Below are 72,089 nucleotides of genomic sequence, written 5' to 3'. Positions count from 1 at the left end.
GCTTGCTTTTGATTTTATAAGCTCATAGGTAGAAGACACTTGTCTTGTCTCAGATGCGACTTTGGACTGTAGACTTTTGAGTTAATGCTGAAATGAGTTAAGATTTTGGGGGACTGTTGGAAAGGCATAATTGACTTTGAAATGTGAGAACATGAGGTTTAGGAGGGGCTAGGGGCAGAATGATATGATTTGGCTGTGTTCCAACCCAAATATCTTTAATTATAGCTCCCATAGTTCCCACATGCTGTGGTAGAGAACCAATAGGAGATAACTGAATCATGGAGGTGATTATCTCCATACTGTTCACCTGGTAGTGAATAAGTCTTATGAGATTTGATGGTTTTAAAAAGGATTTCCCTTTTCACCAGGCTCTCATTTTATCTTTGCCTGCTCCCATGTGAGACATGTCTTTGCTCCTTCTTGTTTCCTTCCATGATTGTGAGGCCTCACTAGCCATGTGAAACTCTGAGTCAATTAAATCTCTTTCTTTTATAAATTACCCAGTCTTTAAACCTCTTTCCTTTATAAATTACCCAGTCTCAAGTATGTCTTTTTTGGAAGCATGAAAATGAACTAATACCTCTCTATACAAAATATTCTGCCTTGTTCCATTTTTATTGAGGACAGGGAGATGCTACCCTGTGTACCTAGCTATAGCTACTGACTCAACTCCAGCCTCACTCAACTGTGATGCCAGAGTCAGGCCCATCAGCCCAGCGACCCAATAGGTAAAGGTCTTCACCTGCCAAAATCAGTCTTTAAAGTCTAAAGGGGTGTTTTTTCCTTCGAATGCACTGAAACTCATTCAAGACTACACAGATAAAGAATCAGACAAACAACACCAATAAAGGTAACTAGTAAAGGTCTAGTTACCAATTCAAAGAAATAGAGATCTAGAAATTGCTTGACAAAGAATTCAAAATAATAATCTTGAAGGAGCTCAATGAGAGGCAAGAGAACACAGACAACTAAATGAAATAAAAAACATTGCAAAAACAAAACAAGAAGTTTAATGAAAAAATAGAAACCATGAAAAATAACCAAACAGAAATCTGGAACTGAAGAAAAACTGAAAATTACAATAGACAGCTTCAACAGCAGACTTGATCATACGGAAGAACAAATAAATGAATTGAAGCCAGTTAATTTGAAATTATCCAGTCAGAGAAATAAAAATAAAGAGGAATGAAAAAGACTGAAAAAAGAAATATCTGTTCAATAAATGCTGTTGTAAAAATGGATATCCACATGCAAAAGAATAAAATTGAATTCTTACACCATAGACCAAATTCAATGTAAAAAGGATAAAGATCTACATATAAGACCTGAAACTATGAAAACCTAAGAAAAAAACCTAAGAGAAAACATAGAGAAAAAACTTCTTGTTATTAATCTGGACAAGAATTATTTTTATAAGACATCAAAAGAACAGACAACAAAAGCAAAATAAACAAATGGGACTACATCAAATTAAAAGGTTTCAGCCCAGTGAAGAAAACCTTCAACAAAGTGAAAATTCAACCTACAGAATGGGAGAACATGTTTTCAAACCACATATCTGATAAGAAGTTAATATTGAAGATATATAAGGAACTTATACAACTCCATAGCAAAAAACCTAAGTAGTATAATTTAAAAATGAAGAAAAGACCTGAATAAACATTTACCATACAAATTGCCAACAAATATGTGAAAAAATATTCAATGCCACTAATCTTCAGAAAGATATGAATCAAAACCACAAAGATATATTGTCTTGCACTTGTTAGAATGGCTATGACCAAAAAGGTAAAAGGTAATAAGTATTGATGAGGATGTGAAACAAAGAGAAACCTTGTATACTGTTGTTGGGAATGTAAATTGGTATAGCTATTATGAAAATCAGCATGGAGTGTTCTTAAAAAATTAATAATAGAGCTGGTATATGACCTAACAATTCTACCTCAGGGCACATATCCAAAGGAAATAAAATCAGTATCTTAAAGAGATATCTGCATTCCCATGTTTATTGTAGCATTAGTCATAATAGCCAAGATGTAGAAACAACTTAAATGCCTGTTGATAGATGAGTGACTTTAAAAAGTGTTACATATGTAACATATGTTTATATCTCATGCATGTGTGTGTGTGCACTCACACTCACACACATATGCACACTGGGATTTTATTCAGCCATATAAAAAGGAAATCCTGCTATTGTGACAATATAAATGAACTGGAGGATATTATGCTAAGTGAAATGTTAGACATAGAAAGACAAATATGATGTAATCTCACTTTTATGTGGAATCTAAAAGTCAAACTTGTTGAAGGAAAGAGTGGCTCAATGGCTGCCAGGAGAAAAGGGTGAAGGAGGGGGAATGGGGAGATGTTGGTCAAAGGGCACAAAATTTCAGTTATAAGGTGAATAAGCTCTGGGACTAAAATATATAGAATGGTGACTATAGTTAATAGTACTGTATTGCTTACTTGAAATCACACACACACACACACACACACACGCACACCAGACACACACAGGGTAACTGGGTGGTGATGAATGTGTTGATTCACTTAATTATGATAGTGTATATGAAATCATCATGTTTTATTCCTCAAATATATACAAATTTTGTTAATTATTTCTCAATAAAGCTAGGGGGGCAAACGAACTACTTTAAAACATTTCTAGATTGAAAACATATTTTAAATATAGGTTCATTATTTTTAGATATGACATATATGATCCACTCATATATGGTCATATATTAAGAAGCCTGTTTTTAGCAGTCCTATTTAGAGTACATACTTTGGAGAAGGACAAATGGTGAGAGTCAACATCCTTTTGTTTTATTTCAATAAATTCCTACTGAGCAACATTTTAAGGAAAGAGAATCTAACAGAAATTTTAAAATGCTGGAAAGATGACTATGATAAAATCTTTTGAAAAGCTGAGTTGTAATTGAGTTATCAGGTTTAATGCAGATCTCCTGGAAAAAGAAAACTCTATTTTTCAAACCAAGCTTTCCAACAATTATAAGGTGTTAATATTTAGGTAATGAGGGCAATAAGCATTATAGAAAATACAAGTTTTGAAACTTGTTAGGAAGTATTTTACCTTAGATGTGTAGAAAAAATAAGTGATATGTAGATCTTAACTAAAAAAAGTAAAAAATAATAATTAACAATAACCTTGTAAATAATAATTATATTAATTACTATCATTTATTGAAAAAACAATTACTGTTATTTACTGAAAATCTGTTATATTCCAGGTATCTGTGTTAACACTTTACATGCATCTCTTACAGCAAACTTGACAGTAGTAGGGTACTTTCTATTTTTCTTTCAGAGAAGGAGACTGAGGCTCACAGAGGTTAAGTAGTATTTCCAAAGTCACACAGCTAATATGTTCTAAAGCTGATATTCGTATATAGATCTATCCATCTCTAGCATCTATACTTTTAAACACCTCAACTTATTTTCTTTGTAATTAGGCAAGTTGATTCTAAGGTTCATATGACAAAACAAATATTTGGGAAGAGATATAAAATCTTTGAAAATGAAAATGAAGAGCTATAAGAGAAGGATTAGCAACACAGATTCTAATGCATATAAAGGCACAGTAATTTTTTTATTTTTATTTTTCTATTTCAATAGGATTTTGTGGAAAAGATGGTGTTTGATTACATGGATAAGTTTCTTTAGTGATGATTTCTGGGATTTTGGTGCATCCATCACCCAAGCAGTGTACATGGTACCCAATATGTAGTCTATTATCTGTTACCTGCCTCCCACCCTTTTCCCCTGAGTCTCCAGAGTCCATTGTATCATTCTTAAGGGCATAACAATCTTTAAATTCTGATGATGGCTGACAAAGAAACAGAGATATTAGTAGAATGGAGAGTTCAGTATCAAATTCACATGAAATTAAACACATACTAGAGGAGGTATTTAAAATCATTGGGGGAAAGGGATGAGCAAATAAATGAAGTTGAAACAAACGGTTAGCCATCTGAGGAGAGACGAAAGCTAAATCTTGTATCTCTCCTTATACCAAAATAAATTGATGGATCAAATACCTAAATTTGAAAAGAAAAAAAAATAAGTTTTGAAAGAGAGAAGTACTATGGAAGCAAAACACAAACTCCAGATGCCATAAAGAAAAAAATTAATAAACTAACTACACTAATAATATTTTTTTCGCAAGGAAAACTGAAATGAAAAAAAAACACAAGTGGAAAGAGCACAATGAATATTTACAATCTATTAAGCAGAAAATGCTTATTTTCTTGATATATAAATATATCAAGAAATACGTGACAAGAAAGATCTGACTAATAGTCTTTCTTACTATTAGTAACCTTTGTTACTAATAACAAAGGTTGCTAATAACGGTTGTTGACCTATGTCTTAATTCATTCAGGCTGCTATAACCAAAATACCATAAACTGGGTGACTTATCAACAACAGAAACTTATTTCTGACAGCTCTGGAGGCTGGGTAGTCCAAGATCAAGGGACCTGAAGATTCAGTGTCTGGTGAGGGCCTGATTTCTGGTTCATAGATTTGTCTTCTCAGTGTCCCCACAGTAGAAGAGGCAAGGCAAGTCTCTGGGGCCTCTTTAATCAGGGAACTAATCTCATTCATGAGAGCTCTGCTCTTGTGACCTAATCTCTTCCCAAAGACCTCACCTCCTAATGACATCAAATTGGTAATTAGGTTTCAACATATTGGTTTTGGAAGATTCAAATATTCAGATCATAGCAACCTATCACATAGGTGAGGCATCCTTTGAAATGTCTCAAGCAAGAGAGTGACCTGGTGAGATTTGTATTGTAGAACAATCACTTTACAGTGAATAAGATTTACTGGAATAGAGACAGTGTAGTCAGGGAAAGTAGTTAGGAGGTTATTTGCGGGCTACAGATGAAAGTTTGAGAAGGTCATAACTAAGACTGTGGCAGAGGAGGGCTACAGAGAATTGATCAGGTGGTGTAAATGGCAGAATCTAGAGTCTAGCTGGATGTGGGGCAGAGGGAAAGGATCAGTTTGTGATGACCTCTAGTTCCTGGCTTAGGAGGGTGGCTGAATTGCATTATAATAAAATGGAAAAGCAGAGGAACACCAGGTTTTGGAATGATAATGACTGTTGCCTTCCCTTCCTTGGACTCCCTGGTCAATAGATTTGGGCATAGTTGTAAGTAAATGTGTGTTTCAGTAGGAGTTGGTGATGGTGTTTCTGATGTGAGGTGGGAGGACTATTCTTTTCAGCAGTGACAGACAATAAATGAGGCTCAAGGAAAGAGAAAAATTTTCACAGAAAATGGTCAGTTCTAGAAAGAGATTTAGCTATATTAAAATAATATATTTCTGTTGACACTAAAAAGAAAATTCAGAGGACAGGCATTTGTCTAGATCAAGATTGTAACACTTGATAATCCAGTGAAAGGAGATTAGCAGAGCTGGCTGGCAAGGAACAGCATTCAGGATGTCTTAGAAGGCCTGATCAATTAATTACTGTCATGGGCAAGAAATGCACCTCACCCAGAAATACAGAGTGGGTATCTTTCTGAAGATTTTATCTTTCAGCATCCCACAGAGCTTGGGTGTAACCAGGATGGGGCTAGTCCTAACTGAAGCACAAGCAGTAGAGGTAATTTAAGATAAAAATGGGGATTCCTGGCTTCATGCCTTGTCTCTGCCACTAACTGTTTTTATAATCTTTGGAGTCATTTATATATGAGTTGATTCAAAAGCTTTCTCAATGAAATGAAGTTAAATGTGAAACAATTGAAATTTTGGCAGTGTATGCAGATGAAGAGGAGCAGATACCTGGAACTTGAGGGGTGTGGGAAGCTGGAGTTGATGATATGCAAATTAGTCATTCTTCGGACCTTAGATCCTTTAAATGTTAGGTTAGGTGAAGGGTAAAGAGGCAGGCAAAGGGAATTGATCTGTGTAGAGGGAACAGTATGAACAAAAGCTTTACGCCAAAAAATGGAACAGTATTTTCAGAAACACGGTAAGTAATTTGCTATAATTTGTAGGGCATAAATCAACAGAAGACATTTGCTTTTTAATATTCTCAACAAACTTCAAATAAAGCAGATATTAATATAAATATTTTATAGGAGAAGACTGATTCAGAAATATTATTTGCCTGAAAACACATAACTTGTAGATCTAGGGTCTGTCTGCTCCAAACTCTGTTTTAACTTTTAATTTTTACCACTTCTCCACATTATCACATTAAGATGGTTGGGCGGAGAGCAATAGAATGATAGACTTTTCTCAATGTGTCCAGCAGGTTACATTTTGGAAAAAAAAAAACACTTTGAAACTGGAGAAAAGAAAAATATAGAAAAATGTAAAATGTATGAATCATTAGGTGTATAGGATTCAAACCACAAACATATGGTAGTAAAAAATTACTAGGAAAATTAATTGATAAATAAATACATCACTAATCTTGATGTTTTTATGAGTAGTTCATTGTGTCTCTTAGAAACCTTATGACATTTAGTCGTAACCAACATAAGTCAAACTTCGTGACCATGATTCTTCATTATAGATTTGCACTAAAAACCACAGCAGGCCGGGCGCGGTGGCTCATTCCTGTAATCCCAGCACTTTGGGATGCCGAGGTGGGTGGATCTCAAGGTCAGGAATTTGAGACCAGCCTGACCAACACGGTGAAATCTCATCTCTACTAACAATACAAAAATTAGCTGGGCATGGTGGCAGACGCCTGTGATCCCAGCTACTCAGGAGGCTGAGGCAGGAGAATTACCTGAACCTGGGAGGCAGAAGTTGCAGTGAGCCAAGATTGTGCCACTGCACTCCAGCCTGGGCAACAGAGTGAGACTTCTTCTCAAAAACAACAACAACAACAAAAACAAAACAAAACAAAACAAAACAAAACAAAACCCACAGCAATTCAATATTCTACAACTACTTCATCCAAAGCAGTTCCACTTTAGAGAAAGTACATTATTTCCAGAGTCCCAGCTCAGGTTTGATCTTGTCTTTAATTTCCATTCTAGAACATGCTTATTCATTCTCAGGTCTTTATCTTTTGGATCTTGTAGTTTCAGTACATTGCAGCTGACTATGAATGTTTTATTTTTCTATTCTGCTTAAAATCTATTTGGCTTCTTAAATATGGGCATTTCATCTCTCCTACAAAATTCTCAATCACTATCCTTTCAAATATTACTTTTTACCTATTCTCCCTCTCCTTGAGGTATGGAATTTCTTTCAGAAATAAGTTAGATGTTCTCATACTATTTTTAAAGTTTCTCAATCTCCTATTGTATAATATAATCTATATTTTTATCTCTGCTTCATTGTAATTTCCTCAGATCTTCCAAAATAATTTTCTCTTTAGATGAATCAAATCTACTGCTTAAGCCACCCTATGAAATTTCATTGTATTATTGTGTTTCTTTTCTAGAAACTCCTTTTTTTTTTTTTTTCGGATTTGCTATTCTCTTTTTCTATTATCTGTTTGGGATTTCCGCCATCCCACTACCAAATCTATTTGATTTTCTAGTATCTTATTTTATTCTTGTATTTCAATTCCTCTTTGATGTCTACAGATTTGAAACATATTTATAATCATTCTTTGTTGATTTTAACACTTTCAGTTTAGGGGTACTGTTTATTCCAGGTTTTAACTGCTGTTTAGGGTGGATGGTTTCTCCATAGTTTTATGAATTTAGACTGTTAACCCATCTTCAGTGTGGCTTTATCTTTCAGACTTCTGTGTGGTCCCTTTTGAAGATGTTGTCCTATCAGCACAGTTTCAGTTTCGTTTCTGCCAGGTGTTGATCTGGGCCTCCTTCTATGGTACCAAGCCCAAACTGGTGTTATAACAGAATCCCAAACAATTTCTAGGGAAATTATTTTTTATTCAACCTGTTGTTCATGTTGAGGCAGATATGCTTCCTTATTATAAACTAGTTATTTTCAGTAGGTTTATTTCTATTGAGGGTTCTGATTTTGTAAAAGAACCTTTTGTTGCAACTCTGTCTTACAAGGATCCACAGCCTTGTCTTCTGTCCCAATGTGAGATTAAAATGTCAACATCTAGTTACTGATGGAACAACCACCTTCAAGCCTTACTCTAAACAATTCATAGCACTAACCTATGAAATTTCTTGTCCTATTTTCTGGTTCCTCTTTTTTGAGGTCCTGAGGGTTTTTAATACTTTCTGCAGAGCAAAGCTACTCATTTAAATGAATTGTTTCCATATCCAGTATTTTAGGTGGCTTGTAGCTTAAAGGTTTTTCAGTACCCCTGTGCCCCTGAAAAAAGTCCTTCTGAAACCAAAACTACCTGCAGTTATTTACTCTTCCCTCAAATTTAAGAAGAATGCTCTCTGAGTGGTACGGAGGCCCCACTGAGGTATTTGCCTGTTAGTCTGGGAATCTCCTGCCTCACTCTGGGGTGATTTCCGGCAGCCACGTCTCTATGGTGTATTTCTAATTTCCTGCCCACAGAGGGGTGGACCATGAGTGGATGCATGACTCAAACTGTGCTAATTAGATCCCTTTCCCTGGAAATTTGGACTTGTATATGCTAAAGTTCTTAGTTTTGGACTTGTTGTCCTGAGATTTTTCTCTTTTTATCACAGAGCTCAATCTCAGAGTTACTTGTTAGTATATAACAGCTTAAGAACTATTATCATTTTTGCTATGATCTGTAGCAGTAAAACTTGCCACCTGCTTCAGATAATTTAGTGGCTTGGTCCATATATAGTTATGGAAAGGGCAATGTGAGCAGGCACCATAAAACTTGCTTTTCTAATTACTAATTAGGAACTGATCTCATACTTTTAATAAGAACAACACTGATTTTTCATGCTTATATCCAAAACTCTACTTTCAATTTTATTATCTCCTCTTGAAGTGTTGTCAAGAAGATGTTTTGTTTCATTTTGTCATGTTTTCACATTTACAACTGAGTATAAAGGAGTTCAGATGCTTGCTCAGAATCATAGATCCCAAACATCATCTGGACTTTTTGTCTAGTTCTCTCTCTCTCTCTCTCTCTCTCTCTCTCTATATATATATATATATATATATATATAACTACTCTAAAGACCGACAGTTTGTTTCTTCTGAGGAAATGCGCTTTCTTTTTCTGTCTGCCCCTCTTTATTTTTCTGTCTCCCATGTTCAGATACACATATGCAGGGATAGCATGTTTTGGAGGTACCTGTCCAATTAATAAAAACTTTCACTTCTCTGGAAGCTACTTCTTCATTCTATAGTGATGAACCTCAAATGGCTTTGTTTGCACCATGTAACCGTGGTCTCTTGGCCACAGCTGATTGGACCTGTGTGCATATCTGAACTAATATGGCTACTATTATTAGATCTTCTCTCCCAGGAATTGGAAAGTGAAGCTTAAGGAAAGCAATTTGTAGATGATTTTTCATGGAGACCAGAGAATGAGAGAGAAAGAAAGAAATCTCAGGCCAGCAGAGAGAGACAAAGACACAAGAGATGACAAGAGAAAGTCCTAAGGGTACCAGTGCCTATAATACTCCCTTTAGGAAGCATCGACTTCATGAGAGAATACCACTCATTTTATAACACGTTCTTCAGAAGTGGTTAAAAAGAAATGTTCATTCATTTAATATTTGATGGTATTATACATGCAGAAATTCTACTTGGAAGAAGTTAAATAATTAGAACATTGCTTTGGGTCTAAGTTCTCCACCTCATTATTCTGGGCTAGCATCCTTGTGTTCTTCCCTGGGTCCAGATGATGTTAAATTTTCTCACCTTCCTCCCCTCACATAATGACTTTACAGTTTCCTAGATTGAGTCATTACTCCTCTTGACTGATTTTATCTATTAGGTTTGCTTTATTTAAAAGTAAACTCTTAAAATTTAAGATAATTTTGTTATATAACTATTACTTCTCATTATCTTCTTAAATGTATTTTTATTTGAGATGTTGTAATCAATGAAATATTATTCTTTAAAAAGTGCTTTAGTTTTAGACACTGGAGATAAAGCAATCCATCTTTATAGTGAGATCCAAGTCCATGGATGCCTACAATGGAGTAGAGATTAAGGCCTTTGGAACTCAAAAGGTTGAACCATCAAGAGACCAGAGGGTTTATAAGTTAATAAAAAAGCATACTTTTGTAATTAAGGATAATATTTTAAAAATCGAGTAGAGAAAAAAATATCAGTCAACCTGTCTTATCTGCTAGGAAGTTAAATGGACTAAAGAGCGGTAGAGGACAGAATTGAGGAGATAAAATCTGGTAAACTCTATTGAGCCTGTAGGGAAACACCTCACCTACTATATGAAGTTTGAGGATTATCTTTTCTATGCAGAAATTTCATCACATTGTCTATCATTATTACTCTAACAAAGAGCCAATCACCTGCCTGAAAGCAATGTTTAGGTTCTCAGAAGGACTAAGGAAAACAGTTCATTCCAGTTTTATATTTTCATAAAAATAGTGTCCCCTTCAAAGAAAACTCTGGAGGATGTTCATGCACAAGATGACACCATGGGCTCTCGTTGCCCATAGGATGTGATGCTCCTTGTGTGGCCATCAGTTAGGAGAACTAAAGTACAAGCAGACTGACATGTAACTACACAGACACACAGGATTATCCACATGTGTTCCCTTTTTAAGAAAAAACAACAAAGAATAAAGAAAAATACCTATTCATTTAGTAAGTCAAAAATTAATAGCCGTAATTAAACAATTTACCTATGTTATCTCTACTTCTCTCACAGTAGAACAAAGTAAAAACAAATGAAAGCATGTAAATCCCCAGAGTTAAGCAAATTATCCAGAGTGACGTAACGTATAGTTGGTAGATCTGGAACATTAAGCCACAGCTATAGGACTGAAAAACCTGAGCTCTTCTCACCACATTATCCCTCTCTACCACCAAGGTGACCCTTGGGTGAATCATAAGTTCCAAATACCCTTAATTTGCTTTCCTTTTTTTTTTTTAATTAAAAAAGTATGGAATTTGGTTTTGTTCTTTGTTGTTGTTATGAGTGGATACACTGCTATGGTTTAAAAACTCAGAAAATATCCAAGTCTCTCACTTTCAGAAGTTAATCCAAACACATTCCTATTATTACCTGCCTATCCTAATTATCCCTGCTCCATCCACTGATTTGCAAATTCTTCTTGGAGCTTTATTTCTAAAAATGTAGTGCCAGAAATACCTTTTTGTAAAGAGGAGCAATTTTTTCCCTTGAAACTTCATTCATCAAATCAGTCTATTGCCCATTCAGCTGGTCTGTATAAAACAGATTCTAGCAATTTTATGTCACTATTGTGTTCAATGGGGTTATTTTAAATACAAGTCAACTTGTATATCATATTAATTGGAAGGTGTGGACTGATAATAATTCTAAAATTTGAGAGTGCATTGGAATCACCATGAGCATGTTTTAAAACACAAACTTTTGGGCCCACCCACAGAAACTCTGATTGGACTGAGTAGATCTGAAGTGAAAACTGAGAATCTGCATTTCTATAAAGTTCCCAGGTGATGCTAATCTACTGGTCTGGGGACCAATCTTTTGGATTCTCTGGAATAGAGATATTCTAGTTTTATTGCTGTTTTATTCTAATCTAAAACAAATCTTGTATATATTTTTAAATATACATTTAATTAAAAGAAAAGAGAAAGTGAATATGAAAATCCTTGGCATTAATTATATCTGTCCATAATCTCTTGGATAATAGTCATCACCCATTCAGCCTCAGGATCCAAACAAATTATTTTCCCATCTTTAATGTGGCTCTGAAAATAAAAGAATGTTCTAGCTAAATAATAACTATGCTTAATTTAACAATGCTTTAAATTTATTCATTAGAATTTTTGGAAGATGAAATGAATATACTTAGAATGAACACTCAGATTTCTTGAACTACATTTATCATATTACTAGAGTATAACTTATATCAGTGTGGATAGCTAAATTTTTTATCGACTAAATAATAACATCTTCTTTAGAATGTTTTGAGCTATCAACCAGTCAGCACACATTATTGGACTTAAGTACATAGCTCATACGTATAGTGCTAAGACTCTGGAAAATCTACACAAGAATGAAGTCTTCCAGGCTGACAATTGTCAGTCTCTTATCATATATTATTTATTGTTACATCTCTGTTCATTTTTTTTTAGCTTCTAGGACCTCATAAAGGCTCATTGATCATTTGGTAGGGAGAGGATCAATTGCTTATTTAAATTAATTCTGTAGTTTTCAACTACACTTCACAAAATCACAAAGTTCCAGCAGCATCTCCAGGACTGGATAATCTTACCACACCCTTAGCAAGAGGTATAGATTTCAGAGTTTAAGAAAATAACATAGTAAATTCAATTATAAACGTTAATGAAAATAATATAACAATGAATTTTAGCAAATTACCAATAAAAGGATAGCCATCATACATAATGGTGAAAATTGAAAGTAATTCCTTTCAGTGTTGAAACAAGACAGAGTGCCCACTATCATTGCAGATATCTCAGCAAAGCTAGAAAGATAAACAAAAGGCATAGGGTTGCCAAAAGAGGAAACTAAACTGCCTTTTTCCCAGATGATATGACTACTCAAGTAAAATGTTGGTAGTTACAAAACCAATATAAAATTGTGTGTCTAAACACCAACAGCTGGAATGTTACATTTTGTAAAGATATCCTTTACAATAGCATCAAATCATATAAAGTGTCAAGAAATATGTTTGCTATAATAAAAATATGGGAAACCTTTATGAAGAAAATCATAAAACTTTAAAAACATTAAATAAGGCCTCAATATACTTGCAGCCAGAGACCATGTTCTTCAAATATAATATTCAGTATCATAAAGATGTCAGTTATTTAAACTTTAATCTGTAACTTCAAAGCAATCTCATTCAAAATTTCAATTTAATTTAGTGCCAATTTGTAAGCTGCTTCTTAGATTCATATGGAAGACAGAAATTTAAGAAGAGATATGCCACTCTTGCACAAGATGGAGGAATTTCTCATTCCAGGAGTTACAAATTATTATAAAATATTAATAATAAAGACTGTGTACAGTTATAGACAAACTGATGCATGGGACAGAAAAGAGAGGTTAGACCCATCCCTCCACTTGAAGGAGAGCTCAATTTATGGCAGAAATAGTATTGTGGATCAGTGAGGAAATGATATTTTATCAAATGGTGCTGAAACAATTGATGAATTATATGGAAAAATAAAATTGGATATGTTTCTCACATCATGTACAAAACAAATTCCACATGAATTCAGGTCTTAAACACAAAGAAAAAATGTGACAATTCTAAAAGAAAATATAGAATAATATTTCTGTAAACCCTATAAAGGGAAGATTTTTTAAATAAGATACTAAAAGTGCTAACCAGAAAAGAACATATTGCTAAAATCAAGTGTGATAAAACTAGAAACTTATGCTCACTAAAGACACTATAGAAAGAAAATATGAGCCACATGTTAAAAATGAATTTTGCTATCCATAAAACTGACAAGAGACTAATATCCAGAATATAAAAAGAACACCTATGAATCAATAGGAAAAAGATAATATCCAAATAGAAAAAGGAAAAAAGAAATGAATATATATGTATTTTTTTAAAAAGAGAATGCAAATGTTCCTAAGCATTTGAAAAAATATTTAACCTAATTAATTATAGAAAAATACAAATTAAAAGAATAATGTGATACTCTTACATACCCATCACAATGGCAATACTAGATATTGGCCAGTATGTAAAGCAACAGATAATTTTCCACAGTAAAGAGTGTCAGTTGGTACAACTACATTGTAATACAATATGGCATTACCTAGTAAGATTGAAGATGTGCAAACTGTAAACACAGCAAGTAATTCCTAGAGAAACTCTTATATAACATAAACCAAGTAACATAAAGAATGTCAATAGATCCCATTTGTCTATTTTGCCTTTTGTTGCCATTGCTTTTGGTGTTTTAGTCATGAAGTCCTTGCCCATGCCTGTGTCCTGAATACCATGCAGCCATAAAAAAGGATGAGTTCGCCGGGCGCGGTGGCTCAAGCCTGTAATCCCAGCACTTTGGGAGGCCGAGGCGGGTGGATCACGAGGTCGAGAGATCAAGACCATCCTGGTCAACATGGTGAAACCCCGTCTCTACTAAAAAAAAAATACAAAAAATTAGCTGGGCATGGTGGCGCGTGCCTGTAATCCCAGCTACTCAGGAGGCTGAGGCAGGAGAATTGCCTGAACCCAGGAGGCGGAGGTTGCGGTGAGCCGAGATTGAGCCATTGCACTCCAGCCTGGGTAACAAGAGCGAAACTCCGTCTCAAAAAAAAAAAAAAAAAAAAAAAAAAAGGATGAGTTCATGTTCTTTTCAGGAACATGGATGAAACTGGAAACCATCATTCTCACCAAACTGACACAAGAACAGAAAACCAAACACCACATGTTCTCACTCATAAGTAGATGTTGAACACAGACACGGAGAAGGGAACGTCACACACCGGGGACTGGGATGTGGGGGCTAGGGGAGGGATAGCATTAGGAGAAATATTTAATGTAGATGACAGGAGGATGGATGCAGCAAACCACCACCATGGCACATGCATATCTATGTAACAAACCTGCATGATCTGCACATGTACCCCAGAACTTAAAATATAATAAATAAATTTTAAACAAACAAATAAACAAAACTAAAAAAAAAAAGAAGGAATATTATTAACAACCAAAATCTGGAAAGAACCCAAGTGTGATCCAACAGTGGATTGAATAAATAAATTTTGTGCTTATTTACTTAGTATTCCTACAATGGAATTACTTGAATAACCAGCTAAACATATCAAAATACATGGATTGCAAAACATAACATTAAATAATAAAATCAAGTCACAGAAGAATACATTTAGCATTACTCCCTTGACACGAAGTTCAAAAGCAAGCAATATAATAATTGTGTAAGAATTCATAGATAGATGGTAAAACCATAAAGAAAAGCAAGAAACAACACAATTTAAAATAGTGATGAATTTTTGGAAAGAGATGGGTATATGATTTGGGAGATGTATTTGTTTGTTACGGCTGCTGTCACATACAGCAGAAATTTATTTCCTCACAGTTCTGAAGGCTGAACATCCAAGATTAAGGTTTTGAAAGGCTTGGTTTCTGCTGAGACATCCCTTCCTGATTTGCAGATGGCTATCTTCTCACTGTCTTCACGAGGTTACACCACAGTCTGTGCATTGTCTGTGACCTAATCTCCTGAGTATGACAACAGTCATATTGAATTAGGGCTTACTCTAATGACCTCCCTTTAACCTCATTACCTCTGCAAAGACTTTATGTCCACATACAGTCTCATTCTTAGGTATTAGGGATTAGGGTTTAACGTATTAATTTAGGCACAGTTCAGCCTATAACAGGAGAGTCACACAGGGAGGCTTCTGATGTATTAATTCTAAAATTTAGCCTACGTAACACGAGAGTGGGTGTTTACTATACTACTGCTCTCCAAACTGCATATACATGTAATCATATTCTCTTTTGTATTTGCTGCAGACAGAATCCTAAAAAGGCCCATCAAGTTTCCCATGCACATCCTAGGAATGTGAATATATGAGGTATTACACACATAGTGATGTTACCTTACATGGCAAAAGAGATTTTTACAGATGTAATTAAGGCTACTATGAGTTTACTAAATTAATAAAAACAGTAGTTGATTCGAATGAGCCTAATGTAATGTCTTAAGCCCTAAAAGCAGAGACTTTTCTCTGGCAGGTAGCAGAAGAAGTAAGACAGATTTGAAGGGTGAGATCCACTCAATGCAAAGCAGATTGTTCATTGCTTATATGAATAAGTGGAGAGCGGCCTCTAGGCGCTATAGGCATTGTCATCGACCCCAAGCCAACAGCCAGGAAGAATACGAAGAGCTCAGTCCTAGACTGCCAAGAACTGAATTCTACTAACAACCTGGACTGACAGTGGATACATCCTTAGAGCCTTCATATGAGACTTTTGCGGACACCATGATTTTAGCCATATGAAATCCCAGGCAGAGAACCTGGTCAAGCCACCTAGATTGCTAAGCTACAAAACTGTGAAAATTAATAAGTGGGTTAATTTTAAGCTGTTAATTTGTGGTAATTCACTACCTAGCAATGAACAACTAAAACAGTCTGTATAACATAGGTTACAGTAAAAAATAATAATAATAATAAAAGGCAGAATTGTTTTCCATAGTCTCTAAGCTCTATATTTGCAGACTTATGCTTCAGTTGTCCATGGCTATCTGGCCATACTGAATTTATCATATAAGAGTTTGTAAAAGATTTCCAGCTAATCAACTAATTATCCATGTATCCTTACTGAGGAATGTGTATCTTTCCTTATTGTACATGTTCACTGACTATAGGGCTAACTCCGCTAAGAAGAATTCATATCCTGTGTTCCCATTTGACAGTCCTTTTTATTGGGAAGAGTACATGATGTTTTCAGGAATGAGAGCATAAAGACTGGGCAATTATCTTCCCACATTGTGTAGGAATAATGCCTAGAGACTAGGTCTCCTATACTCCCAACCTAGCATACTTTGTAAGGAAACACCAGCTTTGAAAACTGCAGTCCTAGAGGCTTTCATACTCCACCATATCTTCACTACTTACATGACTCCTTTTCTTTTACAGAAAGGACCCTCACATGTCAGCCGAACATTTTTTTTTATTGCATTTTAGGTTTTGGGGTACATGTGAAGAACACACAAGATTGTTGCATAGGTACACACATGGCAGTGTGGTTTGCTGCCTTCCTTCCCCTCACCTGTATCTGGCATTTCTCCCCATGCTCTCTTCCCACCTCCCCACCCCCCTTCCCTCCCCCATTTCCCCCCAGCGGACCCCAGTGTGTAGTGCTACCCTCCCCGTGTCCATGTGTTCTCATTGTTCAACACCCGCCTATGAGTGAGAACATGCGGTGTTTGATTTTCTGCTCTTGTGTCAGTTTGCTGAGAATGATGGTTTCCAGGTTCATCCATGTCCCTACAAAGGACACAAACTCATCGTTTTTGATGGCTGCGTAATATTCCATGGTGTATATGTACCACATTTTCCCTATTCAGTCTATCATCGATGGGCATTTGGGTTGGTTCCAGATCTTTGCTATTGTAAACAGTGCTGCAATGAACATTTGTGTGCATGTTCCTTATAGTAGAATAATTTATAATCCTTTGGATAGCTGAACATTTTTAATGAATTGGTAAGGAATAAAGTACAATGTGTCCGAATACATTGGCATCACAACTCTTGACCCTCAGAGGAATCAGCTGTGTAAAAAAAATTTGAAAACCCTCAGTGAGAACAAACATAGCCCATGATTCTTCATTCTTTACTTGAAAGTAGAAATCAATATAGCAGGACACTCAACTATATTCACAAATTCAGTACTGATAGAAATATTTATGGAGAGATAGTTACACAAACCTAATTATATGTTATTATTCTGATCAACAATTACTGAGCATCTATTATGCTTGAAAAACTGGTAGATACACTAGACCAATAGTTTATTGCTTACAAGTATGTATGGTCAATAGGATAACTTTTTCAATGCCAAAAATCAACTTGATCCTTTCTATGAAGAGTTGTAAACATAAAGATTATATGTGAATTTTGTTCATTGAAAGTAGCATTTTCTCTCTGCTTACCATCATTAAAATGAATACCCTAAACTGATGTTTAGGAACTAATGTTCCTAATGTTTATGAACTGATGTTCCTGCTATCACCTATAATAAGAAAAGCACAGACTCTTATAGCCAGATGTTTCTAAGAAGTTAAATGTTGTTATTTGACTCAACAAGAAGTTCTCTGACACTCCACAGTTTAAATACTGTATATGTCAGCTTTGGTTTTAGTTCCACAGTTTCCACATTTTCCTTAACGCCAAATACAATCTCATTACATCTGGAATCTTATCTGAGTTTTTCCAGTGCCTAGAGGGAAATGATAATAGCCATGGTTGGCTTACCAAATGTGCCCAGGACAGTGACAGCCAGCAGGAGGAGTGCTGGTGGGCTCTGAGTACCCATGACTGTCCTTGATCTTGGTCCTGGTCTGGATGGTGGAATCAATATTACAGCCCACTTTTATGTGCTCTCTACAATCCTGAGAACTTTTTTTATTGTTCTCCTTGTACTCCCTCTCCCCATTAAAGAATAAAATGTGCAGATTATTGAGTCTCATATTGTCACTCACAAGCCACTAAGGAAGCTGGGTTTGTTTTTAAAGTTTTGTTTTAATTAGAACATTTGGGGCATGCTAAGATAAAACTTGTTAAACAGAGAAATGAATGCATTATTTTCTGGGGCTTAAACTGCATAATTGTGAAGGGATCAATGTCAATTGCGGTTAATGGTGGCTGATAGAATGGAGTCATGAGAATGTCTATGCATGTTTACAAAGGACATGTTTGTACAAAGTAGGGAATTAAGATGCATTTCCTCAGAAAGTATTTGCTTTTGGCTTTCGTATTTGCATAATCCCATTTAAGGTCTTAATAGAATCTGTCAAACCTGAACTACACATACAGCTTAATATGCTGCAGAAAAATGGAGTTCAAATTACAGCCATATTCCTGTCAAGAAATGAAAACTAGTGACATGATCCTATATCTAGTTAACCACACGGTCTCAGTCTAAAAGTTTCTTAAACTGATAAACAACCTCTGCAAATTCTCAGTACAAAATCAATGTGCAAAATTCATTAGTATTCCCATATAATAACATCAGTCAAGCCGAGAACCAAATCAGGAACAAACTCTCATTCACAATTGCCACAAAAGGAATAAAATACCTGGGAATATAGCTAACTAGGGAGGTGAAAAATTTCTACAGGGATAACTACTAAACACAGCTCAAAGAATCAGAGATGACACAAATAAATGGACAAACATTCTATGCTAATGGATAGTAATAATCAATATCATTAAAATGGTAATACTGTCCAAAGAAGTTTATAGATGCAATGCTATTGCTGTTAAACTACCATTGGAATTCTTCACAGAAGGAGAATAAACTATTTTAAAAATAATATGGAACCAAAAGAGAACCTAAATTGCCAAGGCAATCCTAAGCAAAAAGGTCAAAGCTGGAGACATCACACTATCCAAACTTCAAACCATGTTACAGGGCTGCAGAAACCAAAACAGCATGGTACTGGTACAAAAACAGACACATAGAACAATGGAACAGAATAGAGGACCCAAAAATAAGACCACACACCTACAACTATCTGATCTTCAATCAACCTGACAAGAACAAGCAATGGGAAAATGATTTCTTATTTAAAAAATGGTGCTGGGATAACTGGCTAGTCATGTGCAGAAGATTGAAATTAGACCCCTTCTTTACACAATAAACAAAAATTAACTTAAGATAAATTAAAGACTGCAATGTAAAATCCCAAAATATAAACGTGCTGGGATAACATTCAGGACATAGTTACTGGCAAAGATGTCATGGCAAAGATGCCAAAAGCAATTGCATCCAAAGAAAAAATGAACAAATGAGATCTAGTTAAACTTAAGAGCATCTACACAGTGAGAGAAACTATCAACAGAGTAAACAGTCAATCTATGGAATAGAATTCTTTTTAACTACATATTCAATAAAGTGCTAATATCCAGCATCTATAAGGAACTTAGACAAATTTACAAGAAGGAAACAAACAACCCCGTTAAAAAATGGGCAAAAAACATGAACAGACACTTTTCAAAAGAAGACACATGCAGCCAACAATCATGAAAAAGCTCAATATCACTGATTATTAGAGAAAAGAAAATCAAAACCACAATGAGATACTATCTCACACGAGTCAGAACGACTGTTACTGAAAAGTACAAAAATGACAGATGCTGACGATGTTGTAGAGAAAAAGGAATGCTTATCCATCACTGGTGGGAGTATATTGTTTCAACCATTGTGGAAGACAGTGCAGCAATTCCTCCAATCCCTAAAGACAGAAATAGCACTCTACCCAGCAATCTCACTACAGGGTATAAAGCAGAAAGATTTTAAATCATTCTATTATAAAGACACAGGCACATGTATATTCATTGCAGCACTGTTTTCAACAGTAAAGGCATGGAATTAACCTAAATATCCATCAACAACAGATGAAATAAAGAAAATATGGTATATATACACCATGGAATACTAGGCAGCCATAAAAAAGAATAAGATCATGTTCTTTGCAGGGACATGGATGAAGCTGGAGACCATTATCCTCAACAAACTAATACAGGAACAGAAAACTAAATACCAAATGTTCTCACTTTTACATAGGAGCTAAATGATAAGAACATGTGGACACATAGAGAGGAACAACACACACTGGGTCCTATTGGAGGATGGAGAATGGGAGGAGGGAGAAGATCAGGAAAATTAACTAATAGGTACTAGGCTTAATACCTGGGTGATGAAATAGTCTGTATGACAAAGCCCCATGACAAAAGTTTAGCTATGTACCAAATATGCATTTGCACCCCTGAACTTAAAATAAAAATTTTAAAAAAATCATTCAAAGCAAAGCAAAAACGAACAACAACAAAGAAATCTGAACTGTGTCTTTCAATGATCATTCCTGGAAATGCTCTCTATGTGGTACTCTGAGGCCATCGAAGGGTTTGCTTCTGTTTTTTCCTTCTCTCAGGAATTATTATCCCATTATTCCTATTGCCTAATGTCCATCACTTCATATATTTTGTGTTTTAATTATTCAAAATAGAAAGATAATCCGGTCAGTTATTTTTTTCATGGCATTGAAGACAAGTAATAAATATACAAATTTTAAAAAGAACTGCAAACAACAGTTCACTATTGTTTGAAGGTAGCAGTTTCCATTGGCTTCAAGTTTAATTAACTAATAGTGAACTATAAGCTTTAATTTTATTTCTTAAGCAATTTTATAAGTGACTTTGATTAATTATAGTGACCACACTATTTTTTTGCATTAACAAATCAAACAGCAAAACATTTGTATTAGTTTCCTAGGACTGTCATAACAAAGTACCACAAACAGGGTTGCTTAAACAGAAATGTTTTCATATTTTAATTCTGGACTCTGGAAGTCCAAAATCTAGATTTAATGGGGTGGTTTTTTTCTCAGGACTGTGAGAGAAGGAGTTGTTCTTAACATCGCTACTTGCTCATCGGGTGTCCATCTTTATGTTTACATGGTGTTCTTTTTGTCTATCTCAAAATTTCCCCTATTAGGGCACCAATCATTTTGAATTAGGGGTTCACTCTAATTACCTCACTTTAACTGGATTACTTCTTTAAGGAGCCTACTTCCAAATAAGGTCACATTCTGAAGTCCTGGGGATTAGGACCTTGATATCTAAGTTTGAAGGGGACATAATTCAAACCATAACAGCATTTAACTAAAGAACTAGTAATTACTGAAAGGTTGATACAATGTAAAGGTAAAAGTAGCCTAAATAGTAAGTATTTTCTTTCACTAACTATAATTGAACATTTAGTATTTGCCAGGACCTTTGCTTGATGCTAGGCATTTGAAGATAATAAAAGCTGAATTTCTGCTCTTGAGATGTTCAGTCTGGTTTGAGAGACAGACAAGTAAACAGATTAAACTAAAAGATGATCTGTGTTATAACAGTTGTATATCTGATGCCTGGTGGAAGCAGACAGGAGGGAGGACTTCCCCAGGGCAGTCAGGGAAGACCTTACAGGGAAGGTAACATTGGACTAGTGAAAAGACAAAAGGAAACTCATATACTTTTGAAGGCTAATATGCATTTGAGACACAGAAATGCACAAAAAGGCACAGAGAAGATCTGGGCATGTTAAGGAAGGAGAGAAAACCTCAGTCTTAAATGAGATGTTTTAATAACCCGACAACATTCAATTGACTGATCAGATCTTGACCTTTGTGCAAATGAAAAGCTGCAAGTAACAACTTTAATTTCAGTAACAACCTTGATTTCTTCTTCTAGTCTCATTTTCCTTCTATACAAATTAAAGGTAATAAAATGTGCTATCAATCTGTACAGATGTTATGATGCTAATAAGAAAGTACATGAAGATAGCAAAATATCAAAAGATTCAAAGTAATTTAGTTTTTCACAAAACTTCAAAGACAGGCTTAAGACATCACAATAGTTTACGAAGGAGTTTGTTAAAGAGATGGTAATTTTTCTTATTAAAGATGGGTCTCTCATTCTACAACTACTAAAAGGTATGCCAGATCTGCAGCAGAATTTATTACAGTTAGATTTAGAGTGCTGAGACTAACAACTTGACAACTTCCCTGGTTTTATAGACAGTTATTCTGTTAGTTGAATTTTCACATAGGCCAGAGGCTTATACAATTATGCAAGTTACCAAAACATCCCATTTTAGCTGTAATCTTATGTTTTATTATTTAAAATATTTATCTACAATGAAATGAAATATAATAATAATTGTTCATTGTACCCCAATAAATATTTGTGCCAACATTGCTCTATGAATTTTTGTAAGTTATCTGGAAACTTTACAAGGGATATTTCTATCTCATAAAAAAGAATATCAAATATCAGAAAGTAATACAACTCTCAAAGATTAAAAAAATAGCCTTCCATTCTTAGCAGCTCCTAACTTTAAGAGGTAAAATCTGTTTCCCAACCCCCTTGACTCTGTGCTGATCATAAGACTTGCTTTGACCAATAGAATGTGGTTAAAAGTGATGTTGTAGATGTTCCAGGTCAACAAGATGAGGAGCCTAAGAGCTTCTACTCCTGCTCTTTTAAAATATGGCTACCACTGTATGAAGATAGCCAGGCTCGTATACTAGAGAGATATGAGGCCCAGGCAATGACTAGTGCAAACAACCAGACATGTGAGTGAGGCAGTTTAACTCAGGTCACCAAGTATCACCTGGTGACTTCAAGAGACACCATCAGAAGAACCACCAAGCTGAGCTAATCCCAGGTGGTTGCATTGCCTAGCCCAAATTGATGACCACAAGTCAGGATAAAATGGTGACTGTTTAAACCCACTGCATTTTGGGGACACAATAGATGACTAATAGAGTAATTTAGCCAATCCCATAAATTGGCTGAACTCATTTTATACTTTGAATTATTTGGCTACAATATGCACAATGTTTCCTTTAAACTATCCTAAAGTGGCACATGGCATGAATGACTATTAGCTGTTATTTAGTACCCTGAGAATGGTTCTACAAATTTTAGAAAGCTAATACTACAGCCAAAATTTAGGCTAATTTACCTTCTTAAGCAGTCATGACAATAATCTAGTTTAATAAAAATTACTGTGTTTAAGTCTTCAGAAAACTGAACTCTGGCCCACTTTTGTAATAAAATAATTCTATGGCATTTGGTGACTCTTTGGTGGTTTCTGAGACTTTGCGGTTCCATCTTTAAAGTCAGAAGGCTGATTTTATTTTTATTTTTTTGTGATCCCTCAAGTTTTAAACAAACTCCTATCTGGCTGCCAGGGGATCAGTTCCTAGTCTTAACATTTGATTTATTTATTTCCTTCCATGTGATCTGGCTTCTTTCTTAGGGGATTCTTGAAAGCAACAGGAAGAATTTTAACTACTTTTCACTTAAAAAAGAAAAGATTTATCACATTTAATGTGAAAAACAAAAATGTCAGTTGAAGTACTAACTCTTCAAAGGTAAAATGAGGTCCTGGCTATGTTTCGGTAGACTCTTCTTTTCTGCTTTAGGATCTTAGGGATCCAGATTCCAGGTTTTTATTTTAGGCATAGCCAAGGAATAGAAATCAGAGGCTGATACCCTGCTGTTAGGATGATTTATGACTCTGCTATAAACACAACAACTACAGTTTCTTGGTTTGAGCAGGTTTCACAGTTTCTGCAGAAGAAGAAAGCAAACACAACAGCCCTTTTGCGAGGTCAAGAACTCAGTTGTGTGCAGCAATGGCCAGTGTCATTATGCGCTTTTCTATTATGAGCTTTCACTTTTTTCTGCCTCACTTCCCATTTTCCTTCCTCCTTATTCTTTGGCATTATACTCCCCAATAAAATAAAACAGTAGTCATAAGCATTTGCTGTGAGGTCTAATTTCTGGGGGACCCAATTGTCTAAGTTTGGGCTCCCCCAAAACAGTCTAATACAAAGACTTATGAGCAGTAGTTTATCTTAGAGATGATCATAGAAAGAACAAGTGAGGGAGTGGGGGAATGTGGGGTAGGGAAGAAAGAAAAATCTTTGGATTTGGTTGGAGAAGGATTTACCAACCAAACAGAGAGCTAAAATAAATAAATAAAAAGCAGAAGTTACAATTAAGCAACAAAGATCAAAAGAAGCAAAGAAGGACATTATATAATGATAAAAGGATCAATGCAACAACAAGGTGAGCTAAAGATCCTAAATATATACTCACCCAATACAGGAATACGCAGACATACAAGACTTACAAAGAGACTTAGACTCCCACATAATAATAGTGGGAGACTTCAACATTAATATTAGACAGATCAATGAGACAGAAAATTAACAACGATATCCAGGACTTGAACTCAGATCTAGAACAAGTAAATGTAATTAACATTTATAGAACTCTCCACTTTAAGTATACAAAATATACACTCTTATCAATACCACATCATATCAATTTAGAAGTTTAAACAAAATGTTGGTTGGCTCCTTGTTTGTTATTCTCTTCCCTCATTTTCTTTTATATCTCCATTATTAAGGACAATTATAGACATACCCATATTTAGATTGCATTCTAGCCCGGGCAATAAAGCAATACCCCCATCCTTTCTCCCTCTTCCTCTTTCTCTTTCTTCCTCTTCTTTATTCTTTTTATTATAAAAAAAGTGGGCAAAGGACTTGAATAAACATTTTTCCAAATAAAACATGTAAATAGCTAACAGGCATATGCAGAGTGCCCAACATCACTAATTATCAGAAAAATGCAAATTAAAACCGTGGTGAGGATCACACGCCACCACACCTGGCTAATTTATATATATAGTAGAGATGGGGGGGGGGTCTCACTATGTTGCCCAGGCTGGTCTTCAGCTCCTGGGCTCAAGCAACCCTCCCAACTTGGCCTCCCAAAATGCTGAGATTACAGGTGTGAGCCACTACACCTGGCCACAAGCCCAACAGCCACCAAGTATTCAGAGGCCACCAAGACATCTGTGCTGAACTAATTCAGCAAAACGAGTGAGAGCCAAGGGTGACCATGACACTCTGGTGGCCTCACTCCCACTATGAAGAATCCTTGGGGAGTCTTGGCATTCCATAGACTTACAGCAGCATAGGTAAGCTTCATGACAACCCAGTGTGTTCTGTATCCCCGCTTCACAGATGAGAAAACTGAGGGGCAAGCAGGTGAAGATAATGCAACATTGCTGATCTAAAGTAGGAGGAGGATAAAGGCAGTGGCAAGGGAAGCAGAGGAAAGGAGGGGAAAGGAAGCAGAGCTTTTTGAGCACCTTTTTTGTGCCAGGCTCCAGGACACAAGCACACATAATTTTCATAAAAAAAAAAAAAAAAGAAAAATCTAACAAAGGGTATGTAATGAATGAGATATTACTGAGGGAAATCAGGGCTTCATCTTGCCATGGAGTCTCAGAGAAACCTTGTAAAATGTTCCTCAGAATTGTGCCACTAAGACTTCAATTTCCAATCATGTTAAAGTAAAACATAAGTCATAACTTTCTGTTTTAAGCAATTAGAAAACTCAACAACTGTTGAATCAGCTTTTACCAGACATTGGACAACAAGCAGAAAAAGACTAAAATTTCTCAGAAAAGGAACTAAACAGAGTGAGATGTATGATTATCCTGGTTTTTTTCTGGAGCAACTCTGGACCATTGTGTGTGGGGAGAGATCCAAAGTAGACCATGATAGTCCTACTGAGTTGAGGGAGCACAAACTTGAATTCAGGGGAATTAGGGTGGCCAGAAGTTTAGGAAAATGAGCTGCAGAAAGGAGAGATCTATGCAAGAAACCAGAACTCCATAAATCTGCATTGAGGTCCCACTAGGTCTCTTGGATCAATATTAAGTCACACGTGCATGGGGTGAAACTCTAAGCAAAGCAAAAAGTAACTAGAGCTTTGTTAGCTGAGAAAATCTCAGACCTGGCATGGAATGAGGGGATATTTGAAGTCTGCCCTGTCATAGTAGAGAGAACGTGTGAGCACTCAGGGCATTCACTAATGGCACAAGAAAGTCATGACTTAGTAATACAGCTAAACAAATATTAGCATGAAGAACATTGTTAGACCACCCTAACAAAGCTCAAAAACAAGCCTCAAAGAGACCAAGCCAATGCCCTAGAATTTAACTGCTTGTCAGAACAGAGTCCAAGACTCTAAAGAAAGAAAAAAAATCTTGACACTGAGCAGCATAAGATTCAAAATTTCCTGCAGTCAAATGAAAATGATTATACATGCTAAGAAGTAGAACAGCATGAATTATAATAAGAGAAAAAAACTAAATAAATATACATTTAGAAGTGACAGAATGATAGACTTAGCATACCAACATTTTTAAATAACTGTTTTAAATGTGCTCAGGTGTTTAAAGGAGGTATAAACATAAAGAGAGAAGTGGAACATTTCATATATTTATGTATTTGTCTTTTTAATATTTATTCACTTTATTTTAATACACACTATTTATAAAATTTAAACACACACATATATTGATAGAGAAACTTCTAGAATTGTCTAACAAGAGACTAGGAAATTGGAATATTCATCCATTAACTCTTATCTCTCCTCTCAGGGCATCAAATCCCAGGCCATCCTGCTTTGGGGCTGAGAAAGCTCTCTCTGCCAAGCCCCCTTTCCCACAGTTCAATGGAGAAAACCCCCAGGAAGACATGCAGAAGAACAGCTGCCTCAAGTTGGGAAGCTGTTGTCCACTGCAGCTGTTGAATTCATTGTGAGTGGAGTAGGACATCACTGTTGAAGACAGGACAGGCCCTTTTTTAAATGATGTGATTGGGAGCTGGGCACAATGGTTCACACCTGTTAATATCAGCATTTTGGGAGGCCGAGGTGGGTGGATCCCAAAGTCAGGAGTTTGAGACCAGCCTGGCCAACATGGTGAAACGCTGTCTCTACTAAAAATACAAAAATTAGCTGAGTGTGGTGGTGAGTACCTGTAATCCCAGCTACTCAGGAGGCTGAGGCAGAAGAATTGTTTGAACCCAGGAGACAGAGGTTGCAGTGAGCCAAGATCATGCCATTGTACTCCAGCCTGGGCAACAGGGCAAGGCTGTGTCTCAGAGGAAAAAAAAAGTTATGTGATTGGGTAGCCATAAAATACAAAGAGTGTGATCTGTTTTTCTGGATTTCCCCCCACAGTGCTATTATGGGTCTGCCACCTCCACCATACCTTAACGTCTCTCCAGTTACTTCTGGAAGTCCTGAGAGGGTGTCTCAGGAGGACTCACGATGACGGGATAGTGTTAGCCACCCCTCCTTCTTTCCTTCTCTAGCTCCCATGGTAATATTGCCCAGGAAACCTCAGTCACTGTGGTCAGTCACTGTGGTGTTGTTTCCTGCTGATGGCCTCTCAAAACTGTGATGTTTTATGTAATATTTTCTTCCTACTTCCTTCGCCCTGTGACTACCACCTCAAACAGGCTGTATCCTACCTACTTTCTGCCATAACATTCCCAACAGGAGACTGCCTTGTACTTGCAAATTTTCAGGGCAATTTGGTGTGAAAACAATGTAGATATCTGCTTGATCTAAGACTGAGATTGAGACAATGTCCATGGAGTTGGCCTGATGACCAATGGCAAGAACGGTGTTTCCAGAGCCTCCATAACATTTAATCTCTGCAGCACTTCAGAAGACTCATTCTGTTATTATCCTCATTCTACAGAGGGGAAATGTGGTTGAGTGAAGTAAAGAAACTTGCCTAAGATCACAGTGACAGAGCTGGAATTTACTCCAAAGTCAATCTGATCATTTGAAATCTGTCTTTAACCACCATGTGAATAAAAGCATCTCTTTTGTCCTTTGTATGTTGCCTGTTCCATGTTAGCAAGAGCTAGGTAGCCAGTACAGCAAGCTCCAATGTTTGAGGGTAAGAACTTGTCTTAACTGTAGGGAACGGTTTTATTGAACCCTCGGGTGCTACTTGTAAACATTTTTCAGTGTTCTCTAAGTTGGGGTTAGGGAGTGAATGCTACCATTTATGGAGCTTCTCGAATGGTTTGCATTTATTTACTCATGTACATTTTACAAACATTCATCTTTCTCATCTTATTTGTATTTAACTAATAACCTTGGAATTATGAAGAGATTATTATTTTTAACTTTTTTCATTGTGAGAAAACCTCAGAGTTTGTATCTTGCTACTTAGGACCTTTATTTGCCCAGCTTCTTGGGACAATCCAGAACTTGATTTCAAGTATTTAGGCTGCCAGCCTCACCTTCTTGCCTCTATTATGGGCAGTTACCCAGGGGTTGGGATTTCCTGAAAGAGTCCTGAATCAGAAGCAAGTACACACCTCACCAATGCATGGACATCCTTCCTTTTCAGGTTTGGAGTGTGGTTTATTTTATATTATGGGGTCTTTCTTTCTTTGACATGACAATTACGTTTCTGTCCTACAAACCTCAGAGTTTGTATCTTGCTACTTAGGACCTTTATTTGCCCAGCTTCTTGGGACAATCCAGAACTTGATTTCAAGTATTTAGGCTGCCAGCCTCACCTTCTTGCCTCTATTATGGGCAGTTACCCAGGGGTTGGGATTTACTGAAAGAGTCCTGAATCAGAAGCAAGTACACACCTCACCAATGCATGGGCATCCTTCCTTTTCAGGTTTGGAGTGTGGTTTATTTTATATTATGGGGTCTTTCTTTCTTTGACATGACAATTACGTTTCTGTCCTACAAACCTGTAGGGCTGCTGTCATCTTGGGGCAGCATTGAATATAGAGTTCCCCAGAGGGCAAGCGCTCTATGAGTTCCCATCAAAATTCTACTAGGAAGGATGAGAACTAATGCAATCCAATCTTAAAACAATTATATTTTGTATATTGCTACAAAGAATTGAAACAACATTAATCTTAGTGCTACTACTTATATTTCGTGAAGTTTAGAAAGTTGAGTCCAAATTTCAATAAGATCTTTTCACAGGTGAAGTATTTAGCCACTCACTTCTGCTTCTATTGACTACTCAAATGATTTTTGAAAAATGAAATATTTTAGCCACCATGTCACTGCCAGCTTCATTATATTGTCAATAATTATAAGAAATATTATTTAACAAAAGCAATGAAATGAGAGCCCTTGTAAAGATAAAATAATATCAATATTTTAAGGAGGTAAGTTTGAGTAGCAAGACAACAAAAAGTTTCTTATAAAAAGGACAATTTATATCAGTGACTCTCCCATCAGGGGACACATAGTTTGGTAAAGCACATTCTTCACCATGTGAGAGCCAAGGGCATTGACAGCAATCACCACATGAAATAAAGTATAAGTCATAGTTTGATTTATCTGTATAGCAAATTGAACACCCAGAAAAGAAAACAAAATCAAAAACATTGAGAAATATTGATAAAAATCACCATATTTTCCAGTAAAATTAGCCCTTGTTTCCCCCAAAAATTAAACGAACATTTTATATTTTAAAGTGCTTTATTTTTATATTCTTGATGTAAACATTAATATTTAAACCCCTTTGTTCTAAGATAGAAACACAGTAAAACTAACATTAAGCAAGGCAGTATGCCTTACGAGAAAGACATAAAATGTCCAAGGGATATTTAGAACATTTTAGTTCTTAAAGTTTCAACAAGAGAAATGTTGACCACACACTGTGAAATCATTTCAATAAATAACAACTGACATTTGTCTAAACAGTTACAAAATAGATGTGCACATACATTCCCCTGCCCTTACAATGATCTCACTGGTCATTTGCTTGAATCCTCCAGCCTCTATCACAGTGGCTGGCATGTTGCAGACTCCTCAGAAGTATTAAACATTCTATTAATTATTTCAGATTAAATATGAATCCAGATAGAACTAACTTGGGGTCGACATTTAAAAAAAGAATGAATATTTTGGGACAGTGTGCAAGTAGATTCAATCATACCCTTAATTATTTTATACCTAAAATATTAATATAGAATCTTCAAAAATTAACGAATAAATAAATAAATAGAAAACTTCTAAGCAATGCTCAAACACATGAGGTGCAGTCCAGGTGGCCTCTGCAGCTGTGTCTCTCTTTCTCTCCTGTTCCTATAGGGCAGGGCCTCCTTCAGGAACAGCCACCAATGAGCTTCCTCCTTCCTTCTGGTCAGTTGGGTTTGTCACTGCAATGAGAAAATGGGTGCCCTGAGTAGGTGCTCGGGAAAGCGGACTGCACAACACTCTTCGCCCGTCCTGTTCCCCCATGCTCCAGAGTTTTCTGAATGCACTTTTCCCAGCCTGGCACCCAAGTGGCTACTGCGGGTGACAGCTGTGCTGTGTGGCAGGGACCGCTAGGCTTGGGATGCTCTTTTAGGAATGGGGTGGGGAGGGGTTGATGGTCTCCACTGTATTATTGGTTTAAAAACAGCGACAACCTGCTGCTCTTTGCCATACTGGGCCTCACTTAAACCTCAGAGCAACCTCATGATGTAGCTACTGTTTTTTTCCCTGTTAGTCTGAGACTTAGATAAAACAATAATTGTCCTTGAGTGACATGGCTAATAGGTGGTGGCACCTAGATGTGTACCCAGGGCAATATCATTGTGAAATCTCTGCTCTTCCCTCCTAAACTTTTAACCAGGGGGTCTGCTTTTCAGGTTTGAAGCCCAGTAGGAACTAGAGGAAACGAAGCCTGTGTTTTTAAACAGTTGGAAAACACTTCAGCACAACTGACAAGCCCCGGTGAGAAATTAAATGAAGGCAGTTTTACGTACGTTCACTGGAACGAGTGAAGAACCTGGGTGTGGACCCCGGGCACTGCGAATATCCTCAGGCACGGGAGCAGTAATTATCGTAAAGGAAACTTTAATTGTGAAAACAGTCTTTTCTTCAGTCCTTCAGCTAACGCTTGGGTTTTCCTGATTTACTATTTCGGGGCCAGATGCCAGTTTTTCTGACCAGCGGCTCTAGTCGCCTGCGTCCATGGAAACCATCACTCACCTGTTCAGCATCTTTTCGATGATTTTCTTAGCCATGGGGGATGCGGGGTTCAGACAAGCTTTCTGCCCATTCCTGAGTGTGGCTCTGCAGAGAGAAGGGGATCCGTGAGGCAGGAGGTCGGGCTGGGGACAGGGTCGGGGCGGCGGGAGGGCCTGGGAGCCGGCGGCGGCGGCGGCGGCGCGGGGCGGGACTCACATGACTTCGGTTCGGTCGCAGTGGGGTCCCGGCCGCTTCACTTCCACACTTTGGATGTTCTTGAGGTGGATCCCCTGCAGGGTCTGCAGGCACTGGCAGCGCAGTTCATTGGCCAGGGGCGCTCCTAGGGAAGAAGAGACTCGCCGACTGAGCGGGGCCGTCGCTGGGGGGCGCCACCCCAGCCGCGCCCCGCCCGGGGTCCCCCGGACGCCGGGACCCACCTGCCGCGCGCCGGCCGGCGGCCACCAGGAGCAGGAGCAGCAGCGCCGCCCGCAGGAGCCGGGGGTTGCGGGGGTCGGCGGAGGGCGCGGCGCGGGCCATGGGGCTCGGCGGGCGGGTCGGGCGGCGGTGCGAGGAGCGGGAGAGCCGGCGGGGAGGTGCCTGCGGCCCGGGCTCTGTGGCTCCCCGAGGTCGGCGAATCCTTTTTATGCATGTTCGGGGCTGGAAAGCCCGGAGCCCCCTGGCCAGGGAAATTCCCGGAGCTCCTGATCGATCGGGAGTCCGGAAGAAAGCACAGGCCCCGCCCCCGGGTGGAGCGCCTGGGGTGCGGGTGAGGTGGGGGAGTCCACTGGTGGTGCCCGCGCGTCGCCCTCCAGAGTAACCCGCGTGGGCTCTGAGACTCGGGATATTCGCCTTGTGCCCCAAATCCCTGGAGGAGGACTGCGTGGCAGCCAGCGCTGAAGAGGTGGGATCTTGGGTGCCTGGTGATCCCAAAGTGTGTGACCCCGAGCCGGGAAAGAGCTGAGAACCGCGACAAGGGAGGCGGGACCCCTTTGTGAAGAAAAGAGTTTTGTCTCGGGATTCGTGTCTGGAGTTTAGCCTATTTCATATGCATCTAACATCAATTCTCTCTGTGAAACTATAGTCACCATGTGAGATTCCAGAGAATGTTCTTCTTGTTCCTTGTGTGGCATATTCTCTAATTACACTTAGAATATCTTGTTTATGTTCTCCATTTGGTGGCAACAGATTATCAGTGTCAAAAGTTGAATCCAGTGTTAGTGTCAGTGGAAGCCGGGCCTGTATAGCATGACCTCTTTTTTCGTGTTCTGCATAACTTCCTTCTTCCCTCTGAAATGTTGGAACTTCCAAAATCCCCTGGAAATATTTTCCCCATAGGAGGGGTTCAGATTGGATCTAGAAATACGGCACTGGTTGCCACTCCGGAGCTGCGGAGGGGCTGGATCCAGCAGGCTCATGGGCTCATCCTTCCTGGTTCTGTCTTTAGAGGTTATATCCCAAGACACCAGGGAGCGGATACCTGGTGTGCAAGCACTCTTCCCACTGAAGGAGCAGACGTGCATTCGGATGAAACACCAACTCCAGATCCCACGTAGAGTCACATTCCATTTACTATAGGACTTCCTGGTATTCAGTGTTGGGCCTCCTTTCTAGAGAAACACACACATGTTGTTTTCTCTCAGGAATTTCAGTCATTTAACCTGGTACCTTTATTATATTTTTCTCCAGAAGTTTTAGAGAACTTATTTTTATTCATCATTAGGTTTTTAGAGGGTTTAAGTGGATTCAGAGTTCTCTGAGACATGGGTACGATGCGAGGAGGTGGAAAAAGCAGAGGCCACTGCCCCAGGGGCAAATGTCTCCAGAACAGGGTTCTACACAGCCCAGCTCAAGAGATAAGACCTGTGTTCCTAGCCAAGCAGAGAACACAGGCCAGGCTGCCACCCGCATTTAGTAGCGAAGCATCACCTGCAAGCTGTTTAGCCTCTGATTTCTACCCTAAGGCAGTTATGAGAAATGAGTCAACATTTGTTAAGAGCCAGCATGGATTTAAGTGCCTTATAAATGTTTGTTAAATAAATAAAATGGAAATAGGTTTTCCAACATTGCCTAAACAGAAACTCGACCTGATGTGAATTCTTCTATAAAGAAACAAACAAAAAAAGAATCTAATGGAAAGGTTCACTCCCCAGTGTTTTTTACATTTAAAATTTTCTGTATCAGTTCCTGCTACCCAACCATCCCCAAATGTATACAACACCATATACAGCAATATGAGTCTTGAAGAAATCAAGGCAGGTCCTGGAAGAAAGAATGTTCATATAAACATCAAAAGCCCAGTTTCTGAAATGTCCGTTTGGTTACTGGCGCTCAGGGATACTGGTGCTCTCAGGTGTACTGGTGCTCTCATTACAGTAATCTTAATCGAGGGTAGAAAGGTGTGCTAGAGTGCTGTTTTTTTAAAACAGACACTGGAGATAGTATATGTACTCCAGTCTTTTTCAACGATTTCCCTTTTCACATCTTCCTAATTACTTATATTTCTTGACAGAAAGGATCAAAGAAAAGCACTGAAACAATGGAGACCAAAATACAGTGTCTCAAATATCTTCGGTAGTTTCAAGCTGTAATCAATGCTGCAAACTTATAAATTAGAAAAAAAAAAAAAAAAACTCAATTGAGAATTTGCAAAAATTAAAATAATTTTTTTTTAAATTAGGCTTTCAAAAAGGAAGACAAATATGTACTCTACCAGGAGGTGCACTTAGATGAAATTTTACTTGTTAACGTTCACTTGGATCATTGGTTTATTTCAGTCACTTCATGTATATAAAAATGGAGTTTGAATGTAATAGTTTCCAGCTTATTTATTGAAAAGATGTACAAAAGGAATGACTGTTTTTTAAAAATACTCCAGTGTTCAGCAATATGATTCTAAGAGAAAAATTAGGACAATTAGAGGCAGATAAAATTAGTAGTAAGAAATAGGAAATGACATATAATCTGAAGTTTATTAAATATATGACTAGCTCATGAATAATTGAAAGTTTGTGTGATTACTCCACCTATTATCACTTTTTTTCTGGGATTTGATGGGAAACTGAAATCTCCAGAAATACGGAAATGATTCTTTAAAACTTGAAAAATGTGTTGGATTGTTTTCTATTTGTAGTTGTAATGCATGCTCATTTTATAAAGTTCATAAAAGCCAAAAAGGCATGAAGAGATTTTTTTCTCTAGTGTCTCTTCACTTTTATCTATGAAACAAACATTCACAGGTCACTATAAATGTGCTTTTTTTTTCTTTAACAAAGAAGTTAAGTTATAAGAGCTTACAGGATTCCGGGTAAATATAAAATATGCTGCTTCCTTTATGATACTGCTGCACACCAAGGGCAAATTGCTAAACCTCTACACCAGAGACAAAGGGCGGAGCATTTATTTTGTGCTCTTCTAAGCAGTTTACAAATATTAACTCATTCAGTCTTCCAAACAAGCCTGTACTGATACTGATATCTACAATATCAGTAGGCATTGGTATGTCTGTGGCCCTTTAAGTTATGAATAAAGAAACTGTGTTGCCGAGAGCTTAAGTCACTTGCCTAAGGTCATACATCCTTGAAAATTCAATCCAGAGAAAATGGTTTTTAACTATTATACTATGAAAAAAATGCTCTGTGATATATAATTCATACTTTGAAGAGTAGAATGATTCTACCAATATGTTATTGTCCTAGATGAATGGTTCAAATTTATATATTCTTAAATGAAAACACAGCAAAAATGGCCATATCTCTCCATAGTTTTTTTCACTAACAGTATAACTCGCCTGTGGCATTGAAATAGCTTGTTATATTTTCCTGAAGTGCCCAATTCTCAAAAATAAAATAGTACCTTTACCATGAGGAAACCTGGCAAACTCACTCTTTACCAAATGAGGAAGATGTACACCATCAGTGTGATGTCATGTGTGTATCATGTACACCTTTGATGTGATGTCATAAGAACAGCAAATCTCTTTGCTGCTCTTTCCAAAAATTAATAGGCCAAGTCTAACCATGAGAAAGACTTGCTTGAACACTTCAAACCAAACATGAAGAATCTTAAATAGCTGAGTAATACTCTTCAAAACTATCAAGGTCATAAAAAATAAGGACAAATGAAGAACCATCACAGTCCAGTGGAAATTATGGAGATATGGCAATTCATCACAGTGTGGCACTTTGGTTTGCATTCTGAAACAGAAAGAGGACGTTCATGGAAAAGCTGGCAAAATCCAAACAAAATCTGGAGTTCAGTTAAAAGCAATGTGCCAATGGTGGTTTCTCAGCTTTAACCAGTATGCCATGGTATTGTAAAATACCACTTTAAGGGAAACTGGATCAAAGGTACACAGACACTGTATTAACTTTGCAACTGTTATAAACTTAAAATTATTCCAAAATAAAATGTTTAATTGTTAAAAATTTCTCTTTCTGAATGCATTTAGACCACCAAAATTAAATCAGTGGCCATGCATGTTTCATCTGCTAGCTTTTTAGAAAGAAAATTGAATTTTTGTTTAGTGCCCATTTGCTCAAATATGAAAATCCAAAATACCTATTGCCGAGTTTGGACACTTCATCATGTTTCATAGGATTAAATAGTTTGCCTTCATCATTAATCATGCTGTCCAAATCTCTCATCTAGTTCTGGTAACTGAAGAAAAATACAAGTGTCTCTGTTGTAATCATCTCCGGACCCAACCCAAAGCTGACGCAAAGAGTGCACTCACGAAAAGCAGAACTCCACAGGAGCTGCCAAGAGAATGAAGCGAATGAACATGTCAAGAAGCAGTGGTCATTTGCAGATTAGACGGAACTTGACTCAGGAAAATTTTCATCAAAATCACTTGTTTTTGTTAATGAAGTAGAGAAAGGAAAGAATTTTCTTGTTGTTATTTCCTCCTTAATATGCCACTTGTATCAATGAAATCTGCGTAAGCCAAAATTCAAAATTTATAAGCATAAGAACTCTATAGCCCGGAAAAGTAAACAAATTCATTGTCTTGTTGGAACAAGTGTTCCTCCAAGCCAATTTTTTTTTCAAAAGTTGAATACCAGGATTTTAGAGTCTTTAAATGCATGAAAGCAACAACTCTTAAAGAAACAGCAGAAACTTTAAAAATAAAAGCTTTGGTGGCTAAATTCTGTTTTCCCTGTAATCGGTATGGAAACTTTCATAATTAGCAAGCAGTCAAATCTGGGTGCTCATGTCTCCTACACCCATTTATCAGTCATTGCTGTAGCATTCTGCTGCCTGCAGATGTCACCTGGCAGCTCCTTGCCTTGGCTGCATCAGGTATTTTTTACTTGCTGACCCAATGTTTCTCTGTTGCTACCATGGAACATCCCTTTTGCAGGAGGAACTAAAGCCAATAGATAAATGTTTTCCCATTTTTTCATGCTTTGGGAAGACATGCTACATGATTTCTCAGAGGATCCCCAGTAGTACTGTCTGCTTTTCCAATTTTACTCTTTCCTTCCAGTTCTTGAGTCCTCTGTGTTGGGAACATTTCCCCAAATAAGTTACATGCATGGCAAGCCCATCACTCAAGCTCTGTATTTTAGGGGAGCCGAAATGGAGGCACTGCTCCATCCTGAGAGATGACCGTACTGAAGGCAAACAGGATTAGGCAGGGCAGCTCTCCTCTGCCCCAACTTGGCTTGGGAATGGTCCTTCACACCTGCTGTCCCTATTTCTCTACACTCATCTCTTCCAATATAATGACTCTGGCTCTGAGAAGAGAAGAATAAAGATGTGTGCATGTGATGTTAGATTCCTGGAACAGTTCACCCACAAAGTACAAGGGCATAGTACATACTAGAGTGTCAGCCTCTCTATTCAGTCTTCTAAAGATTGCTTGTCTGGCACCCCCTTCTCTTTCTTCTGTTAACACACCTTTGATTATCTGCTCTTAGTCCATAGGTTTCAAGTAGGATAACGCAGACTTCAGTCGGATAACGCATACTTCAGTTCCTTCCTGTATGCCACCCCCGGCCCTACTCCTGCAGATTTATTCAGATGTGGGCAAGCGACCAAAGCCTGGCCATGTTAGCAATAGTCCCTAGAGTTTTTGCTGGAATGAATGAAAAAGAGGTTCTGAATTCTCACTGGGGTTTCAAAACTGGTAAAATAGGGCCTGGAGTTTTGTAATGCTTGAGAGTGAATTTGGACCAGAGGAAAGCACAGGTAAGACATGCAGGGGGACCATCTAAGTACATTATATGGACACCTAGGTCCTCCAGCTGGCTCTGGTTTATTTATGGACTTTTCAGTCATGTAGACCAGCAGATTTTCTTTCTTTTCTGTTTTTAAAGATGGTGAAAATCAGATGTCTGTCTCCTGCCAGTGAAATAGTCTTGCCTAATACCACCCATCTTCCACACTTCTGCTACAGACAACTTTCCTACATGGTTGCTCTAGTTACTTTTTCATTAATGCATCTATCCACTCATCCATTCAAAATTTATCTACCACTCATGATCCAGGAACTAAATTGGGCTGTAAATTGAATTACAAAAAGGGAAAGACAGACTCTGCTTTAACTGAACTCACATCTACAGAGTGGCACAGGAAAATGTGGCATTGTGTGGAGGTCCAAGACACTCAGCAATGTGCAGAGTTTCATGGGCACTCACAGGAGGGGAACACCTGGCCCTCTTTCTTGGAAGGGTGGGAGCTTCCAGAGAAAACTTTCTGGTGGAAGGTGCTACTTAAGGTGAGTTGGGAAGGGACCCACTTCAGAGGAGGTAGATAGACCAAATAAACAAAGAAATGGAAACTGGAAACAGTGTGGTATGTCCTGAAAACAAAAATCAGCAGTTTATTTTTTTAACATGGGAATTTAATGTTTAGATTGATCCAGCAGAAGAATAGGCAGGCCATGGTCACTGAAGGCTCCTGCTTATCAATCAAGGACCAAGTCAAATATCACTTCCATTAAAAACCCATCTTTCCATCCAAGGGGTTATCTTGGCCCTTGGATACAACTCACATGGTGGGGGGCATTGGTTGACATACTCTCATAATGGATTATGTATTCCACAAGGAAAGCTATCATATCTCACTCCTGTTGGCACCAGACACTAAAATTGTCTTACACCAGTGGCTTTTCTAGGGACTCATTGAAAACTATGACTATCTGGTCTCGAAAGTTCACAAGAAGCTTTATGCCAGGACTCTGGATGATGGGTGGTTCTGTCAGGGAAAGGAAGATATAAACATGAAAAGAAGTTTTCAGACAGGGAATTACAAGGAACTAGGAGAAAAATTCTCTAAAATGAGTCTGGTTTATACTAAGCACTCGACAAATGTTTGTTGAAATAATGCATGAATCAATGCTTTCAGACCACTGTTTTAAAACTAAAATATCCTGAAGTCAGGACATGTGGAAGCTTCCCTTGAAGGACTGTGGAATTTCTGTAGTTTCTTTTGCCTGTGCTGACCTCCGAGGACCAGAATGAAAGCTTTCAGTGGACATTTTATGAATCCAGATGTGACAGTTGGGTCAGAGGCAGAGTTAGAATTCTATAGTAAGAGCTAGGGAAAGGTTTCCCGTACCTGAGAAAGCCAGAGTAATGGGTCTGAACCAAAGTCCTTAGAAAGCTCTGATGCCCAGCCCAGGTCTGCTGACACATCCAAAGAGACAGATGGGACCTGAAAATGCATCCAAAGCCAGAGAGTTTGAGCTACTCCAGTGTGGAACAGAAAGGGAGCAACGTCAGGAATAAAGCCAGGGAGGTCCAGGTCACAGATGGAGCTAGAATATCTGTGTTTGGTTTATAGATCACCTGCCTCAGGCAGACAGAAGAATCTGGGTCATTACAGGTTCGTGATCTAGGCAGTAAGTGAGTAGATAATAGCTATTCTTCCCACACATTTTTAAATTAATCTATGTGTACAAGGCACAGTGATAGGCTTAGCAGAAGAAGTTAAGTTGGATAAAATACAAGTTCTAATGTAAAATTCTTTAGCCTGTCTACTCTCTCCTGCAATGCTATATTATTTGTTTTTTCTGTTCCTGGCATGATTATCTGATGATATGGTTAGGATACAAATACTTAAAATCACATTCAGCTAACACTGAGACTAATTTGATATATTAGCTTTTGTCAGATTCTTTTTGGAGGGGTGGTTATTGTTTTTCAAAAAGGTTTTTATAAATTGTTTTGCATCTCCATTTTCTTTAAGATGGTTTTCTGACCTATCTGGAAGTGGTATTTATGATGTAATGACATGAGCATATATTTTTTAAAAATTACAGGATTACAAAGGATAATGAAATGAGAAGCTTCTTTTGGAAATAATTATGCAAGAAATTTGTTTTGGAGATTAAAATGTTATTATGACTTTATCATTCTGAAAACAGAATTTAGGAAATTGAAAGATAAATGTATAAACCACAAATGAAAATAGCATGCATATCATAAAAACACAGATTTCAGCTAAGAAAAGTTTGAATCATCATAAGAACTTGATGTTAAATATCCTGTCTGTAGCATTTTCCAATGTTCATTATTCTTCAATTTTTTGGTAGGAAATATTTGTGTTTTCCTTTTTACCTTCTTGATCAGTCCATTTACTTAGGTAGTCTCTGAAGCAGATTCTCCTGAATAATACTGATTTCAATGGGGTTGCTCTACTGGTGTGTGACTGAGCTAGTTCATTGACATTTCTAGTTAATTAGGGAAGTAGTTAATTAAGAACACTAAAGAAATACAAGATCTAATTAGGTATGGTGTAAATTATATCGAAAGAGGAGAAACAAGGGCTTGGTTGTGTGTAATTTACTATCTGTATGTTGTACGTTGAAGAAAATATCTATAATAAAATAATGTATAATATGTCCATGTCATAGCATCTATGTGTGATTAGAGCACATGGATAGACGGATGAAGGGAACTCTTAACAAAGTCTCTAATAGTTACAAATGTGGCTCTAATTAAAACATGAAACAAATCACTGATGGGGCAAATAGCATGAGTGTGTTATAATGTCCATGAATAACTTGGTGAGATCTGTCAGCCTAACAAAGTTGAGAGCTGGGAAAATGGTGTCTTTCTTTAATTTTCAGCTAAAATTCTGTTGGCTGAGTAGCTTATCCTTAACACCAACTGCACCATTACATCACTGCACTAACTGTAGTTTTATTTTTCTCCATGCAGTTAATATTTGACAGACGTTTATTTAACACCTACTCTATCATGTATTTTTCTGAAATCCAGAATGAAGAGATGGAATAGGCTTGTTTCTTATTCTCTGATTTAAAGTGGAAAAATAGATAAATAATCACAGTGAAGCTTAACATTCTGACGGAGGTATGTGTAAATAACTTTATTGCTTATTTTCTAATAGTCCCTATAGCTATCCCTAGAATTACTGAGAAAAGAAGACTGATTCTCCAACACAGCTGATAAGTAAGAGCTGGCTGTTCCAATTCTGCTCTGACTGCTTTGTTTCAAGCTGTATTGCCTCTTACCACAATTGCTGAATAGTGATATAATCCTCATCTTTTGTCTGCTTCAATGAAGAAGGAAATACTTGGCAATTTAAATCTTTTTTGTTGTTGTTTTCTTTCCTGGAAAAATAGCTAAGTCAGCCTCTCAATTACTAGATGTCCTGTATATTTAATAATCTTGTAGATATGCTGGCTGACAAACATTGTGGTTTTGTTATTTAATTTTCTTTTAGTTGTTATCAGGAAAATACTACTTGTGTCTATCATGCTAAATTTTTTCTTAACTAGCTGTCTGCACCCAAGTTTGGGTTGTGGTTCTATGCAGGGGAAGTCCTGGTTTGTTCACTGTAGTCTTAAAGAGTTGGTTGCCAGCTCAGGGATTGCGGCTTCTGTTAGAAATGTTATGTGCTCTTAGAGTAGAACTCCAAGGAAAGGAAAGGAAACGTTTATTTACTAGGTTTCAGTTCTGGGTCAGAACCCATGTTGGGTCCTATTATAAGGGTGATTTATTCCTTTTAAGATCCCTGTGTGATGGGCTTTATTGTCCTCATTTTGTGACAAGGGAATTGAGGAGAACCAGGGTCACATGCAGTCAAAACTGAGATGCAACCCAAACTATCTTACTCAAAAGCCCACTGGGATAATGCCAGCATCTAAGGAAAAGACCCACAGGGCAAGAATAATTTTGTGTAAGAGCTAGTTAAGTCCACTGAGTGTGAATATGCTGCTTTTATCCAAGACCTCCTAGAGATCCATGTGTTTTCTATCCTTAACTCAATTTGCATTTGGGACCAAGTTAGGAGGTACATGGCTGAAGCAGATGGACAGTGAATATAAATGGTAGTCTCACCTGAAAATGACCTAGAATCTCAACAATCCAGACAACATCCTATTTGATGTGACATCTTTACCACAGAAGCTGTTTTTCATGGGTTTCCTTGAGACTCCAACCCCAGGTCAGGGACAGAGATTGAGATTAAAGGAAGACTATAGACCAGGAGATTTAACTTTCCAGCTGGGCTTCAGTATCCTGCCCCTATTGGCTCTCCAAGCATCTTATCTGGAGTGTGGAATCCAATATGGACCATCAGAACTTAACTCTTTAATCAGAGAACTGGAGAAGTGCATTCAAACTACACATCATGATACATCAGTAGGTTATGAAATTGAAATCACTTTATAGAGGTGTGGCCAACATCTTTTAAGAAATGGAATGTGGTAGGATAGAATAGAATAGAATAGAATACGTGAGGACACACAGTACAAACCAAATGTAAGTATCATATTATGAACTTGTTTTATGTGTGTGAGACTGTATATATGCATATGTGTAGAAATATATACCTACATTCATACACACATACATATACACCATGAATATAACAAGCACAGGTGCTACATATATGTACAAGTGCATGCTAGATCACATAGGTTAGCTATTCATGCTCTGGCCAAGGAAAAGTAATTATATTACCTTGAACTTGGTTTCCTATTTGTAAAATTGGAACAGGAATGCTCCCTAACTACTTGAAATGTGCTTAAATAATTAGGTTTTTTTATGATTGTGTACAGATAAGTGATACTTTATTAAAAATTAGCATTTCGACTTATAACTGTGTCAAATGACTAATATCTCCAAAAAGAAAAATAAGATTGAATGCTGAAATTACAGGTTTTAAAAAATATTTTTTTCCTCTGTTTTCTGTTATAGTGAACAATGCATTGTCTTTTACAATGAGAAAAAATATAAATATATCTTTGAAAACAACTAAATCTTCAATATTCTATGCATTACAGAGGAAATTATTTTACCACAAAGGTATTAGAAGGAAAAAAAAATAATAACAAAAATGCAGAATAACTTAAAAAGTCAAAATGTTCTTTGATGGTTTTGTTTTATTGATAGATGCCATGACTATGAGGTAAGTCCCCAATTTGTGGACATTTTATACTGACTACCTCCAACTAGAGGGGAGTTTAGGTACCTTGAATCTTTATCACTCCATGAATGTTGAAACAACAGGGAGTTGCTGTGTCACTTGGGATTTTCCCAGGAGCAAAGCGCTCTCCCCATGCCCATGCTGATAAAGGCAATAACTTGATATAGTTGGATGTGAGTCCCCTCTAGATCTCATGTTGAAACGTGATCCCCAGTGTTGAAAGTGAAGCCTAATAGGAAGTGTTTGGGCAGATTTCTCATGCATCACTTGGTTCCCTCCCCATGGTAATTAGTGAGTTCTCACTCTGTTAATTCACAGAAGAACTGGCTACTTAAAGGAATCTGGCACCTCCTTCTCTTTCGTTCCCTTCCTCTCACCATGTGGCATGCTATATTAGTCAGGGTTCTCTAGAGGGACAGAACTAATGGAAAATATACATATATATTTACACACACACAGAGACACACACATAAATACATGTATTTAAATGTATATATACATATATATTTAAAGCGGAGTTTATTAAGTTTTAATTCACATGATCACAAGATCTCACAATAGGTTGTCTGAAAGCTGAGGAGCAAGGAGAGACAGTCTGAGTCTCAGAACTGAAGAACTTGGAGTCCAATATTTAAAGGTAGGAGGCATCCAGCATGGGAGAAAGATGTAGGCTGGGAGGCAAGGCCAGTCTCTTTTTTTTTTACTTTTTTTTTTTTTTTTTTTTTTTTTTTTTGCCTGCTGATATTCTAGCTGCATTGGCAGCTAATTAGATTGTACCCACCCAGATTAAGACTGGGTCTGCCTTTCCCAGACCATTGACTCAAATGTTAATCTTCTTTGGCAACACCCTCACAGACACACCCGGAATCAATACTTTGTATCCTTTGATCCAATCAAGTTGACAGTATCATCCATCACACATACCTGCTCCCTGTTTACCTTCCACCAGGAGTAAAAGCTTCCTGAGGCATCACCAGAAGCTTAGCAGACACTGGTGCCGTGCTTGTACAGCCTGCAGAACTGTGAGCCAAATAAGCTGCTTTTATATATATATATGGCATCAGCATTCCAGCGTTGTTTGACTTTACAAAATGTGTTTTGGTCTTTTGATCCTTTAAAAGTCAGATCTACAAATTATTAAATACAGCTAAGTATGTTGTTTGAGACAGGCAACAAAACGGAAATTAGAAAAAAAAATCATACCACACACATCTCATTTCCAATATTTTCCCCTTCAAAGTTTATTTGAACAATTTTTATTGCTATTGCAATGTTTTTTTCTTATTATTATTATTTTTTGCTACTTATTACTAAAAAAATCCACCATCTGTTAAATTCCTTACTGAGCCCGGGCACAGTGGCTCATTCCTGTAATCCCAGAACTTTAGGAGTTTGAGGCAGGTGGATCATTTGAGGCCAGAAGTTTGGACCAGGCTGGCCAATACGATGAAACCCATCTCTACTAAAAATACAAAAATTAGCTGCGTGTGATGTCACTTGCCTGTAATCCCAGCTACTCAGGAGGCTGAGACATGAGAATTGCTTGAACCTAGAAGGCAGAGACTGCAGTGAGCTGAGATCGTGCCACTGCACTCCAGTCTGGGCAACAGAGCAAGACTCTGTCTAAAAAAAAAAAACAAAAAAAAATTCTTACTCAGCACTCCAAACTGAATGGGATGGTGCATTAAGAGTAATATTGACACCAGTAATATAATACTATAATACAATTAATAGTTGTTAGTTTTTAAGCTCAGACTGTGTGTAAAGAACTATGCCAAATATTTTGCATGTATCATCTGTTTAGTCCTTAAGACAATCCATAAAGGAGGCACATAATGCCCTCATTTCACACAAGTGATAACTAAGGCACAGAGGAAAAGTGAGTATGGTGCAGCCTTGGATGCCAGGCTAAGGACTTTGGACCTTGAATATTTTATTCAGGGAAATGAAATATTTGGGTTTGGGAAAGATAATTTGCATAGTAGTGCAGAAGTTGTACTGGAGATTAAAAAAAAAAAAAAACACTAAATGGGCAAAATCTGGTTGGAGATCATTGTTCATTCTCTCTCCCCATAGATACTCCAACCCTGCAGAACTATGAACTGTTGTTCAAACATGCAAATGACTTAATTATCTTGTGTCTTTCTACTTATCTTGAGGCAGTTCCAGTCTTCCCATGGTCCCCCTCACAAATTCCTATTCCCCCTTCAAGAGCAGTTCATGGAATCGCTAACATTTCACTTCCCTGTGTGAAAGACAGCACAATACTCTAAGCAAGAGCAGGGAGTTGGGAGTCAGAATGATCTACTCAGCCTGTGACAAGTTGTGTCCTTCCCAAGACTGTCACCTCATCTCTATAACGGGAATAATACTAACTTGCAAAGTTTAGATGATATTCATAAGTATCTATAAATTGTGTTTACTTTAATTAGTTATCCTAGGTACCTCCCTCCCTTCCAGCCCACCACAGAGATTGAACGATATCATCTGTATTTTATCATAGATCTTAATCCTACCTGTACACATTGTCGCATTAGGTTAAAACAGCACTAGTCACCAACAAGGTTCTGTAGCTTTCTCCTGCCTCAAGTAGGTTCTGCCTTCTGGTCCATGGTGGTAGGCTGAATAATGCCCCCACCCCTGAGATCCTTATGTTCTATTTTCTGGACACTGTGAATATGTTGCTTAACATGGCAAAAAAAAAAAAAAAAAAAAAAAAAAGTCTTTGCAGATGTATTAGAGATCTTGAGTTAGAAAGTGTTTCTGAATTATCCAAGTGGCCCAATGTAGTCACAAGCCTCCTTATGAGAGGTAAGCAGGATATAAAATGTAGAAGAGTCAGCAGAGACAGCGGAGAAGCAGAAGTTGGAGTGATGCAGGTTGAATATTGGGGGAGGGGCTGTGAGGCAAGAAATGCAAGTGAAAAAGAAAAGGAAGTAGATTCTCGTCTAGAGCCTTCAGAAGGAATACAGTTCTGAGGACACCTTGAGTTTAACTTTTAAGACTTACTTTGGACTTGAGACCTCTAGAATTACAAGTTAATAAGATTGTGTTGGTTAAGCCATGGAGTTTGTGGTAATTTGTTACAGAAGCAACAGGAAACTAATATACCTACATTACAACACCTTCATTTCTCCCCAAAATAGAGCAATGTCTTCCTAAAGGATGAATGAAAATATTACCTCATACTTCTCCTAGCTTCCAGAATCTTAATATCTCCACTGTTAAGGAATTAATGCTTAAGTGCTACTAATATATTGGCAAGCTAATTGTAACAAAAAGGTAAATATGTAGCTATAAAGTACTACAATCATAGAAATGAACAAACTTGTATCAGCTAACATATAACACTGAACAAAATCAGTCTTTATTAAACCAAACCTTCCTTCATAATGCTTTTTGCTTAAAATTCTGAAAATTTTAAAATATAAAATTCTGATGTGTAAGCATTATTTTTTTGCAGTATTATTAAAGAATAGATTGACTATACCACAACCTGACTTATTTTGTTAATTTAATATAAGAAGGATAATACAAACATCAGAAGATTATTTCACAGTTAGATTGAAAGTGCACACTTAGGCAGCTAGTAGCTAACGCTCCAATCGTTTCTTAACTATTTTCTTGTACAGTGGGGCTTGCAGGTCCAAGCAAATTTTCCTCCCATTTTTCAGCGTGGCTCTGGCAGGGAAAAGAGAAGAAGTGACCTTTTAGTCCTTGGGTTTGCAGATGGGATTAGAAGGGGTGGGATGGGCAGAGGAGTCACAGAAGGGGGCACTGACTGATGCAGTGTAAGGACTCACATCAGTTGGGCGTTGGGGCAGTGGGGTCCGGCCTTGATCACCTCCAGGCTGGTGATGTGCCTGGGACGGACCTGGGAGGTGGTCTTCACACACAGGCACTGCAGGTCCCCATCTCCTTCTTCAGCGTCAGCTGGGCGGGGAGGGGAGGGGAGGAGGGGAAGAGGAGGAGGGCAGGGAGTGGTGACTCCATGAGTGGCCAGAGGTACTTTAGGGACCTTTTCCATTACCGCCAGCCTTCTTCTCCTTAGCCATAAATCGTACTTCCCTCGGAGAGAAGTTGTGCTGAGCAGGTGGCCAGGTGCACGTGCAGCGCCTGGCACGGTGCCCGCACACTCAGCACGCGCGCGCTAAGTGTAGCCGCGATCAGCAGCTTAGAGGACTCCTCCCCAGCCCCAGGGCTTCCCGGACCCCCCTCGCCGCTGCCGGCCCTCACAGCCTGGCTTCTGCTCTCACCGCTGGCGAAGGCGACCAGAGCTGGCAGGAGCAGCAACCCCAGGAGCAGCAGCCCCGGGCGGGAGGCGCAGGGCCCGGCTGCGGAGCTCATGTTGTCGCGGAGGTTCCAGCAGGATCCCAGCGCACAGGGAAAGTCGGGCTGGGGCTCTGCAGGTAGTGACTTCTGGGCCTCACCAGCAACTTTTATTCACCGCCCCCGTCCTTCCAGTCCGGAAGCCTGGGGTGGACACTGAGGAACTGTGGTGCAGAAGTTAAGACACTGCTGTGAAGGCTCAGACTCTGGCCAGCCAAGATTACGATACCCAAGACTAGGGACAGCTGCCTTGACTGGGTGCTGGTAGAAGGATGCATACCTCCAACCTTAATGTATATATACTCACGTTTGTGGAGTTAGAAACAGTACTTGCATCTTAGAAGAGAAATGTTTTCTGTGTTGTATCATAGTAGAATTCTCTCTAGTCACCAAGCAACTTACACAGCAGGTGGCTTCAGGACCCAGACAGTTCTTGTGTCCTTCCCAACTCAAGAACTGCCCATATGCTCCTGACTTCAGTGTTGATTACTATTGAGTTTGATGGCTGTGTGTGTGAAGGGTATGTTATTTGCAATTGTTTTCTGCTACTAATAAGTTGAATTTGGTCTCTTGGCCATGACTCTTCTGAATTTCCCTGAATGTGGAAAAATCCCCTAGTCTCTGGATGGGATTTACCAGGCTCCACTAACAATGATCGGTATACTGTAGGACACAAGGTCTATTTTCCCATTAATTTTACTTTTAGAAAAATTGCAGAAGTAATATTTGAATGCATTCTTTTTTGTAAAAACTTAGTGCCTGGCTGTTTCTCTGTTCTTTCCATCCTTAATAATTGCCCAGAAGAGAGGACAAGAAGAGTTTGCCAGGCCACATCTCCCAGGGCCTGCTGTGTCTTCATTCAGTACCAGTGAGATGGTCTGCACTATTGACAGGGAGCAGTGATGCTTTCTGCGGGAGGACTCAGGGCATCTGGGAGGTGAGGGTGGAGCAGATACAACAGAATCCCACACAGGAAAGGGGAAGAGATCCATAGGGACCATCTCTGAAAAAGAATGAGACCCTTCTCTGAAAAAGAATGACTTTGCCTCTTGATCAGGGCAAGGTACACCCTTAACCTAAAGCCAGAAGTTCCCTGTCACACTGATTAACAGTGGTGAAGGGTGTGAGGGACCCACTGCATGGAACTAGCTGACATTCCAATGGTCAGCACGCCTGGATATTTGTAGGAGTATGCAACTCTTTCTCTTACTCTCCTAATGCCCACCTATTTGGTGGGTTTAGGCCTATTCATATTTTTGGTATCAGCTTAAATATCACTTTCTCACGCAGGCCTTCCCTGACAGCTATGTGTAATCATGTTCCCTTGTTCTATTTTGCAGAACTCTGTTCTTCCTATTTCTCACAGAATACACAAACAGACATGCACATTGTATACATATATATATATATATATATATAATTTATATGTATCTGTATATTTATAAGTGTTTAAAATGGCTTTGTTTCTTAAATGGAAAACACTGTGAAGTTAGAGGTCACAACATTTATCACTATTTCTATGTACCAGTAGGGACTCAATGCAGAGTAGCTACAGTAATGAATATAACATGTTGAAAATTATGATGATGAGGCTTTGACATGCTCATATGTCTATTCGATTGGCCGATTAGAGCATACAATTGGAACATACTCTACACTGACACGTGTCACATATGATTGCAATTGTTTGTCCACTCATCTGCCTCTCCCACCAGATAATTATCTCTTCAATAGCAATTCTCTGTGACTTGCATCACATAACAATGTTTTCAGCAGTAATAGACTGTATATATGATGATGATCTCATAAGATTATAGAGGAGGTAAAAAATTCCCATTGCCCTGTGACACCGTAGCTGTTGCAAAATCATAGCAAGCCAATGTATTCTGCATGTGTTTGTGGTAGTGCTGGTGTAAACAAAGCTACTGTGCTTCCAATTGCAAAAAAGTATAGCACATAGAATTATGTACAGTACATAAAAATTTATAATTACAATAAGCAACTAAGGTTCTGATTTGTGCATTTACTATATTATACTTTCAATCATTGTTTTAGAGTGAATCCCTTCTACTACTAATGGAAGAAAAGTTAACTGTGAATCAGTCTCCAGCAGGCCCTTCGGAAAATATTCCAGAAGAAGGCATTGTTATCTTAGAAGATGACCACTTTGTGTGTGTTATTGCCCATGAGACAAGAAATGAATGTGGAAGACAGTGATCAGTGATTCTCACCTTGTGTAGGCAAATTTGTATATTTGTGTCTTAGTTTTCAACAAAAAAGTTTAAAAGTAAAAAAATTAAAAATAAAAAAGCTTATAGAATGAGGATAGAAAAGAAAAAGTATACTAGTACAATGTGTTTGTGTTCTATATAATTATTACAAAACAGTCAAAAAATTAAGAAAAGTAACACATTTATAAAATAAAAATGTTACAGTAAGCTAAGGTTAATTTATCATTGAATATCGAAAACTACTTTTTATAAACTTAGTGTAGCTTACATGTACAGTGTTTTTACAGCCTGCAGGATTGGACAGTAATGTCCTGGGCTTTCGCATTCGCTCACCACTCACTCCCGGACTCACTCAGAGCAACTTTCAGTCCTGCAAGCTCTATTCATGGTAAGTGCTCTCTACAGGTGTACCATTTTGTATTTGACCATACTTCTACTGTACCTTTTCTACGTTTGAATATGTTTAGGCACAGAAGTACCTATCATTATGTTACGATTGCCTGCAGTATTCAGTACAGTAACATACTGTACAGGTTTATAGCTTAGGAACAACACGCTATCCCATATGGCCCTGGTGTATAGTTGGCAATACCAGGTTTGTTTAAATACATTCTATAATCTTTACACAATGAAAACAATTGCCTAGTGATGCATTTTGCAGAGCATATCCGCATCGTTAGGCAACATGTGACTTTATTTTTTTATTTTTTTTTTAATTATTTTTTTATTGCATTTTAGGTTTTGGGGTACATGTGATGAACATGCAAGATTGTTGCATAGGTACACACATGGCAGTGTGGTTTGCTGCCTACCGTCCCCTCAACTGTATCTGTCATTTCTCCCCATGCTATCTCTTCCCACCTCCCCACCTCCCTGCCCCTCCCCCGTTTCCCCCCAACGGACCCCAGTATGTAGTGCTCCCCTCCCTGTGTCCATGTGTTCTCATTGTTCAACACCCGCCTATGAGTGAGAACATACGGTGTTTGATTTTCTGCTCTTGTGTCAGTTTGCTGAGAATGATGGTTTCCAAGTTCATCCATGTCCCTACAAAGGACGTGAACTCATCGTTTTTGATGGCTGCGTAATATTCCATGGTGTATATGTACCACATTTTCCCTATCCAGTCTATCATCGTTGGGCATTTGGGTTGGTTCCAGGTCTTTGCTATTGTAAACAGTGCTGCAATAAACATTCGTGTGCACGTGTCCTTGTAGTAGAATGATTTATAATCCTTTGGATATATACCCAGTAATGGGATTGCTGGGTCAAATGGGATTTCTATTTTTAGGTCCTTGAGGAATCGCCACACTGTCTTCCACAATGGTTGAATTAATTTACATTCCCACCAACAGTGTAAAAGTGTTCCTATTTCTCCACATCCTCCCCAGCATCTGTTGTTTCCTGATTTTTTAATGATTGCCATTCTAACTGGTGTGAGATGGTATCTCAATGTGGTTTTGATTTGCATTTCTCTGATGACCAGTGATGATGAGCATTTTTTCATATGTTTGTTGGCCTCCTGTATGTCTTCTTTTGTAAAGTGTCTGTTCATATCCTTTGCCCATTTTTGAATGGGCTTGTTTGTTTTTTTCTTGTAGATCTGCTTTAGTTCTTTGTAAATTCTGGATATCAGCCCCTTGTCAGATGGGTAGGCTGCAAAAATTTTTTCCCATTCTGTTGGTTGCCGATTCACTCTACTGACTGTTTCTTTTGCCGTGCAGAAGCTGTGGAGTTTAATTAGGTCCCATTTGTCTATTTTGGCTTTTGTTGCCATTGCTTTTGGCGTTTTGGTCATGAAGTCCTTGCCTACACCTATGTCCCGAATGGCTTTGCCTAGATTTTCTTCTAAGGTTTTTATGGTATTAGGTCTGATGTTTAAGTCTTTAATCCATCTGGAGTTAATTTTGGTGTAAGGTGTCAGGAAGGGGTCCTGTTTCTGCTTTCTGCACATGGCTAGCCAGTTTTCCCAACACCATTTATTAAACAGGGAGTCCTTTCCCCATTGCTTGTTTTTGTCAGGTTTGTCGAAGATCAGATGGTTGTGGGTATGTTGTATTTCCTGTGAGGCCTCTGTTCTGTTCCATTGGTCTATATCTCTGTTTTGGTACCAGTACCATGCTGTTTTGATTACTGTAGCCTTGTAGTATAGTTTGAAGTCCGGTAGTGTGATGCCTCCTGCTTTGTTCTTTTTGCTTAGAATTGACTTGGCTATGTGGGCTCTCTTTTGGTTCCATATGAAGTTTAAGATGTTTTTTTCCAGTTCTGTGAAGAAGGTCATTGGTTGCTTGATGGGAATAGCGTTGAATCTGTAAATTACTTTGGGCAGTATGGCCATTTTCATGATGTTGATTCTTCCTAACCATGAACATGGAATGTTTCTCCTTCTGTTTGTATCCTCTCTTATTTCGTTGAGCAATGGCTTGTAGTTCTCCTTGAAGAGGTCCTTTACGTTCCTTGTTAGTTGTATTCCTAGGTACTTTATTCTCTTTGTAGCAATTGTGAATGGCAGTTCGTTCTTGATTTGGCTCTCTTGAAGTCTATTACTGGTGTACAGGAATGCTTGTGATTTTTGCACGTTGATTTTGTATCCTGAGACTTTCCTGAAGTTGTTTATCAGTTTCAGGAGATTTTGGGCTGAGATGATGGGGTCTTCCAGATATACAATCATGTCATCTGCAAATAGAGACAATTTGATTTCCTCCTTTCCAATTTGGATACCCTTTATTTCTTTTTCTTGCCTGATTGCTCTGGCTAGAACTTCCAGTACTATATTGAATAGGAGTGGTGAGAGAGGGCATCCTTGTCTAGTGCCAGATTTCAAAGGGAATGCTTCCAGTTTTTGCCCATTCAGTATGATATTGGCTGTTGGTTTGTCGTAAATAGCTTTTATTGTTTTGAGATACGTTCCGTCCATACCTAGGTTATTGAGGGTTTTTAGCATAAAGCGTTGTTGAATTTTGTCAAAAGCCTTCTCTGCATCAATTGAGATAATCATGTGGTTTTTGTCTTTGGTTCTGTTTATGTGGTGAATTACATTTATGGACTTGCGTATGTTGAACCAGCCTTGCATCCCCGGTATGAATCCTATTTGATCATGGTGGATGAGCTTTTTGATATGCTGTTGCAATCGGTTTGCCAGTATTTTATTGAAGATTTTTGCATCTATGTTCATCATGGATATTGGCCTGAAATTTTCTTTTCTTGTTGAGTCTCTGCCGGGTTTTGGTATCAGGATGATGTTTGTCTCGTAAAATGATTTGGGAAGGATTCCCTCTTTTTGGATTGTCTGGAATAGTTTCAGAAGGAATGGTATCAGCTCCTCTTTGTATGTCTGGTAGAATTCAGCTGTGAACCCATCTGGACCTGGGCTTTTTTTGGGTGGTAGGCTCTTTATTGCTGCCTCGACTTCAGACCATGTTATTGGTCTATTCATGGTTTCGGCTTCTTCCAGGTTTAGGCTTGGGAGGATGCAGGTGTCCAGGAATTTATCCATTTCTTCCAGGTTTACTAGTTTATGTGCATAGAGTTGTTTGTAATAATCTCTGATGATGGTTTGGATTTCTGTGGAATCTGTGGTGATATCCCCTTTATCGTTTTTTATTGCATCAATTTGGTTATTCTCTCTTTTCTTTTTTATTAATCTGGCTAGTGGTCTGTCTATTTTGTTGATCTTTTCAAAAAACCAGCTCCTGGATTTATTGATTTTTTGAAGAGTTTTTTGTGTCTCTATTTCCTTCAGTTCTGCTCTGATCTTAGTTATTTCCTGTCTTCTGCTAGGTTTTGAGTTTTTTTGATCTTGCTCCTCTAGCTCTTTCAATTTTGATGATAGGGTGTCAATTTTTGATCTCTCCTTTCTTCTCATGTGGGCACTCATTGCTATATATTTTCCTCTAGAGACTGCTTTAAATGTGTCCCAGAGATTCTGGTATGTTGTGTCTTCGTTCTCATTGGTTTCAAAGAACATCTTTATTTCTGCCTTCATTTCACTGTTTATCCAGTCAACATTCAACAGCAAGTTGTTCAGTTTCCATGAAGCTGTGCGGTTCTGAGTTAGTTTCTGCATTCTGAGTTCTAACTCGATTGCACTGTGGTCTGAGAGACTGTTTGTTATGATTTCTGTTCTTTTGCATTTGCTGAGGAGTGATTTATTGCCTATTATGTGGTCAATTTTAGAGTAGGTGTGATGTGGTGCTGAGAAGAATGTATATTCTGTGGATTTGGGGTGGAGAGTTCTGTAAATGTCTATTAGGTTTTCTTGTTCCAGGTCTGTATTCAGGTCCTGGATATCCTTGTTGATTTTCTGTCTGGATGATCTGTCTAATATTGACAATGGGGTGTTAAAGTCTCCCACTATTATTGTGTGGGAGTCTAAGTCTCTTTGTAAGTCATTATGAACTTGCCTTATGTATCTGGGTGCTCCTGTATTGGGTGCATATATATTTAGGATCGTTAGCTCTTCTTGTTGCAGTGATCCTTTTACCATTATGTAATGTCCTTCTTTGTCTCTTTTGATCTTTGTTGCTTTAAAGTCTATTTTATCAGAGATGAGAATTGCAACTCCTGCCTTTTTTTGCTCTCCATTTGCTTGGTAGATCTTCCTCCATCCCTTTATTTTGAGCCTTTGTGTATCCTTGCATGTAAGATAGGTTTCCTGGATACAGCACACTGATGGGTTTTGTCTTTTTATCCAATTTGCCAGTCTGTGTCTTTTGATTGGGGCATTTAGTCCATTGACATTTAGGGATAGTATTGTTATGTGTGAATTTGATACTGTCATTGTGATGCTACCTGGCTGTTGTGTTGGTTAGTTGATGCAGATTCTTGATTGTGTTGATGCTCGCTCTTTTACCATTTGGTGTGTTTTTGGAGTGGCTGGTACTGGTTGTTCCTTTCTATGTGTAGAGCCTCTTTCAGGAGTTCTTGTAGAGCAGGTTTGGTGGTGATGAAATCTCTGACTGCTTGTTTGTTCACAAAGGATTTTATTTTTCCTTCACTTATGAAGCTTAGTTTGGCTGGATAGGAGATTCTGGGTTGAAAGTTCTTTTCTTTAAGGATGTTGAATATTGGCCCCCAATCTCTTCTGGCTTGTAGGGTTTCCGCTGAGAGATCTGCTGTGAGTCTAATGGGCTTCCCTTTGTGGGTAACCTGACCTTTCTCTCTGGCTGCCCTTAGCATTTTCTCTTTCATTTCAACCCTGGTGAATCTGACGATTATGTGCCTTGGGGTTGCTCTTTTTGAGGAATATCTTTGTGGTGTTCTCTGTATTTCCTGGATTTGAATATTGGTCTGCCTTGCTAGGTTGGGGAAGTTTTCCTGGATAATATCCTGAAGAGTATTTTCCAGCTTGGATTCTTTCTCTTCATCACATTCAGGTACACCTATCAGACGTAGATTAGGTCTTTTCACATAGTCCCACATTTCTTGAAGATTTTGTTCATTCCTTTTTGTGCTTTTTTCTCTGTTCTTGCCTTCTCTTTTTATTTCATTGAGTTGATCTTCGACCTCTGATATCCTTTCTTCTGCTTGGTCAATTCAGCTGTTGAAGCTTGTGCATGCTTCGCGAAGTTCTCGTGTTGCATTTTTCAGCTCCATCAATTCACTTATACTCCTCTCTATGCTGTCCATTCTCGTCAGCAGTTCGTCCAATCTTTTTTCAAGGTTCCTATTTTCTTTGCGATGGGTTAGAACATGTTCTTTTAGCTCACTGTAGTTTCTTACTACCCACCTTCTGAAGTCTGATTCTGTCATTTCATCACCCTCCTTCTCCATCCAGTCTGGTTCCCTTGCTGGTGAGGAGTTGTGATCCCTTTTAGGAGGAGAGGTGTTCTGGTTTCGGGGGTTTTCATCCTTTTTGCGCTGGTTTCTTCCCATTTTTGTGGGTTTATCCACCTGTTGTCTGTCTCTGTCCCAGGGAGTTGGAGCTTTATGAGTTTCCGTTGCACTACTGCCTTTTTTGATTTTTCTTTCAGGTCTGACCCGCCCAGCTAGCAGCACGCCTAGCCACTGCCTGCCCGCAGGGGCTTTGCTGAGCTGCTATGGGCTCCGTCCAGCTGCCCTGAGCTCTTCCCTGTAGTCCTTTTAATATGGGCGTAGTTAGAACTGTCTTGGCAATGGTGGCCCCGCCTCTGTTATGGCAGACTCTCTCTGTTGTGGCAGGTTGCCTCAGCAATGGCGGGTTGCCTCGGCAATGGCAGCCTGCCTCCGTAGCGGTGGAGAGTCTCAGTAATGGTGGAAGCCCCTCCCCCACGGAGCCGGACCGTCCCGGTTCAGCTGTGCTTGGTTTGAAGGGCTCAACCCAGAGGGTTTCCAATTACTGTTTTTGTTTTCATTGTTGTTGGGGTGGAGGGGTGGGACCAACCGAGCCTGATCACCTGGCTCCCTGACTCAGAGTCTTTTCTTTTAAGTTGAGGGACCCCGCGTTCCGGTCGCTTGTTGAAAAGGCGCCAGGATCTCCCGTGCTGCGACTCACGGAGTGGGCTCGAACTGCGGCGCCGGCTCCTGGCGGATTTTTTGCCTAGGAATCTCCTGGCCTGGCTCGCTATTTCAGATGAGTGGGGAACTCTGCCGTCTCAGGGCTCTGCTCGCCAGCTAAGAGGGCTCCCAGACCAGTGGCTTTTGTACGGAGAACCGCAGCAACAGGGAGTGGTCACAGCAGCCGCGCGGGCGGAATCAGCCCCGCGGGGGCCAAAACAGCCACACAGGCTGGGACTGTGACGCTGGCGACCCCTCTGCCTGGGTATCTCCTAGTCTGTGGGCAGTAAGAGTTCGTCTGGAAATGCGGCGTCCACTCACCCTCTGCACTATCACTGGGAGCTGAAGTCCTGAGCTGTTCTTAGGCGGCCATCTTCCCAGCATTCTCGTGACTTTATTTTTAAACATCCGGTATATGACTCAATGGCCATCACAAAACATATTGTAATTCGTACATTTTCATGGAACAGAAACTTGAAGCTCTTCCTAAGTCAACAGCAGAGAGAATAAATAAAAGAGATGGTTTTAAATTGAATGAGCAGCATAGTGGGTTTGTACAACCTTGCCCCCAGATTTCAATATTTGCAACATAAAGGAATTCAGGCAGCAGCAAGTGGCAATTAAACTACCCTTTCTCTGGAACAAAGTAGCGTAACTCAGTAACTGCACACAAAAATAAGAGACACCTTCATCTCACGAAACATAAACATAGGGCCAATACTGTGTTATGTCTCAGGAGCTGGCCTTGACAAGTTTCAATGGTAAACCACTAGAGTTATGAGTGAGATACCTGAGCTACTTTGAATAATTGGAGAAAAACTAAGGAGGAGAATTCCAATTTCCACTTACTGCTTTATTACATGTTTATTTATGTATAGTTCTGGCTAGTATTTGATACATGCATTTACTTTATAGACAAAACACTTTAAGGTATTGAGCCTATGATGATGATAAGATAATAAAAGCATTTCTTAATAGCACAAAAGTTGTGAACTACATGCTTAGTACATGAGTACTTCCACAAAGTCCATGTACCAGTTGAAGTAGGTGGACTTATTTCTTCTTCTTTAGTCATTGCAGCATATACAGTATGCCATTTATGTATTAGGTCCTATTTTTTGTGCCAATAATACTATGTTATATGTAATGTAATCTTGTCATTCGAGGAAGAAGAGTTGAGAAAAGTGGCATGGTGCAGTGTTGAGAGCAGAGTTCCAAATTCCCACTCTGTCACCTACTAAGCAATCTGATATTGGGACAAGTTTTTACATTTCTTTGAACTTTCTTTTTTGTTGTTGTTCCAGAAAACACCATAGTTTCCCTATAGAATATCTTGTTGTGTTTTCATTATATATTTTTACTCTGCCAGTGGCAAGTATAGTCACTTTAAAGTAAATAATCACAACTTACAAAACTTATGTTTAACAACTTTATTATTTCAGCATTGGAAGGCTAAAATAAACATTGGAAAAAGCCTTCAGAGAATTTGTAAACAAGACATCCTAGCACACTGGAAAACTCTATTACATCCCTAAACAGTTTAACAAAAATTTATTGAGCAAATATTCTATGCTGGGCTCTGTGTGAGTTCTTGTATCACTGAACATTATAAAATCCGTTAATTGTCAAGACATGTCTAGTCTAACAGCAGAGGAGAGCAAGAAAAATCAACAAAAGTGTGTTTGGAAGGAGATTCTCAAATAAAGAGAGCAAAGCACCGTGCAACGGTTAGCCAGGAATTAGGGAGTAAACCACAAACTACGTTGAAACTAGGTTTGCTTATTTTCATCTTCTTTGTATCTTTTAACCACCCTTCTTGGAATAAAATGTGATTTTTGAGACAGCATGGAAACATATCTAAATTTTAATACAGTAAGAGTAGATATCTTGGATAAAATAAGGATTCTAGAAAGTCAAGGTTTTAAAATTCTGCCCTTCCTGGGAGGTAAACAGGTTAGGCAGAAAGTGAACAGATTAAGCAGCTGACCCATCACCTTCCAACATTTTCTGGACTGTCTTCTGGATTCTGGGAGCTTCTGGGTCCAGGCAGATTTTCCTTCTATCTTTCAGCGTGGCTCTACAAGACACAACTGAATTATCTGTGGGTATCTGGCCTAAAGATAGGAATGAATCCTGAGACTGAAGTAAACAACACAGGTGAGGATGGAAGTAAAGGTGGAGGGTTTCCCTGATGAAGCAATGACACACAAGCAGGGACTTACATCACTTGGACTTTTTTGCAGTGGGCTCCTGCCCTGACCACTTCCAAATTGTTGAGGTTGCTGGGATGAATTCCAGAGGTTGACTTCAAACATTTGCAGCACAGTTAAATGTACAAGTCACTGTCTGCACTTTCAGCTGGAGTAGAAAATGTGATCTACTAGTGGTCATGAAAATTTTGCCCAGTTCTCTTATTTGTAAATTGAGAATAATTGTACCTCTCTCATAAGGCCATTGTGATATAATTTGAAAAGCTTTAGTGAAATGCCCAGCAGAATGCCCAGCACACAGGAAGTGTCCCCTCTGTGTGCCTCCTCCAATTGGAATTGTTATTATAATGGCACTCTCCCTCCCCAGAGGTACCAGCTAGTCTTCCCCTCAGACACAGGTATCTCAGAAGCAGCAATAGGTTCTGGAAGAAGATCTCTACCTTTCCTTTTCCCTATGTTTCTCTCACTTTGCCGGTTGATGGAGGAAGCCAGAGTGGTCAGCAGCAGTGACAGAAGCAGCAACACCTACAGGGCATGAAGTGGTCCAGCACTGTTACAGGAAGGGGTGGCACTGAGTCTGAGGCTCAAGGTGGAGAAGGTTGAGCTAGAGTTGTTTCCAGAGGCAGAAGACATGCATGAGGGTGAGCTGCTGCCTACAAGTCTGCAGATAAGTGGCTTCTCATGTTATGAAGATGCCATTCATATGCTCTCCCTCAAAGCCAGCAAGGAGGAAGAGGTAGGGAAGGGGGAAGTGAAGTTATGTGGTGATACACACGGAAGCCTGGCAAGCTGTGCCCAACCCAGAGAAAGACCAGACATGTCAAAATTCCTACTAAGTTGTATGTTATGCATCACTTCACATTCCTGCTCTCTCTTTCTCAATACCTATCTTCCTTACACAGGTGTAACAACCCTACCTAGGAAAGTAAGAACTACACTGAATTACCTCATACATTTTCTTTGTATGATTATGTAACAATATGTCCTGCCTTTCCTATGATGTAGTGTATAGGCTTAACGGACACTTTAGCAGCACCCAAAAACACAAACTTGTGACCCTTGAAAGAGAGAGTTATCTTTCTTTTCTAGTAGCTATGGGAATTAGATGTTCTTTTCCTGGTTGTTGATAAATATTTGGATTGGTTTGGAGTATGTGGGTAAAATAAGAGCCAACGACCATAAAAGATTTACTTTGGATTTTAGCTTATGGACTTCTATTTGACTTCCAAATGCATTATCTTTTGTAATGTCATCTAGAATCTACAAACAAAACAAATCATCCTTTGTATTATAAAATAAGCTACTTGTTTCTAATGCCTGAGTATACTTTAAAAAGCAAAATCCACCATACTGATATTTTCTTTTCCTTTTAATCTGATAGAAAAATAGATATCATTTGTTGCAAACAATTTATACACTACAGATATGTCTGAAATAAAACATGCAAGTTCCTCATGATCACTACTACACATTACTACTTATGTTCAGTGGTAATCATTGGTAACAATTTGGCATTAGATTTCTATTCTGTGTAGATTTATATGCACACATGTATACATATACAGAGAGAAATGCATTTAGTACATAAAGATATATGTACACTGTTCATAGAGGTATGCAAAGGTCTTTTTTATATAAATAGGATCACTCTATATAGATTATGATACAACTTACTTTTGTCCTTCAAAATATGAAGTCAGCATCCTTTTATGCTACTTCAATGTAGTTTTGCCCCATTCTTTTGAATGGCTACATGACATTCTATGGTACGAATAATAGTTACTCAACCTCTGCCCTGTTTATGACGATGAGGATGTTTCCAGTTTTGAACTACTAGAAGTTGTAATCAAATCTTTTTTCCTGAATTCTCAGGACCTGATTAAAGGTCTTAGTGTGAAATATTACACATAAAATAAGCCCCACAGAGATGCAGAAGTATAATTATACATCACGTGTTGGCTTGCATATTATTGTCTGGATCACTGTTCCATTTACAAGATTTGCTTTTTCAAGTGAGCTGGACATTTTGAAGGCAGAGGCATGTCCTAGATTTCTCTGAATGTCTCGTGTATCCTATTGCATGTAGGATAATGCAGGATAAATTAGGTCCAAAGCAGTGTTAATAAGTAAATCAACAAATATAAACCCCATGAAGGAACACTTCTCTTTTTGTTCTAATTAGTAACAAACTCCACATGACTCAAAGCACGTGTGGTATGAAGGCATCATTTGGAAGTCTGGCAATAAAGAACAAGGCAATTATAAGTGGCCCTGGCAACAAGTAGTCTTCCTGCTACAACTGTGTATAATTCTATTAGGATGTTATTTAAACTTTCCATATTCTTTTCTTACTTTTCATAACTAAATTTTATGAACAATGATTTATTATTTCTGATAATTCTTCCTGTTATTGTGAGGTTCTTCTGCTAATCTCACTTAAGCAGGTGCAGTCAGAAACAACTGAAATGTCTGAAAATCAAAAATGGCCTCATTCACATGCAAAGTGGTTGGTGCTGGCTGCTGGCTGAGATTTCTGCTAGGGTACCTGGGTCCTTCTTCTCCTCTTTTGAGTAGCATTGTTTTACTTTACAAAAAGTGAGGATGGAGGAATGGAAAAGGGAGAGGAAAAGAAAGGAAGAAAGGAGAAAGAAGAAAGAAAATAAGACAACACAGAGCACAAGCCTTACCATTTGAAGGAATTCTCAAAATATTAAATATGCAAAATTGCTTTCTAGCCAAAAAAAAGAATGTAGTAAATATTTTTTTCTGACTTTTAAAGTCATTTTTTCTTGTTGTTTAATAGTTCCTGACTATGCCTACTTAAGTTGCTAGGTCCTGTTTTTAAATGTATTCCTTATTGTTCTCCACCTCATTTTTTTTCTTTATAAATTAGAGTTTCACATACGACTTAATAAACTGAAATGATTTCTCTCCCTGTCTCAACATAGAAATTTCTAGTCTTAAGCAAACTTTTAAAAAGGGCATAAGCTGAGAGTTTGGGATCTTCTGAGAGCTGAGATGTGGAGTCGATTGCAGAGACAAACCTAGCAGAACACAGAATGAGAGCAGGCTTCTTTCCAGTTCTTCCTGCGGGATGCCTTTATAGCCTTTCCCTACTATTGAGATTGAGATATTGTGAATTCTCAAGTCAGATACATCTTCATTCAAACATAAGATCAAAACCATTTCCAGAGGAAGACATAAAGGGTTTTTTTTTTTTTTTTTTTTTTTTTTTTTTTTTTTTTTTTTTTTTTTGAGACGGAGTTTCGCACTTGTTACCCAGGCTGGAGTGCAATGGTGCGATCTCGGCTCACCGCAACCTCCGCCTCCTGGGTTCAGGCAATTCTCCTGCCTCAGCCTCCTGAGTAGCTGGGATTATAGGCACGAGCCACCATGCCCAGCTAATTTTTTGCACTTTTAGTAGAGACGGGGTTTCACCATGTTGACCAGGATGGTCTCGATCTCTCGACCTCGTGATCCACCCGCCTCGGCCTCCCAAAGTGCTGGGATTACAGGCTTGAGCCACCGCGCCCGGCGCGACATAAAGGGTTTTTTAACACTATTCGCAGTATCTTTCATTTTCTGTTCAACCCTCAAACATGTTGCTGAAAATATTTACCGGCTTCACTGGACCCCCTTTTTTTCCGTACTTAACACTATCCAGATTTCTATCATTTCATTAGTAAGATTCTTTTAAAAGTCCCTAATCCTTTTGAGGAAACAATATGGAAAGTCCTCTGAAGTAATGATGCTGTTTGAATTGGTTGATACCGGGAAAGAGGTAGGCATGGGGCACAGTTATCATCAAGCCATTGTCTCAATCAACAAATGTGGTTTTCAAGAACAATACATTGTCTGCAAGGTTCATGAGGAAGTATTAAAACATTGCTTGAGTCATTAAAATGTCATAAGCCTATTAGCATTTGATATAAAATAGTTTTTTGCTAGTTTTTATTTTTTAAAAAATATTGATTAGGTAACTATTATGTGACAGGCATTATGAAGATCTCCTTTCTGTGTAAGTTAGTCATTTATTTCTTTTTTAAGAGAAATCTTAAAAAACAAAGCAATGGGATATGCATAATGCTCTAATATTACTGCTACTATTTCAACTGCAACTATTAAACGCTGTTACTGTCATTTGCATTATTCCCTTTGATTTCCAAGATGAGATGCACAGTACAGAAGGCAAGGTGTACAGAAATGATTAAGAGATATTTTCAAATAAGTTATTCAGTTAAAAGCAGATAGCTTTTTAGAAAATTATAAATTTGAATGAATACTAGAAGTAAAAACAATTGTCAAAGTTTCTTAAATATTAAAAATAACTTGACAGCCTTTTTCAAGAATCTTACATTGTCACCATGGGTTTTTATGTGTGTATGTTTTAAGTATTTTATCAATTCTATTTCCTTTAAGTCATGTTATAAATAGCAGAGTCATTCCGGCAACAAAGAAGATTTCTAAAACCCAAAACATAACTTATCTGTCAGCTACTTTTAAAGAAAATATCTAGAGACACCAGAGGATCATTATCCACTGAAATGAAGACATATTATTTCCGCCCTACATAGAACATTTTGAGCTGACATTTCCCAAATCCTTCTTTTAAGTATAAGTCAGTAAGCTACCATAAAAGAAATTTGAACAGAATATCCTAAAGGTAGTAAAAATTTTGGGTTGGTTAGTTAAAGTATCTTAATTAATAAATTGAAAAACTATTCAACAAAAGATTTTCTATTAAATGCTGAAACCAAATGTGTTTTATGTGTGACTCTCAGTTGATAAGAATTATTCAGACCTCCGGCATTCAGGTTAATGGAGGTTTTACTGTCTTCCAGTGAAGCATGGGGTGTGAATGGGGAAAGAGTGGGGAAAGTGGAGCTGGGAAATTTTCTTCCTGGGTGCTGTTACATAGAAGTGCTGCTAAGTTTTGCAGGCCTGAGACTGTTTATTTCGATTTATGTTAATTAGTGTAATTTATTGAGTCTCAAATATTTGACTGTTACCCAGTTTCACTACATATTCATTCATTTGAGGAAATTCCAGTATTTTTCCAGAGCCTGCAAACACGTTCAATTGTTAGCAAGTACCATTTGACCCTATTTTGCTGTGTAAGAAGTCAACCTTAAACTTAGTGGCTTAAAACAACAATTTATTATTTCTGACAACTCTATATGTTAATGTGAGATTCTTCTGCTAAGCTGAATTAAGTGGGGGCCGTCAGAAGCAACCAAAATGGCTGAAAATCAAAGTTGGCCTCATTCCTGTGCAAGGTGGTCGGTGTTGGCTGCTGGCTGAGATTTCTGCTAGGTTACCTGGGTCCTTCTCCTTCTCTTTAAATAGAGTTATTTTACTTCTGAGGAATAAACAGAAAGGATGAAGGAAAGGAGAGAAGTACAGGGGAGAGAAAAGGAGAAGAGGGAAGGGAAAGGAAGGAAAAAGAAAGAAAAAAGACAACACAAAACACAAGCCCCTCCACTCTCCTCCTTCTTTCTTACTTCTTCTTTCTCTTAGTCTCTTCCCTCAGCTCCCTTCTCCTTTCTTTCTCTCCTTTTATTAGAAAATCTTTGTTCTGTGGGAAATTGTACATTTGCTATAAAGAGATCTTAACTTTGACTGAAACTCTCCGTATTTATAATTTCCAGTTTATGAGGATCTTGCATAGGGTCCGGTGTGTAACAAGATTATGAGTTCAGTATTATGAGGTCAATATTTTGAGGTCAATAAATTGATATTTGATGACTATTTATGTGAAGGAAAATACATCATAATTTTTGATAGTTACCATGTACTTCGCAAAAAATAGAATACATAGTTTTCATAAGCTTCTGTAAAAAGACTCATAAAAAGAAATTTTAGGAGTACTAAAAATTAATCATTCCTGTAAATGTAGACAGAATATAAATAAAATTAGAAAAAAATGCATATGTAGAAAGAATATGAATAAATTTAGAAAAAAAACTACTAAGTTCTCAGTTTTTCCATTTGTAAAAGGGAGTTTGAACTAGGATTCTTGGGGAAGAAATTATTAATTATATTTACCAATAATCTACTTTGTTCCAGGATACTGCCTGTTAAGAGAGATATTATACTGATTTTACACATGAGGAAACTGAGGAAGGTAGATGTTAAACAAATTCTTAAGATCACATTGGTGGAAATACACAGAACTAGATCTGAAATGCCATTGCTCTAATTTTGTACTGCACCACAAAATATAAAGAAGTATAATTAGCTTCTCTTGCTGGAAATAAGTCAACTAGATTACTCTTTATTGAACCCTAGAGGTAGATAAAAATTTACATCATAAATTTATGTGGTAGAGAAACACATCCATTAAGAAGGTGGATTTTCTAGAGAAGGGTCCTTGCAATTTATCTATGTTTCAGAAATAGGACTTGAAATTTTGTAGAAACAAAATTGTACACCTAAACTCTAGGTCTTTCTACGTTCTTATCTCACCCCACGTATTTGAGGCATGAACAATCCTTCTTAGGAACATAATATTATTTTTGCTGACTACGAATCAACCAGGGATATCAGCCAAAATCTAAATCATGGTACATTCTCCTCCTCTTCCTTGATTTAGTCAGGGAGGCAACTAGAAATCCCCAAGTGCTCCTTCCATCTGGTAAATTTCTCATTTTGTAACATACAGGAAGGACTTTTGAAGTTATATTCAGCATGAGGGTTATCCACAGCAGTTATTTTCCTTAAGCAAGAATTAAAACTGTGATTGAAAAGACAAAGCCACTAGTCATATTTTATCATAGATCTTGTCATACCTTCAGGAATTGAAGGATTATGTGAATGTGTCACACATAGAAGAAAACAGGAAAGTCTGGTATAATGAGGGACGTTAATTACACATTTAAAATGGTCTGGATTGGAGCAGTAACATAATAGGTTTTAGGCGAGCACATTTGTTCAATTCCAAGTGACTTTACATATAAGATAGAGTTTCAGATGGATAACAGAATAAAAATAGTATTTAGGTGTTAGTATGAAGAAACTATAAGACATATCCCTAGTATATTTACATGAGTAATTTTTCCTGATATGTTAGTCCTTGAGTTTGCTAGTAGCAAGATCAGCTAGGAATGGCTGGAAGAGTGAACAGTAGCTATCATTGAGTTTCTTGCAAAGATTACTCTTTGGTAATATGCTGTAATCTATTTTCTCTGTAGAGTGACCATTTGTAGAATGGGCATAACAACCAGAATTGCAACAATATTAGAAATCATGTTTCATTCTATCTCTATGAATAAACTAAAGTTACAAGCCTTGGTTCTGAAGAAAAAAAAAAAAAAAAAAAAAGCAGAGCTTGATGAAAAAAAAAAAAAAAGTGGTAACCATCTAGACCTGCCTGGCCAACATGGTGAAACTCCATCTCTACTAAAAATACAAAAAATTAACCAAGTGTGGTGGTGCCTGACAGTAGTCCCAGCTACATGTGAGGCTGAAGCAGGTGAATTGCTTGAACCTGGGAGACAAAGGTTGTAGTGAGCCGAGATTGCACCATTGCACTCCAGCCTGGGCAACAGTGAGACTCCATCTCAAAAAACAAAAACAAAAACAAAAACAAAACCAGTAATGTTTATTTCTTTCTAAAACTTAAATTTCACCCCTACAAAGGGCATTTAACTTTCTTTAATCTATTATAATCAAGCATTTTTCAGTAAGTATTTTGGGGTTAATATGACATAACAGGATTTGTTTTAAACACTGAAATTTGGAGCTGATTTTTGTAATTTGGTTTGCTTTTTAGTGTTTCCCCAGAATTAGTGTATCATTCATAAGTTCAAAAATTGCCGTTTTAGAGAACAAAAAGAGATCACAGAAGTTTAATCCTTTTTAAAATTTTTGAGTTTTTTTTGTACTTTTCATTGCTGAAAAAATTACTAGAAAATCCACCTCTGCATCCACTTTTTAAGTTTTTTCACATCTTTGTGTCTCTGTCTTTCTCCCTCTCTGTTATATAAATATATCAATATATAATAATTAAAATATATTAATCTAATTTATATTTCATATATAAAGAGAGAGATAAAATATACAGAAAGATCTAGGTTTGATACAGTAAAGTATACAAGTACATGCAAATATAAGCATATATAATATTATTAATTCAGTGGCAGTGTAAATGTGTGTATACACATACTAATTTGGTTATTATTCTTTTCATTTTCTTGCTTTTCCTAAAAAAAGGGATTTTGTATGAAATGACACTCTTAATACTAGAGAGATTTGTTTAATCCGGATCACTCATCTGTTTAAATATATACTATGTGCTAGGCATTGTACCAGGAACTGAGATAAAGATGATAAACATTGTCCCTGCTTTCATGGAACTTACAGTGAAGCTAGAATAGACACACTCTAAGCAAATGACCACATGTATATAGGCTCTACAAACTAGACAACCATCTTGGTGAGAAAATGTTATGAATAAAAAGTGCAGAGTACTATGAGAGTGTATAAAAGGGATCTTAATCTGAGAGGAGTAAGAGTTATAAAGATTGTCTCAAGGTCACGATAGGTAAGCTATCCCCCAAGGAAGGAAAGATGGGAGTTAGCTGAGTGAAAGTGAGAGGTAGGTGTTATAGTTTGAGAGGGTTACACATGGTCAAGACGTTGTTGGATTACCTGTAGACAAGAAGGAGAAAAGAGGGAAAACAGATTACAATTTAATCAAAATCTACCATGAGCCAGATTATTAATTTTAGTATACTATCTGACAACCTGAGGGTCAGGGTAACTTATTAATTCATTAAGTCATTCTATGCCACACATTTGGGATGCAGAGCTTCATGAAATAGGCTTGATGTTCTAGGAGAGGTCTTAATACAGTTAGATGAAGAAACCTATAAACAAATAAAAGCAATGCAAATGTGTTTGTTATAATTCAGATGTCTAGAAGATGCTATGAGAACACCTAGATGGAAACCACAAGCTTTGCTGAGTGTGCCAAGAAAAATTCACGAAGGAGATATTGCTTGAATTGAGTTCTGAAGGATGAACTCTCTGCAGGGGCGGGAGTGGGGTTGTGGGTCTTTTTTTTTTTTTTTTTTTTTTGTCTTGGAGGACAATCCTCCTCCTATATGCGTAAAAAGGTAAGTGCCTTCCAGATAGAGGGCCTAGCAAATGCAAAGTCATAGTCCAGAAAGAATACTCCCAGTTAGGGAACTGAATGCCTGACTATAGTGAACGTGAGGCACAAGGGAAGTTGAAGTGCCGAAGATCAGGAGTGAGATGAGACAGGGCCTTATTCATTATGTTTAGCAACTTTAATTTCATGTCTAGGAAACAGGGAGCCATTTAAAAATTTAAATAGAGAAATCTTACATTATTTGTGTTTTCTAAAGATTCCGGAGGCTATTGGTTCTGTGATGGAGTCATTGGAAGGGGACTGAGCAGGCAGAAAAGTTGAACCAACGTAATGGTATTGAGGAGTGAGGGGCCTCTCTGCCAGTCAGAGAGGAGCAGAATTAATATTTTGAATAATGCATAATTAAAGATAAATAGTAAGAGTATAAGCAAGAGAAATGGCATTAGTGGTTTAGAAATCTTTTATTGTTTCCCCAAACTACAATATAAGTACTAAAAACCAAGGAGACACACAGTTTTTAAAAAGTGCAATTTTAATATAGTGAATGTGATATTTGTATAATTTCTTATAACAAATGGTCAAAACCTTTAAAAGATACACAATAGCTATGTAGAAATCTTACTTAGCAATGATGTATGGTTTTTGAAGACTAAATGATGAATTTATATTCAAATTGTTCAAATATATTTTCTAAACTTTCAGAGTACAGATAATTGTTAAGTTTGCTTTTATTTAAAAAATTAAGAGGATACATTTCTATGTAAATTACCAATCAGGAATTTATCTGTTTTCTAACTTCTTGCTCTATCTAAGTGTATATTTAGTGACCAGAATTATAGTCATGTTATAGTGAATAAATAGCATATAAAAATCAAAATTTAATGAGTAAATCATGACATTATGCCATACTAAGAAGACATTAAATGTCTAAAGCTATAGGAAGATAATGTATTAGTCCTAACAGAACTTAATTTTTTAGAAATTCTGAATAAGGAAATATATTTCTGCACAGATAACAGTATGAGACACCGAGCGTTCTGATACAACTTAAATAGCACCCTAGAGTAAAGAGTAACATATTCCCCAAGAAACAGAACTAGAATATTTCCTATTTTACGAGTAGAGTGGATGAGGACAACAGGATATCGCCCTCAACAGCATTCTAGTGAAACATTATTCCATATGAAATCCACAGCCTTTTAGGTAAGACTTTAAGGAATATATGATAGAAATACAATAGTTACCTTCAATTCAATATTCATTGAAAAACTAACAACCAGTGATTCTTTGCTCACATTGTGGTCAATTGCCAAAGAGTCCAATAACTTAGTAGGTAAAACAACGGAAATATTATGCTGAATACTTCATTAGTTGAGCAGTAAACTTCAGGGACAAGCAAAGGCTTTCGCTACATTCTTCAAAGTAGGGAATCCACAAAGAAAATTGACCGCCGGAAAAACCGCCGCCAACCCTTCCTTCTTGACTTCACTGGGTCCAGGGATCCCCAGAATAGTGCTCCACTGAAGACTGGGCAATTTTTACCATGCATGGTTGTTTCTCTCACTCATTTTTCTTGTTTCCACTGTTGAGAAAACGGTTATATTAATATAACCAACTCCCACATTCCTGTCTACTGCATTTGGTTTTCAAAAGTGTTTGGTGGGGAAAAGAAAATCAATAAAAGCAAAGGGCAGACCAAAAAAAAAATAGATCTCAGTAATGAGGCCTGTGTAATTGTTCAGGCATGTAAGATTGTTGATAAAGGTTTTCTCAGGACACTCCAGAAAAACTTTCCTTATTCTTCTTAAGAACCTTATAATTCTAAACACGGTCTAAATACTACAGAGAGAATAAGGACATTGTGAAATCTATGCTTTCCCTAGAAGATACTAAATCACCACAAAGATCAAAGTGACAAATACCTGCCCAAAATTTTCTGGATGACTTTCTTTAGAAAAGGGGCTTCCGGGTCCAGACAAACTTGTGTCCCGTCCTTTAGGGAGGCGCTGAAGAAAAGAAAAAGAGGATGCACTCATGAGCCACAAAGGTCGACGACCCAGGCTGGAGAACTTGCGAAAGTCACAGTGGACACAGCAACACAGGGGAGAACTTACACCACTTCCACCTTGGAGCACTGCGGACCTGCCGGGAACACCTGCAGATTACTGATCATTTTGGCGTTTACTCTCGGCATAACGTGTAAACAAGTGCAACGCAGCTCTTTCAGCACAACAGAGATAGGACCGGCTGGGGAAGAAAAGAGAAATATTTTTATAGGGCAGGTTGCTGGGATAATTCCCTGGAAAGCAGCGGCCCCGCAGAGGTTGGGATGCACCGCTGTGCCCCAGTGCGTCCCACGTGCCCTGCGCTCTCACCGCTGGCGAGGGGCCCCGGCGCCGTCAGCAGCAGGAGCAGCAGCGCCAGCGGCGCGCACAAGGAGCCCGAAGGACCGGGGAGACGCGCCGCGCGGCTGGACAGGAGGCTCATAGTGGTCAGGAGAGCGCTGCGAGGGGGCGCGGGTTCCTGGAGGCGCAGAGATTGAGGGATGCGGAGCACTGTGGCTTCCTCATGCCTTCTGCACTCCTTTTATTTGCACTCATCCCTTCCCCCTCACAGGAAATTCAAGCTTTGGGATGCTGGGGAAATTCCCTGAACTCGGGGGGCAGTGTGGAAAGAAGAGGTTAGTGGAGAGGGGCCAGATGATGGGAACTGCGGGAGGGTGGCTGGGAGGAGCTGCTTGCACCCCTATGGAGGAGGCCTTTGCAGCCGCACCCCGCGGTGGAGGGCGATTCATCAGGCCCTCATCCCCTGAGCCTGCGGGAGGGAGCAGGGATGCCAGCTTATCTGAGGACACAGCACTCTGGGAGATGATCCTCCTCTCCATCTAGAGAGAACAGATGGAACCAAAGTAGCGGGATCTCTGACTTGAGAAAAATTTCTGCAAGTCGATCCTTTCTAATTATTATTACTAAAGAAATGTTACTCATGATTATTTCCCTAAACTGAAAGTCCTTCCTCTCTTTCAGACAGGTCATTAGGTTTTTTGAATGACTTTATGATTCCCTGAACTTCAACCAGCGTTAGAAGCCAAGATAACTCGAAGAAAGGGGCTCTCTCCCCACCTGAAGTCAGTTACCTGAATGGATCCCAAAGTGAAGTCTGTTTAATAGACCTTGTATACTTGTAGTTTAGCAAGCATATGTGTGTCAAGGCAGTTTAATAATCAAAAATATCTTCAAAATCACCCAGCAAATTGCCAGGGAAGATAATGTACTTTGGCAGTTGCTATGCTATTGAATTGGAAGAGATTTTGGTCTTACTGGGAGTGTAGTATGGGGAGAATAGACTAAAGCTTGCCAGGAAGCCGAGGCCTGCACCACCTCTCGCCCCACCCGAGGTGTGTATTTGATGCGTTTGGAGATGCTGAGGGAGGCTGATGAATTTGAGGGGCTCATGTGAAGTTTGCAGCAATTTGGCAGCATAATAGCACCCAGTCTGTTTTCCCCCAAACAATTTCATAGGGGAGGAGTGCTCCCCACAGGCTTCTGGAACCGTCTAGTTTCATGATTACTGGTGACAAAGACTGTTTGCACAAAGCTGCTCTAGTCCCCAGTGATCCCGGCACTGCCGCCTGAAATTGAAGGGTGATGTAGCTTCCAGCTTCCTCTTCCTTTCTCCTTCTATTATCTGTGGAGGAGTTAAAGCACTGAAAATGCAAGGGTTTTACACTGTCTTGTTCCATGGCAGGCATGACTTTGGCACTGGAATGGCACATAGGCTTTCTTTCATGGAAATCTAATTAGATCCTCCTCTGGCTGGTTCTGAAGACCCTTGTCCTCAGAGCAGGCCAGCAAAGGTAATCAGTAAAGATGACAGCATCGAGAAACCAGTTATGAAACACAACTCTTTTCCTTGTCCCTTGTGACACTGGGGAATTTTATTAACTTCCTCACCCATCACCTCCATTGGTGAGCAAGAAATAGGTGTCATAGCCCTTTATACTTTTTATTCTGGAAGGAAACTTAAGACATTCATTGGCTGAGGAAAGCTGGGTAGTTTGGCCCTCACTTTGCGGGAAGCTAAATGAGAAGTTCTCACAGCTTCCTGACACCGTCAATATCATACCTGACTCAGCAAATGGAATCCTTCATCTTTCTGGGGAGTGGTAATCTGTAGAAAATAGCCTGCAGATTTAGTGTATCAACATTTTAAAGATTAGAATGTATCTAAAGACAAAAGATAAGCCTTGCTGAAATGGCTAGGATAAAACTTCAAAAATGTGACTAAGATCTTGGGCAATTAATTCAACTTAACCACAGGGAATAAACCACAGTATAAGACTTTGTTCAAAAAAAAAGTTTAGGGATGATGTAGCTTATTGACTTTTAAACTTTCTCTGTCTGTGTGTAGGTTAGTTCCAAACAAGCTATTTTAAACATGAATGAACATATGAATTTGTTTTGGGCACCAAATGGTAAAATCAGAAAGGGATCATGAGACAAGGCTGCCAGGCAGGCCCTCCTGATGGTCTTGGTAAGTGTACATGCCTCACCTGCTTTGCACTCTGAATCAACTCACAAAGGATTGTTTACAGAATAAAAGAAGAAAAAATATTTCTGCAGTTGATAAGCAGATAATAGAAATCCCCAATAGAAGTGAGTTTTTACGTTACCCAACCTAATCAGGAAGCAATGTGTCACCTAACCTTGCTTCCCATGAAAATCATTGTCCGTGTCTGGCTCCTGTCTAGAACTTCTCTGATGTTGACCTTGTACAAATACAGGAGGGAACATGAATGCTCCAAAAATCCCTTGAGGTTAAGATGGACGATATGAAGAACTACCACAGACATAGCACTTTAAAATTTGTTGCCTGTAATCCCAGCACTTTGGAAGGCTGAGGTGGGTGGATCATGAAGTCAGGAGATCGAGACCATTCTGGCTAACATGGGGAAACCCCCTCTCTACTAAAATTTACCAAAAATTAGCTGAGTGTGGTGGCACACACCAGTAGTCCCAGCTACTTGGGAGGCTGAGGCAGGAGAATCACTTCAACCTGGGAGGCAATGGTTGCAGTGAGCCAAGATTGCACCACCTCACTCCAGCCTGAGCAACAGAATGAGTCTCTTTCTCTCTGTCTCTCTCTCACTCTCTCTCTCTCTCTCTCTCACACACACACACACACACAAATGTTATTGC

General features: G+C 38.3%; 3 protein-coding genes and 1 pseudogene across 3 annotated transcripts; all 4 read right to left on the bottom strand.

The window, feature by feature from the left end:
- Positions 1 to 29,643: 29,643 nt before the first annotated feature.
- Positions 29,644 to 31,759, bottom strand: LOC101047595 (C-X-C motif chemokine 2). Its single transcript, XM_039468214.2, has 4 exons — positions 31,579 to 31,759; positions 31,358 to 31,481; positions 31,163 to 31,246; positions 29,644 to 30,345 (listed from the first exon to the last, which is right to left on the bottom strand). The coding sequence occupies exons 1-4, from the start codon at positions 31,676 to 31,678 to the stop codon at positions 30,330 to 30,332; spliced, it is 324 nt and encodes a 107-aa protein (XP_039324148.2). The 5' UTR covers positions 31,679 to 31,759; the 3' UTR covers positions 29,644 to 30,329.
- A 14,012-nt stretch (positions 31,760 to 45,771) lies between these two features.
- LOC101049911 (platelet factor 4) lies at positions 45,772 to 47,050 on the bottom strand. The gene is made up of 3 exons (XM_003931967.3): positions 46,795 to 47,050; positions 46,342 to 46,471; positions 45,772 to 46,219 (listed from the first exon to the last, which is right to left on the bottom strand). Exons 1-3 carry the CDS (start codon positions 46,883 to 46,885, stop codon positions 46,132 to 46,134), a joined length of 309 nt encoding a protein of 102 aa, XP_003932016.1. The 5' UTR covers positions 46,886 to 47,050; the 3' UTR covers positions 45,772 to 46,131.
- Positions 47,051 to 57,543: 10,493 nt separating this feature from the next.
- LOC101047266 (platelet basic protein-like) lies at positions 57,544 to 58,412 on the bottom strand (annotated as a pseudogene).
- An 8,993-nt stretch (positions 58,413 to 67,405) lies between these two features.
- CXCL6 (C-X-C motif chemokine ligand 6) lies at positions 67,406 to 69,466 on the bottom strand. The gene is made up of 4 exons (XM_003931966.4): positions 69,267 to 69,466; positions 69,006 to 69,138; positions 68,814 to 68,897; positions 67,406 to 68,473 (listed from the first exon to the last, which is right to left on the bottom strand). Exons 1-4 carry the CDS (start codon positions 69,376 to 69,378, stop codon positions 68,452 to 68,454), a joined length of 351 nt encoding a protein of 116 aa, XP_003932015.1. The 5' UTR covers positions 69,379 to 69,466; the 3' UTR covers positions 67,406 to 68,451.
- Between the last annotated feature and the right edge of the window lie 2,623 nt (positions 69,467 to 72,089).

The sequence above is a fragment of the Saimiri boliviensis genome, chromosome 3 (genome assembly GCF_048565385.1).
Source record: "Saimiri boliviensis isolate mSaiBol1 chromosome 3, mSaiBol1.pri, whole genome shotgun sequence".
Lineage (NCBI taxonomy): Eukaryota > Metazoa > Chordata > Mammalia > Primates > Cebidae > Saimiri > Saimiri boliviensis.
Note: the sequence above shows the minus strand (reverse complement) of the source record. Positions and strands in the feature narration are given on the sequence as shown.

Coding starts and splice junctions, on each gene's coding strand:
- LOC101047595 (XM_039468214.2), bottom strand. CDS start 31,678: ATGGCCCGCGCCGCGCCCTCCGCCGACCCCCGCAACCCCCGGCTCCTG. Junction 31,482..31,578: donor CGCCGGCCGGCGCGCGGCAG/GTGGGTCCCGGC, acceptor CTTCTTCCCTAG/GAGCGCCCCTGGCCAATGAA. Junction 31,247..31,357: donor TGCGACCGAACCGAAGTCAT/GTGAGTCCCGCC, acceptor TTCTCTCTGCAG/AGCCACACTCAGGAATGGGC.
- LOC101049911 (XM_003931967.3), bottom strand. CDS start 46,885: ATGAGCTCCGCAGCCGGGCCCTGCGCCTCCCGCCCGGGGCTGCTGCTC. Junction 46,472..46,794: donor TCTGGTCGCCTTCGCCAGCG/GTGAGAGCAGAA, acceptor CTCCCCGCCCAG/CTGACGCTGAAGAAGGAGAT. Junction 46,220..46,341: donor TGCCCCAACGCCCAACTGAT/GTGAGTCCTTAC, acceptor TTTCCCTGCCAG/AGCCACGCTGAAAAATGGGA.
- CXCL6 (XM_003931966.4), bottom strand. CDS start 69,378: ATGAGCCTCCTGTCCAGCCGCGCGGCGCGTCTCCCCGGTCCTTCGGGC. Junction 69,139..69,266: donor GCCGGGGCCCCTCGCCAGCG/GTGAGAGCGCAG, acceptor TTTCTTCCCCAG/CCGGTCCTATCTCTGTTGTG. Junction 68,474..68,813: donor ATCCAGAAAATTTTGGGCAG/GTATTTGTCACT, acceptor TTTTCTCAACAG/TGGAAACAAGAAAAATGAGT.